This window comes from Nelumbo lutea, chromosome 7 (assembly GCF_056320005.1).
Source record: "Nelumbo lutea isolate HS-2025 chromosome 7, American lotus-T2T, whole genome shotgun sequence".
NCBI lineage: Eukaryota > Viridiplantae > Streptophyta > Magnoliopsida > Proteales > Nelumbonaceae > Nelumbo > Nelumbo lutea.
Genome location: NC_142690.1, coordinates 11,679,115 through 11,751,203, shown reverse-complemented (window position 1 = coordinate 11,751,203; position 72,089 = coordinate 11,679,115). Strand labels below are relative to the sequence as shown.

Sequence of the window (72,089 nt, the reverse complement as noted above, 5' to 3'; positions counted from 1 at the left end):
CTGTGTAGTATGTGTTATGCTGTGTGTGCAGTGTGTATTGTGCAACTAATTGTAGAAAGGCTCTCTTTATTGGTGTAGATTCATTGATAGTACATTATCAGATTTCCAGTATTCCAACTCCTTGGTACAGGCCTTCCGTCAAGGTCTTCTAGTCTGTAAGTACCAGGCCCAAGCGCTTTGGTTACACTATAAGATCCTTTCCAGTTCGGTTCAATCTTTTCTTCTCCTAGCGCGGGTTTGTGATAACCCTGCATTTTGATGCCTAAAAGGCATCAATTCAGGGGTATTTTTGACCATAAAATAGTCAAAGTGTACCATTTTCCCAATTAAAATCAATTATGTGACCACTAAGGGTCTATGTGCAAATTATGTAGAAAACTGAGAAGTTTTCTATGTTGAAGTGCAGTTTTTGGGAAGCTGGTGTGAAGACTAGCTGAGAGAGGGGTGTTTTTGTAATGAACTGAGAATAGGAGGGCGCCTCCTATCTGCTAAACCCAGTTGGCGCTAATCCTATTGTATTACCATGCTCCCCTCTCCTTAGCAAACCATAGGGAGCCTTTTTAACCTAATCTTTTCACTCTTAGCAAACCCTAGCCGCCCTTAGGTGTTTAATCTCCACCCTCCACCTCTTTTAATCTCAACCACTCATTTTAGGGCTCTCCTTTATAGCTTTTAAACCCTAGGGTGCCACCTATTCTGATAATCCTTACCATTTAGCTTCCTAGCATTAAAACTCAACCACTCCCTCCAAAATATATCCCAACCATTCAATTTAGGGCACCACCTATTCTTTTAATCTTAACCCTAGATGTTCTAATCTACACCCTCCATTTCTGGGTGTCCAAATCTCAGCCCTACATAATATTGGGTGCCATTTCCTTCCATTCTCAGCCCTAGGATCACTCCAAAACCATCTTAGCCATCTATTAGAAACCCTAGGGCGTCCCTAACTTTGCTAAATCCTAGCTTCCATCCCCCATCTTTCTCCCTATTTCCAGTTGTGTTCCACCCTTCTCTATAAAAAGGGTCCTAGAGGCCCTGTAGAAGGGGTTGGTCAATTCACCCAGGCAAGAAGGAAGACTAATCTTGAGAAATTCAAGGGTAGAGGAAGAGGAGGATGCCCAAGCAAGAGGAGGGGTTCCTACTTGCAGTTCGCCAACACCACTACTGCCACCTCTGGATTTGAATCCCAACCATATTTTCTTCAATTTTAGAATTATTTTATGTTCTTTAATTTCTAGTTATTTTTTCCTTCCTGTAAATTTATTTTTATTAGATTTAATTTGTGTTTTATTTATTTTCTGTAGATCTGAAATTCGGCCAAGTAAGACGAAAGACCTATCTCGAGAAGTTCGAGGGTGGAAGGAGAAATCCGAAAACTACTACCTCTGACAAGATTGTCAGACATTTTTTTGTTTCTTTAATTTAGTAGTTTGTGTTATTTATTTATTTTGATGCATTTGTTATTCTGAGTACAGTTCGAATTTGGTTTTAATGAATTCTATTTTTTAATTAATTAATTTTTTTATTTTTGAAACTCCCACTTGCGTTCTCTTCTCCTGGATCTAAGTACATGATTATTTTTCCCTTGCTTCCCTGTGGAGATGACCCGTTCTCATCCAATTACTACATTTATATTTTTTTGTGAGAAATGGAAAAATTATAAATGTTTAAACTGGTGTTTCGGAGTGATTAACAACGCGCTTCCGGACACACCAGTCTGGACACCTCGGAGGTCGTCCTCTGTGAAGGTGATCGGTTCCCTCGCTTTCTTTTCTGCTCCCTATCGTCAACCTCGAGCAACCACAGATACGCTTTATGGCCCGAGCTGCTCTCCCCTTTAGCAGCCATCTCTCATGACATTATTGCGATGACCTTGGCTGGAGGAGCTCAGGATAGAGGCCTAGCAGTCGGGCACGGTTCTTCTTTTGCCTTCTTGTCCTTGTTGTCAATGAACCCCCCGAGGTACTTGCACTTGATCAAGTCCTCAGTGTGGTGGCGCAGATCATAGTAGTTGTTTGTGTTGTGGCCGTGGTCCCAGTGGAACTCGTAATATTGTCCCGTTTCCTCTTGTTGCTCTAGGACTTCATCTTCTCGGGTCATCTAACATAGTTGCAGTCATGAATCTGCAACATAATCTTAGACTGCGGTGTGTTCAGTAGCGCGGAATTTTTGTAGGTCGGCTCGGTGACTTCGATCTTCCATCTGACTAGTGGTCTTGTCTTTTGCTGTCCCTATCTGCCCTTTTGGCCTTGTGGTTGTTGGGATCTCTCATCTTTCTACTAGGTTGCTCCTCCTCACTCCTCTACCACGCTTGCGCTTCTTCGGTGTTGATGTATTTTTGGGCACGATTCATCAACGTGACTATAGTCTGAGGAGGATTCTTGGAGATTGAAAAGTTGAACGACGAGGGGTGTAGATTGTGCTGGATGGCTGTGACAGCCATTGACTATTTCAATGACCGAACCTGTAGGCTTCACCGTTGAACTTGGCGAGGTATTCTCTGAGGGACTCTCCCTTCCTTTGCCACACTAGCATGAGACTTGCCGAGGTTTTCCAGTGCTTTTTACTGGCCGTGAACTATGCCAGGAACTGGCTCTCCAACTGCACCTAGGAGGGGATAGAGTGCAAGGAAAGGGAGGAGTGGGGTCCATGGATAGAACTATTTCTCCAGCTACTCCTTTAAGAGTCTCCATGAATGCTTTGCACATCAAGCCTTCGGACGAGCCGTAAAGCTTCATCTGGGCTTTGAAGGCTTCGATGTGGTTAGTAGGGTCCATGGATCCGTCGTACCTCTTAAACTGCAGTGCTCACCATCTGGCTGGGGGGAGTTCGCCCCCAATGTCCTATGTGAAGGCTGACTCCTTGGTGGGCTAGCTGTTCGGCTCTATGGGTTGGATCATGGGAGGGGCTGCGCTCCTTTGAGCTTGGCTGCACTCCAACTCAATCAGGCATTGCTGGAGTTCTCTGATCTCTACATCCCTGATGTTCGGGGCTGCAGCGAGTGTGACCCTTTCTTTCTTGGGTGGTGCTGGCGATCTTTGACCGAATTGGATTCTGTGATGGAGATTGGTTGTTGTTGCGTTCGTCGTCCACCGAGCCTCTCTTTCATCAGAATTCGGGTAGATTGGTGTGTTCGGTTGCGGTCATAACGTTCACCGGATCGGGTCAAGGAGCCTGATCTTCTTGATGTCTGCTTTCTTGGTCAAACCGCGCCTCGCCCTTGTTCGCCTGACGCTTTTTGGGGTCCTCGGGGTGAGGAACATCCACAGTAAGCGTCAGTGCAGGGGGGATGACCTGAGGAGGTTGATGTACCGGACCCAGTGTCAGCATCATTGCCAAGATTTGATCGATCATTTCTTGCATCGCCTGGAATTGGGCAGGGTTGGTCGCAGTTTGCTATTGGGGTTGTTGAACGTCGCGATGTGGAGGACTATGGTGAGAGCGGGATCCTTGAGATGGGGATCGGCCTGTTGAGCAGTCAGATGTGCTTCTTGGCATCTTTCTTGATTGCATGGAGAGAGAGTTCGGAATATCTTTTTGTGCGATTCCCACAGATGGTGCCAATCTGATGCTGCTTGATCCGAGGTAATTAGATAATCCTTCCAACTGGGCGGAGCCGAGGTGGAAGGACGAAGACACGCCCAAGATCTGAAACAAAGAAGGTAATCAGATGCTTGAGGAGTTATCGTCGGGTAGATACTCCAATTCTCAAGTCAGTCAAGAATAGTGGGTGATCGGGCCAAGCAGTTAGAGAATGGTGCTGGTCCAAGCAGAGTAATGGTATGGAAGTCAAAAGTTTGATCCCTTACTTTGAGTAGGAGGTACCTTATTATAGCTGAAGATCATTATCCTGATTGGATGAGGCTTCCGGGGTTGTCAAGATGAGGTTATTCGCCGCGGTATTCAAGGTAAGTCCTAATCTCCAATAGAATTGTCATCATCCGTACAATGATCTCTTGTCTTGATCGCGCTTGGCATCCTAATTGAAGAAATAAATTAGGCTGCGGTGTTAATGTGGTGCTGATGTGGCCGATGAGATAAGGTGGCCACTGAAAAAACACGTGCCACTGGGGGCCAATTAACCCGAACACTGTTCCTACCAGAATTGTGCTGACTTGAATTCCAAATTGGAGCGAGACTGCTCTCAAGGCTAACCATCGATCTACTTGAACTTGGGGCGGGCTTGACGTTAAAGTGAGCCTCACTGACAACACACGGTGGGCGAGAGTGGGACCACCAATCTATTTGAACCCAGGGTTTTCGGGCTTGATGTTAAAGTGGAACCCACTATAGCAGAAAACGAAGGAATTGATTGTCCACCTTAACAAGTCCTTGAATAACACTCATCAGCTAGACCTTGCTATTGCTGACTCTCTTTAGTTTATTAGTAATTCAATTTAATGTTCACACGCACAAGATTCTTTCGACTGTTTGACAAGATCAACCGCGGTAGATACGCTAAATTCCAGCAACCGAGTCGCTCTAGAATCAACTAGTAGTCACCAACCGATGGTGGCTCAGTCGGTATTCGTAATTGGTATTATCTCTGGCTCGCTTTGGGGGAGACTTCACATCAAATCCTGCTGAAGGTGTTTATGGGTTTGTGCTACTCCAGTTATATAATTGTTTGGCAAAAGACAAATCAACTGAAATTCGTTATCAAAGTGGTGGCTCGGTTGCTATGTAAACTGGGTAAATCGCACAAGAGATAGTGGTTTCTAGCCCTGTTTTGGGCTCTCATTACCTTTAAAAAGAGTATTTGTTATTGCTAACAAGACAAAATTAAATACAGCCTCTATAGAAGCAAAGGCCTCCCGTGGTTAATGTGTGATGTAAAGGTTTGACTTTATCTGATCGTGTCACTAGCAGCTTGGCGAGTGTAGAAACCAACAAAGGATCCCAAGTACGTCAACTCTTCAAGTCTTTAATCCTTTGTTACCTAAATAATTAAAAACTCAAAAAACAACTGTTATTGCTCAGTTATGACGTTGTATTCGTTTGAGTTCACAAGAAGAGACTAGTAGCAATCTGCTACACCATTTGTGAAGATTACATTAATTTTGAAAGGAAGACAGGTTGGTATAATATATTATTATTTAGGTTCTTTTCGAGTTCACTCCACATCCTAATTGGCCATCTTTCCTTCCTTGATATTGACCCTAACTGTACAATCGCATAATAAAATTTTGAGGTGGACAGAACTCAAATTACCCCCTTTATTTATTTGGTTCAGAATTTGTTTATTCTGTTAGAACCAACCCACAGATGAATTGAGTGAAGGCTTCATTTTCTATTAGAACCAACCCAGAAGGAGAAAGAACTGGGACCAGGGGATGCTTGAAATTGGGAACTCTTTAGTCTGTGTCCATCGGCTCCCACACGATAAAGATGTTATATTCTCTTTGACAGGATCAACCAAGAGAACTAGAGAGAGGCCTTCCCAAGTTGCTGATTTCTACACTTGGACTAATAAAATTAAAAGGATAAATTAGAAAGACCACCCTGTATTATGGGGCTCAGTGACAATTACCCCAGACTTCTTATTTATGATATTGACTCCACTGGACTTTTATCTTGCCACAAATACCCCATGACAATTAAGGTAGATGACGAAAAACGTTAAATTATTATAATACCCACCTGAGCTTCCTTAATTTTTTCTTCACCCATCTCTTAAACTGTAACTGACCCAAAAATACCTTCATTGTCGTGCTCCCATTGCAAAGCTCTGCCAAGTCATTACTCATCTTAGAGCCTTGGTCTGTGAAACACCTCATATTGCTGATTTTTGTTCTTATTCTTAGCTTAGCAAATGAACATTTTTGTTAGTATTTCGTTAGGAAATGGACTGAAAATGTGGCTATATGTAGTTAGCCATCTAGGAAAATGATGTATTATAGAAAACAAGTATTTAATGTCTCCATTTTGAAGGAGTCCGAATCTTCTACCCACTAGATTTTTGTTCACGTACAAGGAAAACATCTCATCCTCTGCATAATATTATGCAGGGGGAGATGTTCCTAATTCATGGCTGGGTGACTTGAACTCGCTTAATTAGTCTCAGAGACGAGTTTATGATTTTCTAACATTAGCGAGATGACTTTTTTGGCTTTTCCAAAATTGTCTTAATTGGTACGTACTTTTTTATCTATAAAAAAATGGCTTCCCACGCTAAATTGAAGCATAAAAAGTCTCCATTGCACAGCCATGCGTTAAAGGGTTGACTCGACGCGACCTGAATATACTGCTAAGATCTCGTATTTAAAAATGAATTTCGTGGAAAGTTCGGTGATTATAAGCATTAGACTGGGTCAAAAATCTTAGACCCTACGAAACCTCATTATTTTCTCAGATAAATTTAGGATTACTCATAAAGTGTAACAAATGCATGTGGTAATGGTATATTTGATAAAAATTACTAAGGGTCCGTTTGGTTGCAGTTGGAATTGGAATCGGAATAATCTATTCAAGTTGGAATTGGCAGGGGTGCTTCCTAAGATCATTTCAACAGAGCAAGGGGCTTTTGTCAAAGGTAGAAATATAAGTGATAACATCAATTTGGTGGAGGAAATTAGTTGGGGAGCTGAATAGAAAATCAGGAGGTAATGTAATTCTTAAATTGAATATGGCAAAAGCTTATGATAGAATGAATTGGAAATTTGTTAAATTGTTAGGTTGCTGTTCAAAGGCAGAAATTCCTTTACTAGTTTATGAGTTTATATCAGGTGGAAACTTTTCCGACAATATCCATGGAACAATCGTTTTCATGGAACAATCGTTTAAGAATTGCAATAAAAGTCGCAAATGCAATTGCCTACTTACATTCAGATGCTTCCATATACCAGTTTATCATAGAGATATCAACTCTTCAAACATACTCTTGGATGGTAAGCATAGAGCTAAGGTTTCAGATTTTAGGATTTCAAGGTTAATTGCAATTGATAAAACTCACTTAACTACATAGGTACAAGGGACATTTGGATATATGGATCCCGAGTACTTTCTATCAAACCAGTTCACAGAGAAGAGTAATGTCTATAGCTTTGGGGTAGTTCTTATAGAGCTCTTAATAGGGAAGAAACCAATTTCTTCCATCAGACCATTAGAGGAAAGAAATTTAATAACATATTTTAATTTCGTTAATAATGGAGAACCATCTTTTTGAGATTCTTGATTCTCAAGTTACACAAATAGGTAAAAAAGAGGAGCTCCAAGCAGTTGCTGACCTTGCAAAGAGATGCTTAAATTTAAATGAGAAAGTTTGATGAACATTCATTGGATCAAATCAGCAAGAAGTAGTGGAGAGTTTCATAAATGAACCATTTAGATTATGGGCCATAGGATCAACTTCACCTGGGTGTAGAAGTTGGGAGAACAATGTCATCTCATGTCTAGATGAAAAACCACTACTGTTAAATCTATCAACTCCACATCTTGACTAAGATGTAGGTATTGGAAACTTGTCCATTTTAAGCTTCTGTATAATTATATTAAACCTTTCATGCAATAATATTACAGTCATGCAATGCTTTAGATAAAAGTTTTCTTCTAGGAGCTATTTGGGCACATCCCAACTTTGAAATGGGGCATACCCCTATGACCCTACTTATTAGACAAAAGTACATGCTTTGAAAGATAAAAATGTATACTTTGTACGTGCTTCTTTTGAAGGTAAAATAATTTTTTTTTATTAAAATGAAGGAAAAAGATGGTTTAATCATGTGCATAGAAAACCACCACTAACAGCTCTAATTAAAAGAAATGATTTGTTACAAGTGGAAGGGGCTAGAAGAGATAGGGGTAGACCAAGAAGGACAAGAATAGAAGTAGTAAGGAATCATTTAAGCACTAATAATTTAACAATGAATGCTTTAGATAAAACAGATTGTTGAAACAAGCAGAATTCATGTAGATGATCCCATATAACTGGGATAAGGCACAGATGATAATGATGATATCATAATATATATATATATATATATATATACTGTGTGTGTGTCTATATTATAATATTAATGAAATTTGGTTTTAATTGAAATAACAAAAAATTGAACAAACAATTTCATTTCTGGTTCATTTTTTGTTTTACCAGTTCAGTTTTTAGAATTTCATTTTATTTGGTTCACTTTTTAATTGAATAAACCAAATGTTCACTCTTAATGGAGCATATTAATCTCCCTCATCCACTTATTAATTTTTCTTACGAGGCTTGAGGTTGACACCCCCTTTTCTTTGTATATATGAGACAAAGATAAAAGTATCAATATTGTTATTGTACCATACAACTCGGATATGGATATGCTTTAGAAACACATGGATAGGGACAAAAACTATGAAAATGTTTGGATACACTAGAAAAATGCATACAAATCACATAACTCGGTTTGGAAGGAGTACAGATACAAATATGTAGAGTGCAAAACCTTGTATTTTGTATTATTTTGTACGTATATACACTCTACATATTTGCATTTGTACTGCTTCTAAATTGAGCTTTAATAACATTAAATCTAAAGTTGGATTATCTATGAATAAGATGATAAATACACTTTAATAGGTTATATGAAGAGAAATATTATTACATCATACAATAATTATCACTCTATTTCAGTTTTTATAATTATAATTGACAATTTTATTGTTTTTTAAAAAACTTATTTATTTAATACTTTTATGTAAATAATAGCTTTATTTTTTCAAATAATAAATATATTTTTATTTTTAAGATATAATTATTTATTTTACATATAATTGTAAAATAAAACATATAAATCGTTTAAGGTAGACAAAACAAATTATTTTTATTAAGTTTTTGGAGAAATTAAATCTTAAATGATTTATTTTAGGTTTTTAATTATAATTCTGTTCCAAATTTTAAAAATATAAATTTTTTATTTTTTATTAAATTTTAGAAACAATCAAACTAGACATCAATACACTTCTATATTGATGCATATCGAACTATATCCATTAATACAATGTGATGCAATTGAATATGGAGACTATCATGCCAATACTGTTGACTTGTGGGATATGATGCATACCTAGTTGTGGCATATTTCTTATCATATCCATTGATATAGATACGATACACCTCATATCAGAGGTATTGAGGTGTATCATAATGATATTTTAATTCTTGATATGAGAATATCTTACTTTCCAAGTCACCCAATTGAAGATAGATGGCAAAATTATATAAAATGAAGTTCCCAATGGTTTGGTCGCTTAAAATTGTCATGCAGAGAGATCCCACATTATGTTTAACATCCCATGGAAGTGATCTCATTGTAGGAGCATCTTTGATTGTCCATTAATGGTTGTTTCTTTTAGCTTCTTTTAGCGAGGAAGTGATTCAAAGCAGAATAGTCTCCATTGACATAACATGCCATCTTTTTTATAATAAAAATAAACAAAAAAAAGTGTATGCTATGCCACTTGATTTTTCCCCGCATTAGAAAGGTCACAACTAAGAGAGGGCTTTTGGCTATGGTTTATGCATTGTGATACCGGTTTAGGAAGTAGTGTAAGGGGTACATGCTATGCACATATTTGCAAATAAACAGTAAATATATAAATTGATATTGTATATTAAGATTTACTTTTATAACCTATACTACAATCAAAGTAAATGTCCACTTTATAATAGTATAAATATAAATATGGATATAGACATAAATTATAGTATACATTCTTTATAGCATCGAATTCTAGGTGATTTTGGTCCAATAATTTACATGGGCCTATTCTAAGGTATAGTTCTTGATTGCTGTTAAACTTTATTAGAATATGAAATTATGGATTATATATCAAAGGGAAAACAATAGTTCGCTATGATGATTGACTTGCTTAATTTACTTTTTTAAATAACAATTTGTTTGGTTATTTTAGCTTTGCAATAGGTTGATCACGACAATAATTCATTGAAGGAAACTCAATTTATTATATTATAAAGAACAATTTATGGTCATTCTCACTGACTAGAATAATAATTCCGTGCCTAGATGTGTACCAGAACGTTTCATCATCAGGAAAAGTAGGTGGAGTGTGTGCATGCTTTTAAAAGATTGTTAATGTCCTCATATATAAATGAGTGTAAGCAAAAGCATCTGATATGGAATAGTTGAATAGATCTCAAAACAAAAATGCAAAATATATTTATGATTTTTTTTTTCAAAACTGAAATAACAAATATGTTCTTGAATTAATTCCTAGTTTAAAAAATATGTTTTCATCTGGTTTTTTAATATCATATTTCATAAATCATATAATTTCTGTATTATAAAATATGTTTTTGTTTTATAAATCAATTGTTTTGTGGTCCTTGTTTTTTGAAACAAACCAACTTGTTTTTGTCTTTGAAAACAAAAATTGTGCTCTAAAACATGTTTTTACTTTTTTTTTTTGACATAACAATTTCAAAAATAAATGAAAACAAAAACATTTATATTACAAAACACTCCCATAACTTTCACTAAAAATAGGGGTATACTTTTCGTGGGCCAAGGATGGTTAGGTTTGATAATATAGTCCCATTCCATTTAATCGGGTCAGATTTAGGTTGCGGTTGAAACTGTACCAACCTAAACTGTTGGCATCCATATTCGAATACCAGAAGAAGCACAAGCAACATATGGTTGATTAGAGGGAAGGGACATGGTTTTTTTTTTTTTTTTCTTAAGCCTAAGAGGATGGTAATGGAGATGGTTTTAGAACCAATGCCATTTTCTGAGAAGTATTTTTATACATGCCGAGTCTCACTCTTAAGGTGGTCCCAGTTTCATGGTGAGATCTGCGGTATAAGATCAGATCATGCTGGTGTCGTATAGGAAAATGTTTTGTTGACACCACATGCCACTTCTTTTTAAAAGAATGACGGTTCATCCCAGGATTAAAATTTTTAGGCCGAAAGTATAGTTAGGGCAAGTGCCAGCAAACATTGATGTATAGAATGAGGGTATTTGACATTTTAAATATTTATAAATGGGCAGTGGAATTTAAAAATCTACATGCGGCCTGTGAAGTCACCATATGATTTGACATTATATATGCATATAAATTAATGCTATGACGATTATATTTTCTTGTACGCTAAAAGGTAAGCCACTGCCTTGTGGCACAAGATTAGTAGATAGGACTGACTTGGATTAGGGGATGTAATGGATCACCCGAATTATTTTGATTCATTCTCAACAATAAGCGTGTTTTATGATGCAAAACAATGCTTCATGCTTTTGTCTTGCTTGTTCCAATCCCATTCAATTTTGTTTCATATAATTTCAATTTATGAGAAGGGTGAAATGAACTAATCAATTAAAGATGCCAACTACATTTGGGAGGACCGCTCCATATTCTATAACCCATTTGTGTAGAAAAATTAACAAAGAAAGAAGAAATAAATGAGGCAATTAACTCCATTTTTTTTGAATAACAATTACACTTGTATTTCCTTTCACACATGTTTTGTCATCTCAGTTATAGAATTATATTTTACCCATCAAAAATGTTGTAGAATTATATTTATTCTTATTTTTCTTAAGCACTTTACCTTAATTAATTAGCAAATTAAATCATATGAAACCATCCCAATTAATAGTTTCATAGTTGATTTTGTTTCATGTTGTGCTAATAATAAATACTTTATTATTTATAATCGTAAGATTATTTAGTATATATCCATTCCTTATAACCATTAATTTTTAAATTTTAAATACTAAACTCATCAGACAATGTACATATCTCCTATTATCAGCATGAGATATAGGACCGGGCTTCTTCCTGCTGAGAGCTCTTATGCCAGAAAAGTTGTTTGGCAGAGCACTTAACCATCCAATTTTGTTTATCCCAGGAGTTTGTTAACTCTGATAGATATAATCATGTGAACCCAAGTTAAATTAATTAACTCGATCCATCTATTATGTTAAGTTGCTGCAATCACATTTCTCATGATTGAGAACTCTATCTTCTGGTCTAGCGCAGTTAAGCAATTGTTTTGGTACTCCCTTCATCAAACAATAAAATTCCAATTGATTATATATATCAATTGATATTGCTATTAATTAGTTTTCTCTTTATTATTTTTTGTAGAGTATTAATACCAAGCAAATGCCTCCACATAATATATAATAAGATGATTATTAATGACTACTTGTTATTATTTTATACTCAAGTGATCGATCCATGACCCCAAAGATTATTATGACTCTTGCTAAGCAAGTTTTCGGGATCATGACAGTTATTGGATTTAACTACAACCGGAGACAATATTATACCACATTTGGTATATAGTAGCTAAAAATTAATAATTATATATATTGTATCTCTATAAATGGCCAAAAGAGTTCTGATGGAGCATGAACTGGATGCTCCCTTTTGAAGGATGATTTGGAGTTTTGTTGTGTGATGAGCAAGTTGTTCTACAAAACAGTGAGTTCAAAGAACCCAGTGAGGCTAACCCGGTAAGGTCATTTTGATTCTTAAGTTAGTATTTTTGCGGTAGATGGGGAGCTGGAAATGAGCTAGAGTGCTAGTGTGAGGGTGACACTCAGTCCATTCAAAGTGCTTGTTCCTTTTTATTGCCTTAAAAAAGGGCAGGCACCGACCTGCTGACTTAGACATGAACCGGCTCAAGGCTGCTACTCGTCCGATCAGTCTCTGGACTTTTTTTATTTTTTGAGGTGGTTTCATATCTAAGATGTTCTAAATTTTTTCGGGTTGGCTTCGATGCTGCGTCGGTTCACTATGTAACCTAGAAATTTACACGACGTGACTCCGAAGACACATTTGCTCGGGTTCAACTTCATGTTATACTTCCTTAGAATTTGAAAAACATCATTCAAATCACTTAATAGAGAGCTAAAAAGTTGGGTCTTCACGACCATGTCATCAGCATAACACTCAATTTTATTGCCAATTAATGGTTCAAAAACTTTATTTACAGGGCGCTGGAATGTTGCCGTAGCGTTTTTCAATCCAAAGGGCATAACCTTGTAAAAGTATAGCCTGAGCTCAGTTACAAATGTGGTCTTGTCCTGGTCAACATGATCCATTCTAATATGGTTGTAACCAGAGTAGGCATCTAGAAAACTCAACAACTCATGCCCCAAGGTCGCATCTACTAAACGGTCAATCTTAGGCAGTGGTAAGTAGTCTTTCAGGCATGTTTTGTTTTGGTCGGTGTAGTCGACGCACATGCACCACTTGCCGTTGGCCTTCTTCACCAGTACCGGGTTGGCAACCCACCTCGGGTAATGGACTTCCCTGATGAAGTCTGCCGTGAGGAACTTCCCGCCCTCCTCATCGACTACCCTCCATCGTTCCAGGGCGAGGTTGCATTTTCTTTGTCTCACTGACCTAACTAGAGGGTCGACATTAAGCTTGTGAGTTATTACTTTAGGGTCAATTCGGGGCACTCCGTCGTGGACCAAGCAAAAATATCTAAATTTTTAAGTAAAAAACTTACTAATTGAGTTCGGAGTGGCTCGCTGATTAGTGCATTGATTTGAAGGGTTTTGGCGGGATCGGTCTCTGAAACCGGTATGTGAACTATTTCTTATATCGGGGCAACTCGTTCCTCTATGTGCTCCTCTGGTTGCTCTAGTTCGATGAGGCGCGGAAGGAACTTGCCTTGAGTCTGCGCTGTGGGCTTCAGATCAATGTTCTTCTCTTTGCGATTTGTCGTTCTTAGGTCGTGAGTATTGCAGTTGGTTAGCTCTGTCAAGCTGGTTGCCTTCACGCCTCTCACCTGGGTTCCCCCTTTGAGAAACCGGGGAAGCGAGCTTTTTGTCCGCTCCACCTCGTGGTGGAGTTTGGTTTATGGGGAATTCCGGTACATGTGATGTCCCTTCACCATGATGGGGAGATCGGCGGACGTTCTGACGCTGAGCAACATAACGAGGTAGGATCGGTTGGTGGCTCGGGTGCAGAGGAGTAAATTGCTACTGATAAAGGAAATGCTGCTGGAACTGTTGGATTTGTTGCATTTGCATCTGCATGGTTCGGACACATTGCACCAGGTCGTCGAATTGCGAATGCCCGACCCCAGAGGAAATCACAGTTGGTTCTGAAAAAGAGGTGACCAACTGGGGGAGCGGCTCACTTGCGAAGTGGTTTGTGGTACAAACAGTGATGGGAACCCCAAAACTGTGAGAGGGATGGTAAACTGACCAATACACACCGTGGGACCCTAAGGGAGAGTTGATGGCTGATATGTTCATGTCAATACCTTTCCCAGTGTTGTTGGAGGAATCCATTGAGATATTAAGATGACCTTTCATTCAGGTTCCCACAGACAGCGCCAATTGATGGAGCACGAACTGGATGCTCCCTTCTAGAGGATAACTTGGAGATTCACTGTGCGACGAGCAAGTTGTTTTGCAAAACAGTGAGCTCAGAGAACTCAGGGTTTATGATCAATTCATTCAATATTTTCTTTTTTAGAGGATAAATTATCACGTTTGAATTATGTGTTAGATCTACTAATACCTTACCCCATTCATTCAGAAATCTTGGTTCAAACTCTTCGTTGCTGGGTAAAGGATACCCCTTCTTTGCATTTATTACGATTTTTTCTCCACGAGTATCGTAATTGGAATAGTCTTATTACTCCAAAGAAATCGAGGTCCCTTTTATTTCTCTGGTACGAAATGAGCCACTTCAAATAGGTTCATTGCTCCGGCCCAGAATACAATTAATCCGGCATGGGCGACGTGAGCCCCAAGTAGTTTATCGGACAAATTGATAAGTCGGGCATTCCCGGCCCACCAAGCGAAACCGGTGGTTTCTTGGTCACGATCAGCTAAAGCTAAAGTTCCATTAAAGAGCGTTTCCACGTGGTAGAACCTCCTCAGGGAATATAAGGTTTTCATGAGGCTGATCCTGAGCCGCCATCCAAGCACGAATCCCTTCGTTTAAGAGAATATTTTTAGTGTAGCTAACTTGGCGAAGTCACTCCGATGCTTAAGTTAGTATTCTTGCTGTAGATTGCGAGCTAGAAGTGAGCTAGAGTGCTAGTGTGCAGATGATATATGCGTACCTGGGCCCTGGAGGGGTTGTTGCCTTTATATATAGAGTTGCCGTGAGCCTCACGGAATAGTTCCGGGATCTTCGGCCTGGATGGATGAGGTCTATTCCCGTTTTATTTGGGGAGTATCGTGCCAGTTTACGATCCTTATCATTAACGCCTAATCCGGATGGGGATAGGATAAGGCCTACTGTCGTGCGGCGTAATCCCATGAGGTTCAGAGTCGTCTAGAGCCGATTACGTGTCACTTCGACTCCTATGTCACGAACTGATCGGGACACTGAGGTGACCTGCTACATACCGAGATAGCTTTGCGCCGAAGTGACCGATCACCAAGCTCCCGACCTCTTGACTAATCTCTCCTTGCTGAGTTGTTGCTTTGCTAGTGGATCGTATCTAGGTGTCACCCTTACTAATCACCTTTCATTAAATTCCAAATTAATTTGGTAAACCATAAAGGACTTGAGTCGTCATTTCACATACGTCGGGGATTTTAACCTTGTGATCAATTCATCATCAGATAAGGTCAATTACAGACTGGGTTGCTGGGCTGCAGGCAACATATTCAGGAGAAATACCATCAGCCTTATCTCTCATTCTTGTTGAAGTAATAATATGAATCGAAAATTAATTTCTCTTGTTAATTTTAGAGGTTCAACTTGAGAGAGATAGAGATGAGCATCCAATTTAAATTTTATGGGTTTGATGATGTGGAAAATCTTTAAATTGTGTACCTGAGTTGCATGCAAACCTACCTATTTATGATATGGGCACATCCCAAATGACTTCCCAAATCGAAATGGCCCTACAGATGGGTAAGGTATAGATTTGGGCTCTCTGGTTCAAAGTCAAACTTGCCTCATGAGTAGAAGGTAGACAGCTCAACTTGCGAATCGCTCAATAGGGTCCCCTGTCAGAACCCAGATCACATGTGGTGAAGCTGGCGCTTATTAAAATTATCTAGCTAGCTTCTTGTGGAGACCACAGTTTATCCAGTGGCTTCGTCAATGCCTGTGGCTTTATTTTTATAAATATGAGCCGGGCTAGCTAGCCTGCAAATATTTGAGCAAAATCAGTTGTTTATCTGAATGAAGCGGGTTCTGTGTTAAGGTACGTTATATGGACCTTCATTCTATCTAACCCGTTTGTCTTTCTCTTCAGCTTTCAGTTGGATTGGTTTGAACTTATTGACCCATGCACATATCTATTGGATGGTCTAATTTGATCCAAATGAGTTCCATGTGCTTTGCGCTTTAATTTTTCTGCAATTTGCATGAGTTAAGAACAAAGTAAGGTTATACGAATAGTTCAATAATCAATACAGATAATTGAAAATGCCAGTACTGCCCAGAGGCGCGCGCCAATGTGGTGGTTGAAAGGACTTGACACCGATCCCTCTCAAGATTATAAAAGAGGAAGGCTAGCTGTTAGCTAGACTACAAATATTTCCTATCAAAGTAGTCCGATCCAAGCAAAGCCAATTGAGTTTGAGGCTAGTAAAAATGAGTTTATTAGTCGCATTGCTTCAGTCGTTCCTTCTGATGATATGGCCAACTATGGCGGCACCATCAAAGGTGTCGTCGATGGCGAAGCCCGGTTGCAACGAGACGTGTGGCAACATTACTGTTCTATACCCCTTTGGTTTGGATCAGCCAAACTGTTACAGAGACGAGCACTACAGTCTGACCTGCAACTACACTTTCAACCCTCCCAAACTATTCTTAGGAAGCTTGGAAGTCTTAGAAATATCATCCTTAGGGCATTTGCGTATCAACAACTACATGAGTTTTGACTGCCACAACAGTTTGGGTAAAAACTCCAGCAGTTTCAGTTATTGGGTGGATTTAAAGAAATGGCCTTATACGTTTTCCGCCACCCACAACAGATTCACAGCCATCGGATGCGACACTCAAGCCTACATAATGGGCTCGTCCGGCCGCAACTTTAGAAGCGGCTGTTCCATGCTCTGTAACGATTTAGGAAGCGTGGTTAACGGGTCATGTTCAGGCATTGGTTGCTGCCAGACCTCCATCCCAAGGGGTTTCAAGAGGTTCGACCTGCAGCTTTACAGCTATTACAACCACATCTATGTCTGGTCTTTCAGTAACTGCAGCTATGCATTCCTGGTTGACTCCAACTGGTACAATTTCTCAGTATCCGATCTTCCAGGCTATGATTTCTATGATAAATATAAAGGACGGATCCCCATGGTTCTCGACTGGGCGATAGAGAATCATTGGTGCCCAAATGCTTCTACAACTGACTCTAAATATGCATGCGGCAACAACAGTGAATGCTTTGACTCCCCCAACGGCCTTGGCTATCTTTGCAACTGTTCTAAAGGCTACCAGGGTAATCCTTATCTTGAAGACGGATGCCAAGGTAGATAACTAAAACCCCTTCTGTTCAGCAGGATGAGTGTATATAGAGTAAAACCCCTTCTGAGTTTGATGTATATATTAATGGATTGCAGATATAAATGAATGCGAGGACCCAAATAATAATCCCTGCGAGGGGATCTGCACTAATACGCCTGGGGGATACACTTGCTCATGCCCACATGGAAAGAAGGGGGACGGAAGGAAAGACGGAACTGGTTGCTCAGTGACACAGTTTCCCGTGCTGCAACTGACTTTAGGTAATAAAATTTACAGTATCTCAATTTCTTTCTTTTCAGAATTAAACAAGATAAATTTACAGTAGCTCAAACCAATCAAATTACCACTTTTAAAATCTCTCTCGACGTTTCTTCAATCTTCAGAAATAACTAAAATGCGTAAATGGAAAAACTACAATACTAAACAGCTCTTCTATATGGCTATATGCATTAATTCAATTTCAGGAATGATGAAAAAAAATTGATAAAAATAGGTCAAAATTACATGGTATGATAAGGTATAAAATGGTTGGTAAATTTTCTTTTGAAAAGAGAGCCCCTAGGCAATTTCATTCAACATTCTAGGTTAGTAAGTCTGATACATTTGTAGATTTTGAAAAAGAAGGAAGAGGGTGACCATGTATATATAGCATGAAGAAATTAGCTTGGCATGGCACAGAACTAACGAGCAATCAAACTTATGCAAGTTGCATCAAGGAAGTCATATGCAAGTTGCATCTTCTTCAAGAATGATATTCAAAAATTGCATATGGCGTGCAATTTGAAGTCCATCATAGAATGCCACCACTATAGCTTCATAGTGTTTCATCTCTAGAGCTCTACAGATTAAAACAAATTATTATGATCACTTACAATCAAAAGCTTCCTTCCTCAGACACGTGTCTATTCATTCAAAAAGAAGCATGAGCTTCAAGATGTAGTTATTTGCATTCTCAGAAAGAGTTACTGGTAGTTATCTCCACTAAAATGAAAAACAAAAGAAAACTCATTTCAAATAATATAAGATTCATAAAGTGGGTTATTATTTAAAAATAAAACTTGATTTAATCTCTTAAATTAATAACAAATTTATTTATCAAAAAATATCAAACAAAATATTAACCTAAATTACAACATAGAAAATAGGTGTCAAATAAAATTTATCATAATATATGAGTACAACATATCAGAATACTAGCCACGTACTTAGTATGGGGTCATTCTCTAATGATGTTTAAGAGGTGTCGGGATGCCTTATGTTCGTTGATAATATGGTATTAACTGGTGAAATTAAGGAAGGATCAAATGTAAACTTAGGTTCATAAACAATTACATTAGAGACAAAAGGTTTCAAAATAAATAGGATTGAAATTGAATATATGCAATGTAAATTCAATAACAAGAGTATAGAGAAAGCTACATTTATGATACAAGACTTAGACTTAATTCAATGTGACTGTTTTTGTCACCTTGGCTCAATAATTGATAACAAAGGATAGATTCAAAAGGATGTAAGTCATAGAATTAGCGTAGGATGGACAAAATGGACATGTGCATCTAAGGTCTTATGTGATAGGCAAATACCACTTTAGCTAGAAGGAAAAATGGAGATGTGCAACTAGGGTCTTATGTGATAGGAAAATACCACTTTAGATAGAAGGAAAATTCTATAGAATTGTTGTAAGGCCAACTATGTTCAGTGGATGAGAGTATTGAACAATCAAAAAGAAATATATCTAAAAAAATGAGTGTGGTAGAAAAGCAAATGGTTGATAGTTATTGGTTTTCAAACTCACAGAAATGCTAACTATAATTTTTTTTTTTTGGTGGGGGTGGGGGGTGTTTAACTTTTAGAACCCTTCTTAGCATGTTTATTATAAAATTCTGAGACCACAAAACTAGTAAATAATAGATTATTGTCTCTTTGAATTGTACAATACAGAATTTGTGTGTTGTGCATATTAATACTTTGAACAAAGGACTTGCTGGAACTAATGAGAAATTATTTAAGCATCCTCGATTTAACATTGGATATGGCTATTTAAAGAGAAACTAGTAAATAATGGATATGGCACTGAACATTACGAAATAGAAAAATTGGATAGGATTTATACCATATGTCACAAAGCTCAAATGGTGATGATGATAAGATCCCTTAACATTCAACAACTAGCTAATGATCCATCCTAGAGTTACTAACTAAAGGATTGGCACAGGCCCAGGCCCATCCCGAAAGTTTATAAAAAAAATCTGGGGTTTTGCAGTTTTAGGTGTGAGACCGGCTGATTAAGAAGCCAAGTTCAACCGTTGGTTTGGCCTTCTAATTACTGTACATCCAAGGGTGGAACCATGGAATTTTCATAAGTGGGCCAAAACCTAAAGTGGATTAGGAAGGTAGGAAGGAATAAATATAAATGGGCCTATAAGGGAGCCAACCATTTGGTTGGAGAGGGGGGAGGGGAAAAATTTACATGAAAATTGTATTACTAATGGGGGATTTTTGGACCACAGGCGGCCATGGCTCCCCTGGGCCTCCCTGGCTCCGCCCCTATGTACATCAAAATAGAACGTTTACGTTTGTTTGTTTGTTTTTTTTTTTTTTTTTGATAAATAAAGTAAAGCTATAAACTAACAAAAGGAGTTTACATATTGTTCAATACAAGCTGGGGCCCTGCTCCACTCCATATACTGAGTCCAAGAATTTAATTATTTGGGCCAGAGAGTGAGCTGCCCTATTAAACTGGTTTGGGTTGTGAGACTACTAGTCTACTTGGTGACTATATAGCATCGGTTAAGAACTTAGAGTCCCTTTGGTTCGTAGTTGGAATTGGAATCAGAATTCTCTAGAATCAGAACTGGAATGATCCATTCCCATAGTCTATTTGGTTCAAATAGGAATGAGAATGGGAATTAAAATCAGTAGGAATGAGATTTCATTCCCAAATCAGAGGCAGGGAATGGCCATTCCCTCAAATAAGGAAATACCATTCCAACAGGAATGAAAATGGGGTTTCGATTCCGCCCAACCAAACAGTTGGAATTGGAAAGGGCTATTCCAGTTCCGATTCCAGACCCCTATTCCCACGAACCAAACGAGGCCTTAATTTGGAGTCTTGAGTCGCTTTTCTTTAGCCTATGTTGCCTTGCATATGAGAATCCCTGGATCAGGCCAGATATCCTTATCCTACTCCCTTTCGGAAACATATAACCTCGTAGATTGCTTATCTTGACAGGCCACTGGGGATGGGATATAAGGTAGCCGCAAGGGTCAACAATACGAAGGTACCTTCTAAATTGATGGTCTGGATTTCATTGATCCAATTAATAACCTATATAAAAGAGAGTTTTCCATTGTTTTTTTTTTTTTTTCAAAGGCAAGGAAAGAATTTTTTTCCTTCCTTCCTTTTCTCTCTCTCTAAGGAAAGAGAAGGAAAGAATTTATACCCTTTTGGTCGATGATCGAACTCTTCAATTACTTGGTGAACAACATAATGGCAACAATATGAAATTCACATTTTCCAGCATTCATGATGCCAAAATAATGAAATAGTATGTAAATTAATTATCAAAATTTTCATGGCCATGCAGGTGTTGGCTTAGGGGCATTGTTCATAGTTATTGGTAGCTCTTGGATATTTTGGATACTTCAGAAGAGAAGGCTTGCTAAACTGAAAGAGGAATTTTTTCAACAAAATGGGGGCGTTTTACTAAAGCAGCAACTTTCCTTACATGATAACCCTATTGAATCTGCTAAAATATTTACTACAGAAGAGCTTAAAAAAGCAACTGATAACTTTGATGAGAGTATGATACTCGGTCGTGGAGGATATGGCACAGTATACAAAGGAATTCTACCTAATAATAGAGTAGTTGCCATTAAGAAGTCCAAAGTAATTGATGCAAGTCAGATTGAGCAATTTATCAATGAGGTGATTATTCTCTCTCAGATTAATCATAGAAATGTAGTAAAGCTCTTGGGTTGCTGCCTGGAGACTGAAGTTCCTCTGTTGGTATATGAATTTGTTACAAATGGAACCTTATTCCATCATATCCATGACGAGGGACACAGAGCTTCCATTTCATGGGATGATCGCTTAAGAATAGCTACTGAAACTGCAACAGCACTTTCTTATTTGCATTCTGCAGCCTCTCCACCAATTATTCACAGAGATGTCAAGACTGCTAATATACTATTAGATAATAATTATACAGCAAAGGTTTCAGACTTTGGGGCATCAAGGTTGGTGCCACTAGATCGAACTCAATTTACGACCTTAGTGCAAGGGACCTTGGGCTATTTGGACCCAGAATACTTTCAAACGAGTCAACTAACAGAGAAGAGTGATGTTTACAGTTTTGGTGTGGTTCTTGTGGAATTATTAACTGGGAGAAAGGTACTTTCATTTGACAGACCTGAACAAGAAAGAAATTTAGCTACCTATTTCACTACTTCCATGAAAGAGGAGAATGCTTATGAGATTTTGGAAGCTCGAGTGGTGCAAGAGGCTAGTACGGATCAACTCCAAGAAATCACTAAGCTTGCAAAAAGATGTTTAAGATTGAAAGGGGATAAAAGGCCTACAATGAAGGAGGTGGCAATGGAGCTAGAGAGATTGAAGAGACTGAACAAACATCCATGGGATGAAAGTAATCTTGAGGAGACCCAGTGTTTGCTTCATGAATCTTCAAGTTACCATAATCAAAACGCAGTTGAGTGTGATAGTTTGGGCAACCTAGTTCCATTAAACAGTGGGCGATGATTATTTGAAGGTCCAATTTATGCATATATCCTATGACCTTTTACATCACTATGTGGTCAGCAACTGTTACTTGCAGAAGTTAAATGGATGGTTTTGTTTTTTCTTTTTCCTTTTTATTTATTGGGTCAGTGGCGACTTACGTTACTCTATTTCAACAAGGATGTGGTAGACAAGAATAAAGGGTTAATGGAAATCTATGAAATCAAAGGAAGATGGATGTGGTTATTTTTATTTTCTGTATCGTCTAGATGGACTCTAATAGATGCATGCCAATTTGCCATTAGGGAATAATAACTTTTATACTTCTTTGTGCTTAATTTGTGATTTTCTAGTTTTGACATCTTGGGAGGCAGCCCAACCTGAACTTATGCACCGGTGGTCTGTGGTCGGTGGAGGCAGCAACTTTGGGCCTTGGGCTGAAATAGAAGTTGGGCTTCGTCTAGCTCAAATTGGGCTGCTCAAGGATACGTATACCGATGTGATTCCAAGCCTGGCCCAAGACCACTTGATCTGCTACAGTATATGCAAACTTCGGATATATTTGTCTGAGAAACAGTAGCCAACAAATAGCTTATTCAAAGGGGCCCATATTTCGATTTACAAGTGTTTGTTATTTCGAGAAACAAAAAAAAATCATATTTGGTAGAGATGCAAGCTGATTTAAAGTGATTTCACTTACTATTAAAACTGCTAATATACGAGTTCACATCTGCACCCTATAAATGATCCACATGCACATTTTAGCATGCATTGAGAACATCTCCCAATGACAAAGTATATATATGGAAGATGTTCTTAATACACGGTTGGGATATAGTATGGGGCGTTTATGGGACACCCTCTGTCTGAGTGCAGATGTGAATTCGCTATCTATTAGATCATAATTATACAGCAGTAGTGTTAGACTTAGGGGCATCAAGGTTGGTGCCATTAGACTGAACTCAATTTAGTATATTAGTGCAAGGGACCTTGGGCTACTAAGATCCAGAATATTTTCGGACGAGTCAAATAACGGAGAAGAGTACTTTCATTTGACAGACCTGAACAAGAAAGAAATCTAGCTACCTATTTCACTACTTCCATGAAAGAGGAGAATGTGTACAAGATTTTGGAAGACCGAGTGGTGAAAGAGGCTAATACAAATCAACTGCAAGAATTTACAAAGCTTGCAAAAGGATGTTTAAGACTGAAGGGGGATAAAAGACCTACGATGAAGGAGGTGGCATGTGGCAATGAGCTAGATAGATTGAAGAGACTCAATACACATCCATTGAATGAAAGTAATCTTGAAGAGACACAATGTTTGCTTCATGAATCGTCAAGTTATCAAAACCAAAACATTGTTGAGTATTTGAGGAACCTAGTTCCATTAAATAGTGAGCGATGATTATGTGAAGGTCCAAAGCATGTCTAATTTAATTTATAATTTTTCGTTTTTATTTATTGGGTCGGTGGCGATTTATGTTATTCTATTTCAACAAGGATGTGGTAGAGAAGAATGGGGAGTTGATGGAAATCCATGAAATCAAGGGAAGACGTATGGTCATTTTTATTTTCTGTATCATGAAATTTTCTAGATGGACTGTAATTGATGCATGCCATTGCTATTAAGGAATTATAACTTTCATACTTCTTTATGCATCATAATTTGTGATTTTCTAGTTTTGACATCTTGGGAAGCTAAAACTGAGTATCGCCCTGATCAAACCGAACTTATGCACCGGTGGTCTGTGGTCGGTGGAGGCAGTAACTTTGGGCCTTTGGCTGGCATAGAAGTTGGGCTTCGACTAGATCAAATTGGGCTTGCTCAAGGGTATACCGTGTGATTCCTAGCCTGACCCAAGACCGCTTGATCTTCTAGAGTATATGCATACTTCGGATATATTCAAAGGGTCCTAAATTTGATGTATAATAGTACAACATGGTGATTTAAAGATTTTTAGGATAAAGCAATGTTTCTCTTAGGGGGTGTTCTTTTCTTGGATTTTGAGAGGGGGAAAGTTGGTTAATGGGATTTTGGTTTTCATTGACCAAGAATCACATGTTCATTTTTCAGATTAATGTGGGGACCAGAGAAAGTTTATTTTCCTGGGTTAAGTGATACCCATCTCCTAATAACTTTTCAACGTAGGAGGAAAGTTGCTAAAACTTGAATGGGATAAAAATGCCCCTTTTAATAATAATTTTTTATGACTAAAATGATCATTACCTTTTTTATTTGAAAAATAAAAGAACATGAATAAATGCACTTATTCAGGTCGGTGTTTCCTAGGAAAAATTTACCCAAATAATTACATTTACCCGAATAAATAACTTACCGAAAAGTGAGTGGGGCCTTATTATGAAGCTCACTTGGAGATTCTTCTCTTTGACTCAAACAGCCTATGGGCTCAATTTCTCAAGGTAAAATATCTTGCTTCTGAATCATCCTTTTGGAGGACTAATTCTAGAGTTGAGTATCTGGTCTTCTCTGTTTTATTGTCGAACTCTCATGATTCATGGACTTCACTGGGTGATTGTCTCAGGCTGTAAGGTGTACATTCTTGATGATCCTTGGACTGAGGGGTGGAGTCCGGATGCCATTAAGGCCGCAAGTTCGGAGAATTCACCCATCCTTATTCGAGAAGTTGGCAGAGGAACATTACTAATTATCACTTCCCTCTTGAAATTGCTGAACTGATCCCCCCAAGGTTTAAAAGATTACAACATATTGGCCCGTATCATTCCAATAACATCCTGATACATGGAACGCTATAAATCCAATAGTTTTGTTTCTTTTCGTTTGTATCATATTGATATGGACCCGTATCGAGTCGTTTCAGGTTTGTATCGACCAATACAGACCGATATTTTGATTGTATTGGCCGATACACATTAGAATATTAGATTCTCTCTCCCTCTCTCTCATAAATAAACCTATTTAATAATTCTTTGTCTCTCTATAACTCCTATATTTAATAAAACTTGCCCTAAATAACTCCTAATCCCCTATAATTATTACCTCTCTTAATAATTCATTTTCTCTCTTAATTAATAATTAATTACTACATTTATGACAATATTCAAATTCAAATTTTAATTTGACCCGCCATTAAAGCAATAAATGCAAAGTTGATTTGTCATTAAACCAATATATTTAAAACTACAAATAAGAAAGGTAAAGGGAATTGAACCCTAGTAATTTGATTGTAATAAACATAAATAAATCACTACACTATATTCAATTGTTGATTACAATTGTATGTATTATTATTCTTAAGCAAATATTTTTCTTCTTAATGGATGTTCATTAATTAATGTTAAAATTGATATACTAATAAGCATTAATATAAATTATATTGATTTTCTGAAAATTAATACACATTTTACTCCTATTATCTTCAACAATTACCAATTTGTCCCTATATCTCACATTTTATATAAACTATTGAGGTTTGGGTTTGTATGTTTAAGTAACTTGTTTTCTTTATAAGTGTTTAGATAACTTATTTAAGGTCATATAAAATTTATATTTATTGTTATTAATGTATTTTTCTTAAGACTTATATAAGTTTACTAATGTATCCATGCGTATCTTGATTTTTCTTATATATCCATACGCATCCAAAATGTATCCTGAAACATTTTTTAAAATTATCTTTTTGATACACATCTTACGTTTTCGATGCCTTGAGTCAAGGCTTAATGAAATTTTGGCCACTAATTAAAAAAATGGTGAAAATCACAACAAATATTGGACAAAAGACAAACAGGTGGAAGCCACTCTCTTAAATATCATGTTCAACTTATATTTTAGAGGTTTAGGTACTGGACAAAAAACACACCTATTGGACAAGTTACATTCTTGTTGACATGTAAGACAAAAATCAAGCATTGAATAATTAATAATTTACAAACTTTGTTTTTCTCAAGGATCAAAGTAGTATTGACTTTGAGGTAAACATAGTGGACATCAATATTGAATGCTATGAAATCCAATTTATTGAAACTACAATAAGCTATATATAGCTTGATTGAGTTTTAAATCCTCTTTATCATGAAAATCATTGGTTATTGAGCCTAGAAAACTACAAGTGGTGATAGATGCCCTACATTTTCAAATTTTTATTGTTTATCTATTTATAATTTATTGAAATGGGCAGAGAAGATCAATTCAATACCTTGATCTTGATCCAGGTGGTGTTTCGTTGATATTTAACAAAATAGAGTGAAAGATGTGAGGTTCATCTCAGGCGTTTAGTTTTCTGAACCCTTATCCCCTATTCTTCTAATAGGGTTTGTTAGTTTGTTAGAGCAAAACTTAAAGTTTAAAGCATATTTTAATATATCAAAATTGGGATTGGAAGATGTTTAAAACAATGTTAATATTATTCGCACATGCCAGTTTTAGGTTGAAAAGATGCTGATATGGCACTTTCTCTGATTTAATGTAAAAAAAAAGAGGGATGGGTGTATAGGATATCCTGTAAAATCAAGAGAGGAAACAGAGCACAATAACTCATTGCAAATGTATAAACCTCATCGCAAGCTGTATTGAATGAAATGAGAGTATTTATAAAATACATTTTTGTGTCAGAATGGTAACTGACTTATAACTAATTTGCATTCACACAAGTGGCAATTAACACGTGGTTAGGTTAGGTAGCCAGTTGTCCAAAATGGTAACTAATGGAGGATATCATCAAGCCTCTACAATCATGCAAAGCCCAAAATGAGTCCATTCAAGCCTCTAATGGAGGATATCATTCAAGCCCTATAGTATTCCCGCTGCACAGTTGTCGTGCCTCATGGATAGCAGATTCAAGCTCATTTCCTCCCCCTCCCTTGAAAATAAAATGTCAATTTAACTAATTCTAATTCTTATTTTGATTCTTGTCTGAACCAAATAGGCTATGGGAATAGATCATTCCAATTCTTATTCTGAAGGATTTTGATTCCTATTCTAATTCAAACTGCAAAGCAAACAGATCCTACTTATTCAATGCCCATAATACCTAAAGGGTGCATTCTGGGGAGGCCAAACGAGATCAAGGGCCGGCTCAACACGAACTTTTGCAACTACTACTGTTATTGGAATGAAAAAGACTACTGATTTTGAAGCTTAGGAGGTTGGGCCTGCTAATGGTGCCTGGTAAGACTAACATAGAAGTTCAGGCCTTTGGTTTTTCTCTTCTTTGTACAGGTAATTTCCTCATAGATCTTTTATAATCAGGTACAATTGAATTTTTGAAAGAAATGTGACAACCGGTTTTCTTTGTGGTATAAATAGCAACTGATTTTCACAGCAAAAGAGGTACCTTTGGTGCGTAAAAAGAAAATAGAGATTTTTTTTTCTTTTAAATGTTTATGCATAAAAGAACAGGTTTTTTGTTAAGAAATTAATATGTAATGAAAGGATTAATGCTTCGTCTGTTGTTGAATGAAGTAGGACTCTTATGACCAGACAAGAGACAAGTGTGATATTAGTAGAGAAGAGAGTAGATCACCTTGGTTATAGGAAAACTGGAAGTCCAAAATCACCTTGGAGTTGGAGAAAATTTTCTTACTTCGTGATTCAACTATGATATTGGCAATGAACAGTTTTGGCCATTAGTTTTTGGTCAATGGTTCGACCATATTGTCAAAATGAACAGATTTGTTGCAATTTAAAGAAATAAAAATAATCAAAAACCATTGTTCAGATTGAATGAATTGATAGCAACCGCGTAGGTCAATGAGTCACTGACCAATTCAATGGTTTAGGGGTGAAACAAAACTGGTTGTATGAATGGTTTTTTTGGGTCAAATGGTCCAACCATCTCAATTAATGGTGGTTCAAAAACAATGCATCAAAAATAATAATGGAGAACAAGGACCAAAGGCATGAAACTATTTTCTGTGAGAAAACATAATGGGGCTAATGGGAATTTCATTTTCTCCGTTACTCATAATGGGAGGTGTTTGCTTGTATAATTTATCTTAAAATTTTAAGAGAATTTTGTGGAGAGGTCTAAGTCCATGTTTGGAAGTGCTTAAAAATAAGCCCTTATTCGAAATAAGTATTTATTTGGGCTAGAACCACACCAATACCATTAAGCATTTATTGGTGTTTGTTAAATAAGTCCAAAATAAGTATTTATTTAAAAAATAAGGATTTATTTTGTAAGTTCAAATTTAGAATTTTTTTAACAATAAGCACTTGTATCATTTTTCCTACCAAAATTATCCACAATAAAATTTTCTAATACCATTAATGCCCTTCGAATCTAAAAGCCGAGGGTTTGGCCCATCGACACAATCTATGCCTTGTTCAGACATAACTATAACCAATGTTAAATGCAAAATCGTTGAGAGTCAGAATGAGCAGCTTCCCAATCACCTCTTAGAAAAGCTTTGTACAAGAGTCGGAAATGCCTCAGTTCCTTCAACACTTGTCGATGACTAATGAGATCCATGGTTCGATCTGTTGATGAACCAAACTTTCATTGTTAGAGTATTCTTTGGAGGAAAAACACAAATTGATTAAAAAATTGGGGAAGACATTCAGGGAGATGCAAAGGCGTGTTGAATTTGTCATTTATGAAATGAAGGACAAAAGTGCTTATTGGAGAAAAAAAAAAAAAAAAAACACCAAACACCTGATATGAAATAAAAAATAATCACTTAAAAAAGCTGGGTGCCAAATGCAAATAAGTGCTTATTCGAATAAACACTTGTTTTTAATCACTTATTCAATAAACACTTATTTTTAACATAAGCACTCCCAAATATAGCCTAAGTACAATGGAGATTTATGCATTTATTAGAAAACATAGGAAAACTTTTAAATAATTTACCTTTTCTTGGCAAAAACTCAAGATTCATTACTTGTAATTCAATTTAAATCCTTACTTTCTTTGTTTTTTTTTTTTTTTTGCAAAAAAAAAACAAAAGGAAACAAGATTATTTACTTATAGTTCAATTTAAATCTATTTTGTCCATCTGCCCACATAATAAATATAGGTTTTTTTTTCCTGATTTTGGAATTAAAGTGATGTCAGGATTAAGGCTCTTCTCATGTCACTGGACTCTTTCTTGGTATCTGGTGTTCTAAGATGGAATAAGGCCTCGTTCGCTTTTCGGTAAGTTATTTACCTGGGTAAATGCACTTACCCGGGTAAGTGCCTTTACCCATGTTCTTTTATTTCCCATGCAAACAAGGTAATGACCATTTTAGCCATAATAATCCATTATTATAAGGGACATTTTTGTCCCATTCAAGTGTTGGCAACTTTCCCCTAAGGTGAGAAAGTTATTTACCCACCTAAGAGATGGGTATCACTTACACAGGTAAGGTAAGTGATACCCAGAAAAATAAATTTTCCCTGATCCCCATATAAATCTGAAAAAAGAACATGGGATTTTTGGTTAATGGGAATAAAAATCCCATTAACCAACTTTCCCCACTCTCAAAATCCTAAAAAAGAACGCCCCCTAAATGAAAACGAATTTTCTTTTGATTAAGGTTCTTCTTATATCAGTCTGGGTCACTTAAGTTGCCACGAAAGTTGGATATCCCTTACCTAGCTTATTCTTTCATTTTTCTTCACCATTAACAAGCATTCTATGGATCTTAGTGGTTAAGACTTGAAATTAATCTTATTGGAATGGACTCGCACCCAGGCCAGTTTTAAGGTCTAGAGATTTACCTTATCCAACTGACCTGGAGATTTTGGCATTGATTAGCTAAGGTGGGACTCTCGACAGGTAAAAATTAAAATAAAAAAAAGCAGAAAATTTTTAACCTTTTTTTAACATTATTTTCTTGATACTACGCAATTTGAGAGTTCATCTCTTGCTACTTCTATATCTCAATCGTTCAGACCTGGTTATGTGTCTATCCTAGCTAAGGCTGTAACTTGACCAAGATCATCAGCCCAAGCTCCACCCGACCCAACCCAAGCTCTTGCGTAAGCTGAGCTTGAGTTTTTGGGTTTTGGAATAGGTCTGGATGAAAAAATTTGGGCCTGACCTATATTTGGTTTATCTTGGGTTGAGGCCTTGGATAGCCTGAGCCTAACCGGTCCAAATTGCCAAAGTCCAAGTCCATCCCTATTTGTGTTTGAATAAGTTCAGGTTGAAACTGGGTTTGTAATTAAATTCGGGCATGTCCTCGGATTGCACCTCCAGTTTTTTGTATATAAGGTGGGGTGACACCATTTTACTACGTATTTTATTTTTCACAAACAAACAATATAATGTAAAGTCGGAAACATAAGTAGAGATTCTAAGAGAATTTTGTTTCAAATTGAATAACTTTGCTTTAAATTGTTTGTTGAGATTGGCTACATGAGTCAATCTTCCCAAATTTAAAAACGAACCGCTGACCGAACTGGTTAGGGGTTCGGTTATCGAATCGAACGGTCCGACCGTTCGATCCAAATGGCTGGCCTGTTCTGACAAAAAAATAAAAAAATTTTAAAAGTTAAAAAACAGTCAAAACTGTTCGAATGATAACCGATCGGTTCAACAATTTGCTGACCAAAATCAACAGTTTTGGAGGAAAACAGAACTGGTCAGATGACTGGTTCCTGGTATTTCTGGTCGGGTCCGGTTTTAAAAACCCCACGGATCCCTGGAGTCTTATTTTCTAGATACGTACTAGGTTATTTTCATTGAAAAAGAAAGCCAATATAATTTTGAATGGTCTCGATCGAGAAAATTGTTATAAATGACTAAATGAACATCCTATGAAACAAAACGATTCCTGGAAAGAGAAAACTATGTCTTTGGTCCTGCTGCTTCTTCAGCTTCTGTTCTTACGGCCAGCAAGTGCGAAATTGTCGAACGTGTCAATGACAATGGCAAGGCCTGGATGCCAGGAGAGATGTGGAGACGTAACCATTCCCTACCCATTTGGGATCGGTGACTCAAACTGTTATAAGCAAGGCTACAACCTGACTTGTGAGGAAGGAAAACTGTTCATAGATACAGGAAATAATCGTCAACAAGTGTTAGAAATATCGCTAGGAGGCCAATTACGAATATACGCTGCCATCAGTTACAAGTGCTACTCATCAGTCCACGAATCTGATCGCCGAGATTCGTTCACTTCGACCATTAATTTGCAATCTTTGCCTTACACAATTTCCGACACCAGTACCAGATTCATGGCTATCGGGTGCGACACCATCGCATCCATAAATGGCTTCACCTCCAGCAATCGAAACTCCACAGTCGGGTGCAGCATGCTTTGTGGTGACAGAGAGAGCGTTGTGAATGGCTCATGCTCGGGCATAGGTTGTTGTCAGACGTTCATCCCGAAGGGACTCAAGAAAATGAACTTGGAGCTGGGGACCAACAACGCCCACCGTGAGATTATGGAGTTCGATTGGTGGTGTGACTATGCCTTGCTCGTTGAGGGAGACTGGTATCAGTTCTCAATGGCGGATCTCGAACGTTTTCATTTAGGCGAGAAAGCTAGCGTAGTTCCAGTAGTGCTCGATTGGTCGATAGAGAATTATACTTGCGAAAACATTTCAAGAGATGATCCCTCTTTTGCATGCGGCAAGAATAGCGACTGTGTTAACTCTCCCAACGGGCTTGGATATATTTGCAACTGTTCTCAAGGTTACAGAGGCAACCCTTATCTGGAAAACGGATGTCAAGGTAATATATATGTAATCTCCTTGGGGCCTGAGAGTCTTTATCAATAGTTATTTCTGGAGATCACAGTTTTATCTAATTATGGGTTGCAGATATAGATGAATGTGCCGATAAATCTATGAACGACTGCCTGGGTATTTGCAGAAATACACCTGGAAGTTACAATTGTTCTTGTCCACCCGGTAGCAAGGGGGACGGAAGAAGATTTCCTTGTAAGAAAAAGCAATTTCCGGTGGATCAAGTCATCATAGGTAACAAAATCAAACACTACTTGCTCATGTATATTTTGATTTTGACTCTACTTACCAAAAAGTATACTTTGACTATTTACTAGCTAGGTTGTTTGACTCCCGAGTCATAGATTATACAGTTCTACTTGTGGAATCTCCATCTCCTACCCAAAATATCTTCCCAGAAGGCCACAACCCTCCGTTTTACCGTGCTTTCATCTTCTTTGTCACCTCAGGGCTAGGCCTTGGGCCGGGCCCATATCACATGCCCAATTCTGACTAAAGAATAGAATTTGAATTGTGTGAAGTTGTACTCTTGATTTCGGGCCCATGACAATACAGTATATCAGCTTGGACCCCACATGTCAAGCTAATATGCTGTATCATGATTGGCCTAGAATTCTCCTTAGAGGATTCAAAGTGTCCAAGGCACCGGGTCTTAGAAAAAGATTCCTAAGTTGTTTAAACAAATTAAGGGGGAGTTGGACAACTAACCATGTGGTCGAGCACCCCCAAAGAGCTAAGATTCAAGAAACCGGTTGCAACATAAGTCTGGGAAAAGGGTTTAAGTAATTTCAATCTATAGATTATCATAATATAAAGTTCAAAACTTATTATTATAATTTAAATTATAATAATAAGTTTTGAACTTTATATTATGATAATCTATAGATTGATAATTCTAAATGCCATTTTGTCATATTGATAATTCTTAATGTTATATTAACACAATTTAATGATTAATATATACTACCATATTAAACTCAAGAATATACATACTATACTTCTACTATAAGTATAACTTGACATTTAATGGTAACAAGATTACACAGTCCATTGTAGTACCATAAAAAAACTATTTAAATCATTATTGTTAAATAGTTGTGTTTATGACTTATAACCAATCATATATACTGATAAGAAAGCATTATTATGAATCAATCAGGCTAAAAAAATTTTATGATAGATATTTAATCAATCATTTGATCTTTTAAAGTTATTAGTAAATATGCACATGCATTGCACACGATTGTTTCAAATGACAACAATAATAAGAACACAATAATATGGTGGCCTAACTATTTGAATCACATGATAGTTTCAATTGCACATTCCTTTTGTGCATGTACAAATTATGTCACTCCCAACAATTATGTTGAAGTTCATTATGTCTAACTATGTAATTTGGAAGTTGAAGATGCATGCAATGTTAGTGAAAGAAGATTGAGCAATTTCCTTGGAAAGAAAAAGAGAAGAAGCTTGTTGATATGAAAGATGAAAAGTTTGAAAAGAAATACTACATAGCCATGGTGGGTATTCTTCTCGCATTAAAACATTTTTTTTTATTCAATGCGTCCAAAGAAATCATTGCCAAGGGTTTGTAAGACAAATTGCATAATCTCTATGAGGGAAATTGATGTACAACTAATCCTTCCTCAAGAAACAACTCTATAAACTAAGAATGAATGCAAGAACGATTGAATGAGTTTTACACTCTAGTGCTCTTTTGGTTTGTTTTATGCATGATTCTTGGGATAGATTGATTATGAGTTTGAGAAATACAAAAAAAAAATTATCATTGGAATCTACCATTTCTATGTGACAAATAAAAGAGTCTCATAGAAAAGTTAGTGAAAACTCTTATGGTGATGAAATGATGGTAAGAAGTACATCTAGTGAGAGAATCAACTCTGATAGAAATCAAATAATATATATGTTGAAATGCAGGAAAGGACCAATGTTTTGGAGCTAAGGTAAGAAGGATTACTTTCAGAATGATTATGAATTACCTAAGGAAAATCAGAGTCGATCCAATTCTTATTAGGATCCAAATTCAAAGAATTTCCACAGTAAGTTAGAGCCAACCTAACTCTTATTGAATTATGACATTTCTTTCCATATGATGCCATGAAGAGATTGGTTCTACACATATTAGCTATGTAGTGGTGCAACTATTTACATGGGTGACAATAATACATATAAAATAGTGGGAGTTAAAGAAGTTAAAATTACCATGTTTGATGGCATCACTTGTATGGTATTTGGTGTATGACATATTTCAAGACTACAAAAAAGTATCATATTGTTTGAAAATTTTAATGAGGATGGTTATAAGTTTTATAGAGAGAAAGGTGAGTTAAAGATCATTTAAGTAGCTATGGTGGTTGCAAAAGGCAAATTGCAAGGTAACCTATACCACTAGATCAGAGATATCCTAGCCATCAATGCTATTGTTGCAAATATTGTGACTGGTTTTATCATGACTTTGCACAACCATTTAGGTCATATGAGCAAGCAAGGACTAAAGGTATTTTTGATCAAAATTTGCTTCCTAGTTTAAAATCTAGTGGATTTCTATGAATACCACCTATTTTGGAAAATACCATAAAGCTAGATTTTCTAAGTCTAAAGCAAGAAGTAGAGAAGTATTAGATAATACACTTTGATACTTGGAAAGCTACTATAAAATCTCTCAAAGGTTTGTAAATCTTGTTTCATTTATTGATGACTTCTCTAAAAAGGTACGAGCATATATACTCCAAAGGAAGAGTGACACTTTTTTCTTCTCCAAGAAGTTCAAAGCTTTGGTAAAAAACCAAGAAAGAAAAAGGGTTAAGTTTCTTCAAACAAATGATGGATCGGAACGTACCTAGAAAAGATTGTAAGGATTTTTGTAAGGTTATATCAAAGAGAGGTATAGTCAAGGATTTCTTCAAACAAATATTGGTAAATTAGTATTCCATTAAAGCACTTGATTATAAAGATTGTAAGGATTTTTGTAAGGTTATATCAAAGAGAGGTATAGTCAAGGATTTCTTCAAACAAATATTGGTAAATTAGTATTCCATTAAAGCACTTGATTATAAAATTCTAAAAGAGGTATAGTCAAGAAATCCTTCATTGCATACTTTTGCTATGATACTTATGTATGGATTTCCAAAAAGCAAATGATCAAGTTGGACGCAAGGTCCAAAAAGTGTTTTTTTTTTTTTTTGCTATACAAATGGTACAAATGGGTACAAGTTATGTGGTCCTACTATCTACAAGGTTATTATTAGTCAAGATGTTGTACTCAATGAAGACACAATGTAGAAAGAAAATATGTGGCTAAGCTCAGAGATAACAAAGAAGGTTTAAGTGGAACCTTTCAACAAAGATTTAAGATCAATAAATTGATGAAATTGTTGATGACAATGATGAAGGTAAATTGAATTTTTTGAGAGTGAGACTCATGGTTATCAAAGTCAACTTAGGTGGGATACAAAACCATTTGTCTACGTTTAGGGTTATGTGACAGCTTATGCATGCAACATAGAGGAGTATGATCTTACACTACAAAGCTATTGAAAGACTAAATGTTTGTCACTAGCAAAAGGCTATGGATAAAATGAAAGCATTGAAGAAGAACAAAGATTGGGAGTTAGTTGAACTACCTAAGGGTTGGAAGGCCATTGATTGTAGATGAGTGTACAAGCTCAAGAGAGATGCTCAAAAATTAACTTCTATGAAATGTTATCTCATGTTGTTCATTTGAGTACTATCCACACTATATTGAGTATAACTGAAGTACTTAACTTAGAGTTTGAGCATTTAGATGTTAAGACCGTCTTTCTACTAGAAAATCTCAAAGAAGAGATTTCTATGACCCCTAAAGGTTATATCAAAGAGAGAAGAAAGATCTGGTTTGTCGATTGATTAAATCACTTTGTGGTTTGAAGCAGGTACCTAATGTTCATAGAAGTGATTTGATTCTTTATCATAAGCTTTTGTTTTTTGAAGATGTGAAGAAAATTATAGCAGCTATATATGTGATGGTGACGATCACTTCAACACTCGTTGTAGGTACTAACAAAGAGAGTATCACCACATTATAAGCTTGTAGTACCAAGAAGTTTGACATGAATAAGGATGAGAGCTATTAATCATATTTTTGAGATGATAGTGTAAGGATAAGAAGAGTAGGAAAGTATGGATAATTTAAGAGAGTTATATTTAGTGGATTCATGGCCCATAATGAAAATAGCCCACCAAATTGGCTAAAGTGAAGATGACCATTTGACTTCACTGATTACATCATTTATTTAACTAATGAATAGTAGTTGATCCAATGGTTGAACTAATTTTGATAATACCTGATGTAACCGTTTTTGGTCACGTACCATTTTTTGTGATGTATAAAATTTTTTGGCTAAGTACCTCGTTGTTTGACCCGGTGATGAGCTACTTGGTGACGAACTGCTTGGGGGCGGATTGCCTGGTGGCGAACTGCTTGGTGGCGAACTCTCTGGTGGCAAATTGCCTGGTGGCAAACTCTCTGGTGGTGAACTGACTGATGGACTCGTCACTTGACTTGCTCCTAGGCGGCCTGCAACTCAGAGGATGGTGGAGCTCCCTGGTGCAGCGCAACCCGACTACCCTTCGCGTGAGGTGATTTCCTCTCCTTTGTAGGCGGCTGGAGCTGAGTGCGAGAACTGAATCAGAGGACCCGGGGGTACTTTCCCAGTGGGGACTCTCCGATGCCTAAGTTAGCATTCTGATTGCAGAGAGCTTGGAGAGAAATGAGAGAGCTAGAGAGTAGGGGTTACCCTCCTTTCTTTCCTCCCCCTCCCCTTTGGGGGGTGAGGGCTTTATATACTGGAGTCTTTGCGAGTTAGGTGGGTGAAAAGCCTCCAAACGGTAAGACTCGTCACATCCCGTCAGAACCGGGATACGGTGCTGAACTCCTCGAGGTCGTCAGGCTGGCGTTTGTGTCAGGCGGCCAGGTCAGCGCCTGGGCTAGGTTGTCAGGGCGACGCCTGCGTCAGTTGGTGGGTCGGTGTCTGGGCCAGGTTGTCAGGTCGGCGCGTGTGTCAGCCGGCGGGTCGGTGTCTGGGCCAGGTTGTCAGGTCGGCGCCTGTGTCAGTCGGTGGGTCGGTGTTTGGGCTAGGTTGTTAGGCAGGAGATCTTCCTGCGATACTTGGGAATGAACTGCTTAGTGGCGAGCTGCCTAGTGGTGAGCTACCTATGCAATGCGAAGTTGTCTAAGTTGCCAGGCTAAGGGTGAGCTGCCTGTGGCGAGCTGCCTATGGCGAGCTGCCTGTGGCGAGTTCAAGCTGCCTATGGCAAGCTGCCTATGGCGAGCTGCTTATGGTGAACTGCCTATGGCGAGGTGCCTATGGCGAGCTGCTTGTGGCAAGCTGCTTATGGAAAGTTGCCTATGGCGAACTGCTTATGGCGAGCTGCCTATGGCAAGTTGCCTATGGCGAGCTACCTATGGCAAGTTGCCTATGGCGAGTTGCCTGTGGCGAGCTGCTTATGGCGAGCTGCCTAGTTGTCAAGAGGCTACACTTAGTTGGCATTGAGGTGCCAGGTGTCACAATTTCACTGGAGGGTCAAATCTGCCCTCATCAATACCTATTCTATCCCTGGTGATACTATAAATAAGGGTCACTTAATTTCATTGTAATATATCTCACTAACTTATTTCTCTATACTTTAGGTGTTGGAAATGAGATTTCCATTTGTTTATTCAATACCAAATTTACTTGGCTTTTTATTCTCTTTCCTAATAAAAGTTACATTTTCACTTAAGGCATTCTATATATAGTTACTTTTCTTTATAACTATGAATTGTGTAAGCAATATTATAGGGCATCCAAAATGGTAAGTGAGATTTATCATGGGAGAAGCCTAATTCCTACAGGCCTAAAATATCTTAACTAAGGGTGAGATTGGACACCTTACTTTTAATATTAGCACATGGATAGTTTCCCTAAGATGGTGTTGTGTGATCTTAACCATTGGTGTTTGAAAAATAAGTGTTTATTTGAGCTGGGACCATACAATTAAGTACTTTTTGGTGTTTGAAAAATAAGTACAAAATAAGTGCTTATTTTAAAAATAAGGGTTTATTTTTTAAACCCAAATTTCCAGTTTTTTTTCAAGTGCTTATACTATAAAAAGCACTTTTTCAATTTTTTTCTTCCAAAGTTATCCCTAATTGAGTTTTAAAATACCACTTATAAAAATTTTCCTGGTTGAATTTTATAAATGTACTTTTATAAAAGTGCTTTTATAAAGTGTTTTGGTAAAACTTTTTTATAAAAATATTTTCACAAAAGTTTTTTCATAAAAAGTATTTTTACAAAAATGCTTTTGTAAAAGTGCTTTCATAAAAGTATTTTTATAAAAGTGCTTTCATAAAAGCACTTTCTTAAAAGTACTTTAGCAAAAGTGTTTTCTTATGATGGGTTAGCAACATTATTAGTGTATATAACATTATTTATGGATTATTTAACAAAGAGCCTAGTTGACCTTAAAAGGGATTGTAGACTCATCTAGCAAAGATATATTAGGACAATGACTAAAAGATCTTCCACATGGAAAGCTGCTTAGATAAAAAAATGCTTTCCTACTTTTGAATTTGTTTATATATTCATTTAGGTACCAGTTTTCGCATCTTGTTTCTACTTATGGTTTGCTCTTGGATATATTGTGGACTCCAAAAGAGGAAGTAGAACAAGCTCAAGGAAAAATTCTTTCAACAAAATGGAGGCTTTATGTTGAAGGAACAACTAGCATTTTGATTCCAATTCTGATTTTAATTCTTGACAAATTCCTTTACCTCCTCTTCAACGTACTCCTCACCATCTAATCCAGCTCTATAGAGACAAAGTGATTTTGATCAAAGCCAAAAGATCTTTGTAACAATCCACTACCAATAACGCCATCCGATAGGGAAACTATACTACCCGATAGGCCAAGACCCGTTATTAGGGCAACATCAGCCTCGTTGAATTGCACAGTCCTTCTACCAATTATAAAACAATGCCTAGTCGAGAGTCTCACGATTTCACTAAATAACTCAATAGGGACATCTCTGCAAGCACCTGTGGTAAATCCAAAAAGTGTCCAAAGGGAGTCTCTTGGAGCCTTCTCTTGTGCTCCAAACGTAGAGACAAACTCTGTAGCATCTCCCTAAACCGTTTCAAGGAGCACCTAGTCCCAACTTTGTCACCTGGCATTTTTCCGTCGGGAATTTAACCGTCGATTGTTAGCACAAGTAACAAAATAAATATAGTACCATTTAAATTTTATATATAAAGAATGACAAAACTCAATTAGCACTAGGGGTGATCATTTCAGCCTGGCCCAAAAATTCCGGGCTTCGGCTTGGGTTTTGTGTTCAGGCCCACATTAGGCTCGCAAATTTTCAAGCTAGGAATGGGCTAAGCCTGGCCCGCATATATTTAAACTTGCACATTTCTTGTATAATGTATACATATGTATACATGCTATTTTACATTATATTATATAATTTATATATAAATATTATAACATGAAATGTATAATTTATATTATTTTAATGTATAAAATAAGTTTATATGCATTTTATGTCATTTAATATATAGATATGTAATGTTTTATATATGGGTGACATTAGCCCGGAATCAAGCCCGACCCAGATCCGTATAGACCTGGGCTAGGGCTTATGTTTAAGGCCCAGAACCCCGGGTCGGTTCAGACCCGGGCCTAAGTTATAGCCCTTATCATAAGTGCAAAGCCCGGTCTGGACCCGGCCTGTCCCGGCCCATGATCACCCCAAATTAGCACTCAACAAAACCAAGAAATCATCAAAACCAAAATAAATGAATTGTGCAGAACGCAACACAGCTAGATGCTTACCACACTCAAAGCACCATAAAACACATTGTACCTCTGGTGATGAGAAATGAAGCTCCGAAGCTCCGGTGATTAACAACTATGAAAAATGGGGAAAACGCTGTAGCTCCCGCAATGAGAGATGAACCTCCGGTGATTAACGATTTTGAGAAAAAGAGATTAACGACAATGAGAAATGGAGAAGAGGGTGAGTGCTGTAGTTTCGAAATGGGGAAGAAGATGATGGAAAGATATTGTACCTTTTGGCTCTGAGAAACAAAGAAGACGGTGAAATTGCTGCATTCGGTTCAAATGAAGAAAAACAGTAACTTTGAGGAAAAAGACACTGCTGGATCAGTTCTTCGAGGAAGAAGATGTTTCACTTGGGGTGAGCTAATCAAAGACGACGGAGACGCCGCTGCTGCGTTCGGTTATAATGAGGAATGGAGTGACGCTGCTGTGTTCGATTCGAATGAGGAAGAAGGAGGTGAGCAAGAAGATGACGGGGATGCCGCTGGTGTGTTCGGTTTGAATGAAGAAGAAGATTACCATTGGAAGATGGCCGCTGGTGTGTTCGGTTCGATTGAAGAAGAGAAGAAGATGGCCGCTGCTGTGTTCGGTTTGAATGAAGAAAACTACCGTTGGCCACTAGTGTGTCTGCTGTGTTCGGTTCGAATGAAGAAGAAAAGAAGATGGCCGCTGCTGTGTTCAGTTTGAATGAAGAGAAGAAGATGATCGCTGCTGTATTCGATTCATTCTAATGAAGAAAATTACCGTTGGGATATAAAAGGTATAATGGGATGGAAAGTTTCACTTATCTGACGTGGCAGGATGGGGGAGCTGAAATAAATTTTACATTTATTAGGTGGGGTGGATTTGAATCGAGTTTCCGTATATCTTTAATTGAATTTTCGACTTTATCCAATAGAAATTCTTTATAAATGAAACCCAAAGGAAACCAAGCAATTTTGGCTGGCATTTCGTATGTCTTAATTTATCGTAAACCACACGTAGTTATTAGTCAATGCATATATAAGACTAGAAGAGAAGACTGAAGACTTTAACCAAGTACGTCTTTTTCAAGTCTCCGTCTCTCTCTTTCTCATATGGGGTGAATACCCAAATCCCTACTTAATACTGGGGACTTGGTCATTTGGCATTATAGTAAGAGACAAGGATTAACCAGAATGAAATACTTCATCATCCATGACAATGGGGTGAGAATTACTCGTATGGAATTTCAGGCCATAGAATAGAACAGCAAAGTAGTTTGAAGGAGTGTGTACACAGAGAACACCTAAGATTGTAAGAATAAATAAAAGAAAATTCTCAATAGATCTACTACTGTCTTTTGAAACAGGCAAAAGCAACAGGTTTATGAGTTGATATTGGACAATCGAGAAGAAAAGTTAGTTTGTGAATTGTGACTTTTCACTCTACAATATTCATTATTTTTTCAAGTAGACAGAAGATTTGCCTTACGAAGTTATTAAACAACTTTAGTGGTCAAATTAAATAATTAACGACATATAAAATATATTATTGTTCTTTTGATAATCAGTATATATCAACCTATGAAATTTCTTTTTGATACAAATCCACCTATGAAATATTTTAAGGTGGTCGCTCCATCACTGGCGTAAACTTTGGGGTTGAAATTAAAATCAATCCACCAGTAGTATATGCAAATCAAGGAGATCACGACGTCCTATTAGTATTACTATAACTGAATAAGCTTTTGCTTTTGTCAGCTTTGCGCTCTAGTTGTGAGATAAAAAATGAGTTCTGAATGTTTGGTAAGAATCGCTTTGAAACTGTCAACCTGTCAATGGGTCCCCATACCTCCCGTTGACTTGACTTTTATAGTTTTATTCCTGTCTGAGTTTATTCACATTTCTACTATTTGTCATGTCCTGTTAATATAAGGTAAATCAACACAAATTCACGAGAGTGAAAGAAAATTAAACCGCCAGCGTTAGCAGTAAGTTTCTCACTTATTAATAAGGAAGGGAATGATCAGCAAATCAAATGAACCTGAGGCTTACTACTATGAATCTTATTAACATGCTGCTGCTTCTTCAAATCCTTGTGCCAACGGCAATATATGCATCGCCAACTGAATCAATGACAAAGCCAGGGTGCCAGGAGAAATGTGTGAACGTCACCGTTCCCTACCCGTTCGGGATGGTTGATGACCAAAATTGCTACAGATATTTGTATGAAGTAACTTGCAACCACAGTTTCAACCCTCTGAAGCTGTTCTTAGGGAAGAATGGAAACGTTGATGTTTTAGAAATCTCATCATTAGGCAGTTTGCGCGTCAAAACCTATATAGGTTATGATTGCTACAATAATTCGGAGAACGTAGACTGGTCACTTCCGTCGCTTGATCTGATGAGTAGACCCTATAGTTTCTCCGACACCCACAACAGATTCACTGTTCTCGGCTGCGACACATATGCTTACATAAATGGCTCCAAGGGTCGCAACTTCAAAAGTGGATGTTCCATGGTTTGCAACGACCAACAGAGCCCAATCAATGGGTAATGTTCAGGGATAGGCTGTTGCCAGACTTCCATACCAAAGGGGTTTAAAAGGTTCAAGGTAACCATCTATAGCTTCGAAAACCACACACATGTCGAGGATTTCAACCCATGCAGCTACTCTTTCATGGTTGACTCCGACTGGTACAACTTCTCAGTACCCGATCTCTTGGGCTATTTGGATTTCTACGGTAGAAATGAAAAAATGGTTCCAGTCATCCTCGACTGGGCAATAGAAAACTATACGTGTGAGAATGCTTCAAGAAACGACCCATCTTATGCATGTGGAAAGAACAGCGAATGTTATGACTCCCCCAACGGTCTCGGATATCTTTGCAAATGTTCCCCAGGTTACCAAGGCAATCCTTACCTCCAAGACGGATGCAAAGGTACGTACATAATCTCCTTCCTCTTCACTATTCGATCGGCACATAAAAGTAAATATACTTCTTGTACTTCAGAGTTTAGCTAACTGAGTCAATTTGGATAATTAATGAGATGCAGATATAAATGAATGCGCCGATGGAGCTAGTAACAACTGTAAAGGGATTTGCACAAATACGCCTGGGAGTTACAACTGCTCCTGCCCACCTGGTTTGGAGGGAGACGGAAGGACGACTTGCATCGTACCGGTGCATCCACTGAAGCAATCTCTGGTTCTACAACTAACCATAAGTATAAAATGGTTGGTATGATAAGGTATAAAATGGTTGGTAAATTTTCTTTTGAAAAGAGAGCCCCTAGGCAATTTCATTCAACATTCTAGGTTAGTAAGTCTGATACATTTGTAGATTTTGAAAAAGAAGGAAGAGGGTGACCATGTATATATAGCATGAAGAAATTAGCTTGGCATGGCACAGAACTAACGAGCAATCAAACTTATGCAAGTTGCATCAAGGAAGTCATATGCAAGTTGCATCTTCTTCAAGAATGATATTCAAAAATTGCATATGGCGTGCAATTTGAAGTCCATCATAGAATGCCACCACTATAGCTTCATAGTGTTTCATCTCTAGAGCTCTACAGATTAAAACAAATTATTATGATCACTTACAATCAAAAGCTTCCTTCCTCAGACACGTGTCTATTCATTCAAAAAGAAGCATGAGCTTCAAGATGTAGTTATTTGCATTCTCAGAAAGAGTTACTGGTAGTTATCTCCACTAAAATGAAAAACAAAAGAAAACTCATTTCAAATAATATAAGATTCATAAAGTGGGTTATTATTTAGAAATAAAACTTGATTTAATCTCTTAAATTAATAACAAATTTATTTATCAAAAAATATCAAACAAAATATTAACCTAAATTACAACATAGAAAATAGGTGTCAAATAAAATTTATCATAATATATGAGTACAACATATCAGAATACTAGCCACGTACTTAGTATGGGGTCATTCTCTAATGATGTTTAAGAGGTGTCGGGATGCCTTATGTTCGTTGATAATATGGTATTAACTGGTGAAATTAAGGAAGGATCAAATGTAAACTTAGGTTCATAAACAATTACATTAGAGACAAGAGGTTTCAAAATAAGTAGGATTGAAATTGAATATATGCAATGTAAATTCAATAACAAGAGTATAGAGAAAGCTACATTTATGATACAAGACTTAGACTTAATTCAATGTGACTGTTTTTGTCACCTTGGCTCAATAATTGATAACAAAGGATAGATTCAAAAGGATGTAAGTCATAGAATTAGAGTAGGATGGACAAAATGGACATGTGCATCTAAGGTCTTATGTGATAGGCAAATACCACTTTAGCTAGAAGGAAAAATGGAGATGTGCAACTAGGGTCTTATGTGATAGGAAAATACCACTTTAGATAGAAGGAAAATTCTATAGAATTGTTGTAAGGCCAACTATGTTCAGTGGATGAGAGTATTGAACAATCAAAAAGAAATATATCTAAAAAAATGAGTGTGGTAGAAAAGCAAATGGTTGATAGTTATTGGTTTTCAAACTCACAGAAATGCTAACTATAATTTTTTTTTTTTGGTGGGGGTGGGGGGTGTTTAACTTTTAGAACCCTTCTTAGCATGTTTATTATAAAATTCTGAGACCACAAAACTAGTAAATAATAGATTATTGTCTCTTTGAATTGTACAATACAGAATTTGTGTGTTGTGCATATTAATACTTTGAACAAAGGACTTGCTGGAACTAATGAGAAATTATTTAAGCATCCTCGATTTAACATTGGATATGGCTATTTAAAGAGAAACTAGTAAATAATGGATATGGCACTGAACATTACGAAATAGAAAAATTGGATAGGATTTATACCATATGTCACAAAGCTCAAATGGTGATGATGATAAGATCCCTTAACATTCAACAACTAGCTAATGATCCATCCTAGAGTTACTAACTAAAGGATTGGCACAGGCCCAGGCCCATCCCGAAAGTTTATAAAAAAAAATCTGGGGTTTTGCAGTTTTAGGTGTGAGACCGGCTGATTAAGAAGCCAAGTTCAACCGTTGGTTTGGCCTTCTAATTACTGTACATCCAAGGGTGGAGCCATGGAATTTTCATAAGTGGGCCAAAACCTAAAGTGGATTAGGAAGGTAGGAAGGAATAAATATAAATGGGCCTATAAGGGAGCCAACCATTTGGTTGGAGAGGGGGGAGGGGAAAAATTTACATGAAAATTGTATTACTAATGGGGGATTTTTGGACCACAGGCGGCCATGGCTCCCCTGGGCCTCCCTGGCTCCGCCCCTATGTACATCAAAATAGAACGTTTACGTTTGTTTGTTTGTTTTTTTTTTTTTTTTTTTTGATAAATAAAGTAAAGCTATAAACTAACAAAAGGAGTTTACATATTGTTCAATACAAGCTGGGGCCCTGCTCCACTCCATATACTGAGTCCAAGAATTTAATTATTTGGGCCAGAGAGTGAGCTGCCCTATTAAACTGGTTTGGGTTGTGAGACTACTAGTCTACTTGGTGACTATATAGCATCGGTTAAGAACTTAGAGTCCCTTTGGTTCGTAGTTGGAATTGGAATCAGAATTCTCTAGAATCAGAACTGGAATGATCCATTCCCATAGTCTATTTGGTTCAAATAGGAATGAGAATGGGAATTAAAATCAGTAGGAATGAGATTTCATTCCCAAATCAGAGGCAGGGAATGGCCATTCCCTCAAATAAGGAAATACCATTCCAACAGGAATGAAAATGGGGTTTCGATTCCGCCCAACCAAACAGTTGGAATTGGAAAGGGCTATTCCAGTTCCGATTCCAGACCCCTATTCCCACGAACCAAACGAGGCCTTAATTTGGAGTCATGAGTCGCTTTTCTTTAGCCTATGTTGCCCTGCATATGAGAATCCCCTGGATCAGGCCAGATATCCTTATCCTACTCCCTTTCGGAAACATATAACCTCGTAGATTGCTTATCTTGACAGGCCACTGGGGGTGGGATATAAGGTAGCCGCAAGGGTCAACAATACGAAGGTACCTTCTAAATTGATGGTCTGGATTTCATTGATCCAATTAATAACCTATATAAAAGAGAGTTTTCCATTGTTTTTTTTTTTTTTTTTCAAAGGCAAGGAAAGAATTTTTTTCCTTCCTTCCATTTCTCTCTCTCTAAGGAAAGAGAAGGAAAGAATTTATACCCTTTTGGTCGATGATCGAACTCTTCAATTACTTGGTGAACAACATAACTGGGAGAAAGGTACTTTCATTTGACAGACCTGAACAAGAAAGAAATTTAGCTACCTATTTCACTACTTCCATGAAAGAGGAGAATGTTTATGAGATTTTGGAAGCTCGAGTGGTGCAAGAGGCTAGTACGGATCAACTCCAAGAAATCACTAAGCTTGCAAAAAGATGTTTAAGATTGAAAGGGGATAAAAGGCCTACAATGAAGGAGGTGGCAATGGAGCTTGAGAGATTGAAGAGACTGAACAAACATCCATGGGATGAAAGTAATCTTGAGGAGACCCAGTGTTTGCTTCATGCATCTTCAAGTTACCATAATCAAAACGCAGTTGAGTGTGATAGTTTGGGCAACCTAGTTCCATTAAACAGTGGGCGATGATTATTTGAAGGTCCAATTTATGCATATATCCTATGAGCTTTTACATCACTATGTGGTCAGCAACTGTTACTTCTGCATGGTAAAAATGAGTTCTCTATTTGAAAGAGAAAGGATGTCTAATTTTATAATCTCTTGCATCAACATTATCTTTTTATTTCCTCACGTTATCCCAAGATAAGAAGTCGAAGCAGAAGTTAAATGGATGGTTTTGTTTTTTCTTTTTCCTTTTTATTTATTGGGTCAGTGGCGACTTACGTTACTCTATTTCAACAAGGATGTGGTAGAGTGTCGCTATGTGATCTTTTGAGGGAGGGTTGGCTTTCCCCATGGAGTGGACTATAGGCTTCTCCGCTTGAGGGTGTCAGTTTTTTTTAAATGTTTTTCTATTATATTATTTTATTCTTTCTATCAAAAAAAAAGGATAATAATTTCGTTGTTTTAGTTTAAAATTCTTTTCCATGTCTTACGATTTATTGAGTTAAATGGGGATCGGTTCTCGGCTTGAACGGTCCGATCATTCGGATCAAATAGACCGATTGTTCTGACAAAAAAAAATTTAAAATTTTAAAAACAAAAAAAAAAAACGGCCAAAAATTGTTGTCCATATATATATATATATATAGCATATTTGGTGGTTAGAGATTTTATTTTGGTAATTATGTTCTACAATATTCGTAGTTTCCATTTGGTATTAATTTTATGTTAATTGTAAAATTTAAAATTTCAATGGTTATGCAGGTGTTGGTTTAAGTGTAACTTTACTCCTTGTTGGTGGTTATTGGTTGTACCAAGTTTTAAAGAAAAGACGGATCAAGAAACTCAAAGAAAATTTCTTCAAAAGAAATGGTGGTTTGTTATTACAACAACAAATCTTGGCAGAGGAAGGCAATGTTGAGAAAGTAAAAATTTTTACAGCAAAAGAGTTAGAAATTGCCACAGACCACTATAATGAGAACTGTATTCTTGGTCAAGGGGGCCAAGGCACAGTATATAAAGGTATGCTCTCCGATGGAAGAATTGTGGCAATCAAGAAGTCGAAATTATTAGATGAAAGTCAATTAGAACAATTCATTAATGAGGTTGTCTTACTTTCCCAAATTAATCATAGGAATGTGGTTAAATTGTTAGGATGCTGTTTAGAGGCTGAAATACCTTTGTTAGTATATGAGTTCATATCCGGTGGAACCCTTTTCAATAATATCCACAATCAGAATGAAGACTTCTCATTCTCATGGGATCATCGCTTAAGAATTGCAACAGAGGTTGCGGGAGCAATTGCCTATTTGCATTCAGCAGCATCCATACCAATCTATCATAGAGACATCAAGTCATCAAACATTCTTTTAGATGATAAATATAGAGCAAAAGTATCCGATTTTGGGACTTCAAGGTCAATTGCAATTGATAAGACTCCTATAACCACAGCGGTACAAGGGACCTTGGGTTATCTAGACCCAGAGTACTTTCAATCAAGTCAGTTTACAGAGAAGAGTGATGTTTATAGTTTTGGGGTAGTTCTTGTGGAACTGCTTACCAGTGAAAAACCAATTTCTTCAACTAGACCGCAAGAAGGGAGGAACTTAATCACACATTTTATTTGTTCAATACAAGAAAATCGTCTTTTTGAGATTATTGATCCTCAAATTGTACAAGAGGGTCAAAAAGATGAGCTCAAAAAAGTTGCCAACCTTACGAAGAGATGCTTGCACTTGAATGGGAAGGAAAGGCCTACAATGAAAGAAGTTGTAGTGGAACTTGAGGGATTGAGGATGTGTGAAAAGAATTTTGTTTTTCAAAAAACAGAGGAAGAGGTGGAATGCTACATAAGTGAAACATCAAGCCTGTGGGATACTAGTTCAACTTCGACTAGGGTCAGAAGTTCAGAAAACACTTTCAGGTCCCCACTAGATGAACAACCATTGTTGTTAAATTAATATATCAATTCAATCGTAGTCCATCCTGTATTCATCTTTCTTCTTTGGTAAAGGTAGTATTGTATTCATCTTATGCTCTTGGTTCATTGATTTTACTAAAGAGGGCTTTATATCGTCTAGTCTAATCCCTGAATCAAGATGGAAGCTAATAGAATGGCATTATATATTTATATACATGGGCCCAAAAACACTTAAAATCCAATGACTTCAACCAATCTCTCTATATAGTGAGATATACTATTCAACAACATTTGCCTTAGTAAAAACAAACTTAGCTGTCCAAAGAATTCTTTCACTCTAAGTTTTAAATGTATTGAAGTAGTTTTGTGCTTTGTAGATGTCAATCATGAAATTTTAATGAAGAAAGCATCATCCAGGCTAGTCACTATATATTCCTAATTAAATAAACTTGGTCACGAGGTTTGGCCATTGGACACCCTCTTGGCTTTTAATTTCACTTCTCAAGTTATTGCTCAATCTATCATCTATATACCCTCCTATAGGGCATATTGTATATTTGTATCATATTTGTCGATACACCTATTTCAATGGTATTTTTCAAGAAACTTTTTTCTAATAATTAAAACACATAAATACTTTATCCAATGTTTTAGACAATTTTATCAGGCATAAAATATATTGAAAGACACATAAATACTAATTATTATACTTGAATGTGATTGATAAGATGGATAGTATATATATATATATATATATATATATATATATATATATATATAATGTTTTAGACAATTTTATCAGGCATAAAATATATTGAAAGACACGTAAATACTAATTATTACACTTGAATGTGATTGATAAGATGGCTAGTTCTTATATATATATATATATATATATATATATATACCATTACATGGAAAGATGCATATCTACTAAATAGTCTTCGGGTTATTCAGATCTTATGTCAAAAGCTCAATGCATCTTTTGATCGTTAAAGGTACAAGAAGATATTCTCAAAAAGATTTGCCAAACAGATGCTTATTTTTTAATATTTCTCCCAATTCTACTACCCATCAACTTATCTAACGTCTAATGGTTTCAAATCCCATTCAACGGTCAAACAATAACAATAAAAGTTTAATCTCGTGTTTCAAGACAAATCTAGTGTGCCGATGCATTTCAATAATTTACTAGTAATCACGAGAAAGTAATAAATATTTAATGTTATTATATGATTTTTTAATGTCCAATTTTGCAAGTAGTAACAATTAACAAACAATGCACATAGGTCTTACCCACCTGCTAGTAATACTTAAAGTCTACGATACAAAGCTAAATACACGCTTAGCTCGGGGAAGATCAGGCAGAGAGGCCCTCACAAGAGACTGAGGTGGCCCTGACATTCGAGGCACGCCCTCTGCAACCCAAGGCCCAAACATCTAAGGAAGCTCCTGAAGAGAGGCGGACCATCATGGACTTTAGGACTGCCTTAATCAAAACCAAGGAGGCCATCTTCCCCAAAGAGGTTTCCAACCTTTCTAACATGTAGTCTAGTGAGCTCGGCGACAAAGCTATGCACTTCCTCATGATGGCAAGTTTCCAGCTTCCTCATTGTGCTATTCTTGAATTGTGTTTTTATACTTAGCTTCTGTTTTCCTTTGTAGATGAACACCATGGTCCACTCCCTTGTCAAGCAATCTAAGTGATATTTGGTGAGGGCTAAAATTGACAAGGCAGCGGCAGGCGAGTATCAGTCTCGGGTGGAATGAGCTGTAGGAGTTGCAGGAGAAGGATGATCACCCCGCTGAACGCAAGGCCCAATTTCTCGACAAGATCCAAGCTTCCAAGGTCCGAGCCATCGAAGAGTTCAAAGTCTCCCCAGACTTCTTACAAGAGAGGGAAGAGTTCGAAACTAGTGCTTTTTGTCAAGGCATTAAACTTTGCCAAATGTTGGTGAGGTCAGCGATGTACCCTGAGCTCGACCTCTCACTCATCAAGTCCTTGGCCTATACCAATGAAATGTCAGATCAGGTCAATCTGGAGCCCAATTCCAAGGATGAAGAAGATGGGGTAAGTGAGGAAGCTGAGGTCGAAGTCGGTGTGGATGCTACCGAAGGAGAAGCTGCCGTCGTGGTTGGAGATGGGAATGAGGATCCCTAGAATGTCTGAGTCCTTTTTGCCTATTTTCTTGGACCCCCTATAAATGCGTAATGTGCCAAGCCTCCGATCTCAGCCTAAGAAATTTTCCTCTTTTTTTTATGACGATGCAATCACTTAAGCTCAATGAAGTAAACTTTTTGCACACCTCGTCTCTTTCTTCTTTCGAACCTAAACAAAAAATATACTAAGTATGGGATTAACCCGAGGTGCCTAGGTGCTAGAGCAACTAGGCATATCAAACTGCCAACATCATTGCCAGGTCGGCATAAGGGACCTTTATGGTAAAAGTGACTTACCATACCCTTTAAGATGTAGTTTAGTCAATGTGCCCCCATAATGCAGATCGACTCGACCAGGTTGCCGAGGTGGGTGGTCTTTTATACTTAGTGAAATTTTGCAATGTTAGTGGCATTGCAGACGCTGAACTCTTGAGCTCAAAGGTAGTTCCTCCTTAAGTTATCCACATTCCAAGCACAGGGGACCTGTGTCCCCTCCAATATCTCGATCTCGTACATTCCTTCACCGATCACCCTTAGTACTTTGTAGAGACCTTCCTAGTTCAGTCCTAACTTACCTACATCGAGCTCAGGTACCAAAACTTTCTGAAGTACTAGGCTGCTAACTCGAAAGTGGCATTTCTTGACTCGGGCATTATAGTATTGAACTACTTGTAACTAGTAGGTCACGGTCCAAATATAGGCCAGGTCTTGGACTTCTTCCACTAATTCAAGGTTCGCCTGTAGCTTGTCGTCGTTGTCCTCCTCGTCATACGCCTCAAACCATAAGGTGGGCAACTCGATCTCAGCAAGGATGATTGCCTCCGTTCCGTATGTCAAATTAAAGGGGGTTTCTCCGGTTGCCATTTTGATCATAGTCTGGTAGACCCAAAGAATGTTGGGCAGCTCGTCTACCCACAAACCCTTAGCTCAAGAAAGCCGAGATTTATGTTTGTAGAGGATTTCCCTATCCATTACCTAGGCCTATTTGTTTGCTTGGGGATGAGCTACTGAGGTGAAGTTTTGCTGGATCCCCATCTCGGCATACCAATTTTGAAACTTGATATTCTCGAACTGCTTCCCGTTGTCCGATATCAGCACCTTTAGGAGTCCGAACCTGCACACTATGTTCCTTTAGAAGAAGTTTTGTACATTCTAGGTTGTGATTTACACCAGTGGCTCAACTTCCACCCACTTTGTGAAGTAGTCAACTATGGTGACCAAGAACCTTCTCTGCCCGGTCGTAGGTGGGAAGGGACCGAGGATGTCTATCCCCCATTGAGTGAATGACCATAGGATGGTTAGGTACTTCAGGTCAGCGGTAGGTTGATGTGGCATGTTAGCATGCCTCTAGCAGTTATAACATGTCTGAACGAGTTTGAGTGTGTCCAATTTCATCGTAGTCTAGTAATAGTAGGAGAGCATGAAAGACCTGTGGTACAACTACTCCCCAATGATGATGTAGCGAGCTGACTTCCGCTCTACCCTCCGAGTTGCATTGCAGTTTGTTGGTAGGGTCTTGTGACATAGATATTCAATGAGTGAATTCATCCAGCTCGATTCTACTACCAAAATAGGAGCGACCTCTTCTACCACCCTCTCTATACTTGGCCATGGTAGGTCTTCAACATAGACCATTCTCCTTGTGATTTTTGTTGCACTGGCTAGCTTTGAAAGAGCATCGGCCTCTGTGTTCTCAATCCTCAGTATTTATTGAATATACCAAGAGTGAAAGTTGGGCAAGATTTCTCACACCTTGGCCAAATAGGCCGACATGGCAGGCTCCCAGGCCTCATACTGCCCACTCACCTGGTTTACCACCAGTTGAGAATCGTTGCATACCACAATGTGTTTTGCACTGACCTCCTTTGCCAAAGTCAGCCCGACTATCAGTGCCTCATACTTTGCCTCGTTGTTTGATGCTTCAAATTCAAACTAGAGGGCATACTCCAACTTCACCTTGCTTGGCCTGTAAAGCAACAACCTAACTCTGCTTTCACATTGATTAGACGAGTCGTCGACATAGAGGATCTAGGGCTCATCGTTCCAGGCCGGGACTCCCAAGGCCGGGATAGGTGCCACACTGGTTGATGCCTCCGATGTGATAGCATGCTTAGCCACTCCAAGGGTCGGCGTGCTGAACATGCACTTGGCGACAAAGTTGGCCAGGACCTGTGCTTCAATTGTTGGGCGTAGCTCAAACCGGATATCATATTCACTCAGCTCGATGACCCACTTCATTAACCTTCCCGAAACCTCGGGCTTCTAAAGAACATGCCTCAAAGGTTGGTTAGTTAGGACTACGACAGTATGGGATTGGAAGTAAGGGTGCAACTTCCGAGCTGCCAAAACTAAAGGCCGACTTCTCAATGTTGGGCTACCTAGTCTCAGCTGCATTCAACACTTTATTTATATAGTAGATGGGTCGCTAAACCCTGTCTACTTCTCTAATTAGTACCGAGCTAATCGTCACTCGCCGAGAGGTAGAGTTTTAGCTCGTCTTCGGGTTATGGTCTGGTCTGTAGTGGAGGTGAACTGAAGTACCTTTTAAGCTCGTCAAATGCGAGTTGGAACTCCTTATTCCACACAAAGTCTTCATTTTTCTTTATGGCCTTAAAGAATGGGAGACATTGCCCAGCCAACTTAGACATAAATTGGTTTAGGGTGGTTATCCAACCTGTTAATTTTTGTACATCCTTAATTGACCAAGGTGGTCTCATATCTAGGATTGCTTGGATTTTATACAAGTTGGCTTCCATGCCACGTCGGTGCATTATATAGCCATGGAATTTGCCCGATATGACCTGAAGACACACTTGTTCGGGTTGAGCTTCATGTTAAAATTTCTTAGAATTTCAAAAATAGAATTTAAATAAGAAATTAAAGAATTTGAAAATTGGGTCTTCATGACCATGTCATCAACATAGGCTTCGATTTTAGTGTCAATTAATGGTGAAAAAATTTTATTTACAAGTTGATGGAAAGTTGCTCCAACGTTTTTCAATAAGAAGGGCACTACTTTATAACAACACAAGCCCAGTTCAGTTACAAAGCCAATCTTTTCTTGGTCTTTCAGGTTCATTTGGATCTGATTATAGCCAGAGTAAGCGTCCATGAAACTTATCAACTCGTACCCCGAGGTCATACTTACCGGGAGCAAATAATTATCCTTTAGGCAAACTCTATTATGGTCGGTGTAGTTGATGCATATGCACTACTTATCATTTGCTTTTTTCACAAGCATTGGGTTGACTACCCAACTCGGACACTAGACCTCTCTAACAAAGTCTACTGCGAGAAGCTTCCGATCTCCTCGTCAACTATCCTCAACCTCTCTTGGGAGAGGTTCCTCTTCGTCTGCCTGATTGGTCTAACTATAGGGTCCACATTAAGTCTATGAGTAATGACAAAGGGGTCTATGTTGGGCATTTCTACTACCGACCATACCAAAGCATCTAAATTACTAAGAAACTTACCAGTTGTGACCGAAGTGGTTCTACAAGGCGAGCTTCGATCTGGACCATCTTCTCGGGCTTGGTGTCTAAGACTAGGACCAAGACGGTGTCCTCCATTGAATGGGCTCGTTCATCGGTGTTCTCAGGAAGCAGCTCCAGGTTGACATCTTCTGCTAGTTTTCCCTTTCCATTTAGCGACACCACGTAGCACTTGTGCGATTCCAGCTGGTTGCCTCGTACTACCTACTCCATAGCATGCAGGATAGGCTGACCTAGGATGGCATTGTAAGGGGACGGAGTCGTGATCTCCAGGAAGTTATGCTCAAAATAGACTGAATTCGGCTCCAAACATGCTATGACTAGCACTTTAATCCGCCCTAGAGGCCTCATCATGTCTCCGTTGAAGCCAAATGAGTAAGACGCCAGCTAGATGTAGATCCTTCCTCTCAAGCTTCATCTTCTCAAAGGTGTCTAGAAAAAGGATGTCGACTAAACTTTTAGAGTCGATCAGAATTCGCTTTACTTCGAAGTCACTAATTATCATTTTGACAATGAGGGCATCGTCGTGTGGATAATGGATCTGCGTCAGCTCCGGTTGTCACATTTGATGAACCACTTCAGGTAACTACGACAAATCAACTCCTCGATCTTGTCCTTACGGTTTCTACAGTTTTCAGTGTCGTGGCCTATATCACAATGGAAGTGATAGTACTTATTCGTGTTCCTGTTGGTGGGGTCGCCTTCATCCTGGGAGGCCATCTCATATACTATGCCGTTTTTATTTGCATCAAAATTTATCCTCTTTTGGGATTGAGGGTTGTGTAACTCCGGTTCTGGACTGGAGGGGTTCTTAAATGCTAGCCTAATTTGGAACTCCGGTGGGGGGACCTGCTTCTCCTTCATGGTGACCTACTACTTTATTTGGAACTCCTATGGGGGGACCTGCTTCTCCTTCTTGGCAACCTACTTCTCCTGTTGTGGGGTGATCGACTTCTTCTCTTTAGTGACTTACTCTTGCGCCACTGCTTGCTGCTTCCCACTTCTTCAACTCGCTTCCTCTTCTTGGTCAGCTCTAATTGGGATCCCATCACCTCCTCCGCCTTGGTGAACTTGTCGGCCTAGTGGAGGAACTCCTCCATGGAAGATGGAGGGTTCAACTCAATTTCCCAACGCAAGTCGAAGTGGTGGACGCCATTGACCATTGCAGTGAGCTGGACTACCGAGTCAAGGTTTGGAATTTGGAAGTGCTCCAAGTTGGACCTCTTGATGTAGTCTCGAAGCTTCTTGTCTGGTCATTGGACCACGTTCAATAGGCAAGTTGTTGACTTCAGACACCTTTTGCTAGTGGTGAAGTGCATCGTGAAAAGATCCGCGAACTGGTTCTAGCTTTTGATTGAGCCCCTGATCAGTCTCGAGTACCACATCCGAGCTATACCCAAAAGTTCGTTGGGAAGGCCATACACAGGCTCACATCATTTTCTTGTGAAGCTACATCAAGGCTTGGAAACTATCTATGTGGTTGACCAGGTTTGTAGTGTTACCGTAAGACTCTAGGCTCAAGGCTTTAAAGTCCTTAGGCTGTGGGGCCATAAGGATCTCAAGTGCAAGTGGGGATCTCAAGTGCAGGTAACCAGCTATGCTACTGGACAAGCAGCAACATGGCTCACCTCTCATTTCATATTTGTGTCCTCGTTGTTGGTGGGAGTGAGGTGGCTTTTCCCAATGTTGTAATGTGCACGTTGGCGACGCCTTCTCCTCAACGCCTCGGTGAAGATGTTACCTTTGTGCCCCGATTTGTGTTGTAGCTCGGCTATGCTCTTCGACTAAGACCTGGTTCTGATCGTCAGCATGACGAGGGTCAAGAACCTGGTCCTAGTTTTGGTGGCTAGGCTATTGGTTACTGGGCTACTGGTTCTGTTGTTGTTGTTGCTGCTACTAAGGTTGTTGCAGGTGTGGCTATTACTGCATTAGGGCAGCAAATCTTTCCTCCACGTCCGCATCTACATGATCATGCCATAGACATACTGTACCAATTTGTTGAACTAATGCACTTCGATCCTAGCATGAACCACTGATGGCTCAACTAGAGGAAGAGGTGTGTTCACTTTTTGCAGAGGGAAGGCCTAGGTGGCTTCTCCGATGTTGTGATGTGCACGTTGGCAACGCCTTCTCCCCGACGACTCGATCAAGCTATTGCCTTCGTGCCCCGATTTGTGCTGTAGCAAGGCTATGCTCTTCTATCGGGACTTGGTTCCAATCGTCAGCATGACGAGGGTCTAGAACCTAGTCCTAGTTTTGGTGGTTGGGTTGTTGGTTACCGAGTTGCTGGTTCTGTTATTGTTGTTGCTGATGGTGAGGTTGTTGCTGCATCAAGGCGGCAAATCTTTCCTCCATGTTCGCATCTGTAGGTTCATGCCACAGACATATTGCACCAATTCGTTTAATTGATGCATGTCGATCCCAGTAGTAACCATTGATGGCTCAACTGGAGGAAGACGTGCGTTCACTTGGTGTAGAGGGAAGGACTAGTTTGGCATTGTTGTTATGCCAAGTAGAGTCAAGGGTAGTGTGAATTGCCCAATGATCACAGAAGGAACTTTAGGGTGTGCTTCGGGCTAGTCTTGCCCCCCTGTGATGTGGTTGTTGTTGTTGTTGTTATTGGCAGGTTAGTTGTTACTTAATGATGCCATTGAAGTAGTAAAAGTAGCAAGGAAGTGAGAATACGACTTTTGTTGCGTGTTTTCATAGACAACGCCAATTGATGATGCGTGATCTAAACGTTTTCTGTTGAAGGACAGCTCAGACGTAGGGCTAGTGAAGCCGCCTAGTTGAGCTGCAAGACAAAACAATCAGAGTGTTCCGGGGTACTTTTACCTGGTGTGGGCACTTTGATGCTTAAATTAGTGATGGAGATTTGAGAGAGTCGAGAGTTTGAAAGTAAGAGAATGCAAGAACTAAATCTCACTTACTTTGTGAGGCCGGAGATAAAGCCTTTATATAGGAAACCTACTGTGAGCCTCACGATACGTGTGTGAGATCATTGGCCTGTCTAACTTGGAGTTAGCTTCGCACTCGAATATAGATTCCGAGTAAGCTGATAAAACTTGTATACCGTGATCCCGAGGAGATATAGTGAATTGTGTGCCTCGGTTGGTAAATGTAGTGAGTTACTTAAATCAGTCTAGCTGAATGTTCCAAAGTGTCCGAGATGACTAAGATTCTAGGTTGTGATGAAGTATCACTATATTATTCAATCGCTCCACTTGTTATCACTTAATTGAAGTTGCCAAATTATCCCTCATCAAAGACTTTATCTCAAATTCCATTGACGAAGTTTATATAATCGTATGGCCAAAAATAAATTGACTGAAAGTCGTAATCAATCTCATTTAATGTAAAGGTGTGAGTGTGTGACGCTATGTGATCATGTGAATAGCAAGTTGGCGAGTGTAGAAACCAACAAAGAATCGGAACTTGGGAAGTACGTCAACACTTATTTTGCAAAATAAAAACTCAGAAAACAACTGTTATTGCGCTCTATTATTCCTTTAAGCTGACATGAACAGGTTTGGTGTGACAGATTGTTGTTACGATTTTGCTATGAATTCTAGAGGTGAAGTTTAGTTAACTATAAAAACCCCAAAAATAAATCAACTGAAAGTCGTCGTCATACTCATTTATTAATGTAAAGGTGTGACGCTATCTGATTATGCCACTAGCAACTTGGCGAGTGTAGAAACCAACAAACGATGGGAAGTACATCAATTCTTTATTATTCCTTTAAGCTGTTATTGCGCTGCGTTTTGTATTATTTTATAGGCATTTGCATCGTAATATTTGTTTATGTACTCCTTGCAAACTAAGTTTAGCTCAAATAAACAAGTTTGGTGTGATAGATTGTTATTTGTGTGGTTCACAATTTTTTTTTTTTTATGTTAGAAATAGAGATTGTGATTTACTAAAGGATAAGAAAAGACTTAAGACATTGTACTTTTTGAACGCACGCAAATTTTTAATTTGCAACAAAGCCCCACCTTAAAACTTTATATATTCCAGCACTTTGCTCTTATCCCATCAAGAAATATAAAATTATGAAAGTGTTTATCTAAGTTCTATGTTTTTTTGTATTTTTTATTTTTATTTTTATATTTTACTCTTTTACTTTTTGTTTGCAATTTTCTGTATTTTTCTTATATTTTTCAATTTCATTTTTATTTTTCTGTAATTTCTGTTTCTCTTATATTTTTTATTTCTATATTGTATTTTATCAATTTTCTATAATTTGGAGTTCTAAAAGAGTCGCAATAAAGTTACACGAAACTCTTTGGGTAGAGTGCTCAAAGTCTGCAAGAGGAAATTTGGTTTTCCAAAGATGTATGCTTATAAACAAAACTACAAAAGTGTCAGCTTTAGATGTGGATCAGTGATACAGTGTTGTGACACAACTGGATTTGATCCCCACATATCCACAAACCTGGGAGCGTATCAACTGGCCTACCACCGATTGGCCTTGCAAGACTTCATTCAAGGAGAGAAATTTTTGCTATCGTCTAATTTAGGGTGCGTTTGTTTGTATTGTAAAACCTCATCAGTGTAAAATCTTATTATCGATTTAGTATTGTCGGTGTTTGTTTATAGTATAAATACTCCACCTCGGTTCAGATTTGTTGGTATATATTTGGATGAAGTGGAACTTTATATTGTAAATTAATGTAAAAAAATATCACTTATGATGAGATTTTACATCGACCTATAATGTAATATTACATCAATAAATACGTTTTTTAATTTTCAACGATTCACATTTCAAATAATTCAGTGTGAAATGTCTTTTATACAACAGACTCGGCCTTACTTTCCTGTTTCCTCCCCTAAGATGAATTCATCAATGGATGCTTGATAGGATAAACCAAGGGAAGTATAGAGGAAAATGAAACTAATGTACCAGAGGTCTTCCCAAGTTGCTGATTTCTACACTTGGCAAATAAAATTGAAAGGGTCAATTATAAAGACCCCTATATTATGGGATCGGTGACAATTACCCCTTAACACTCATTTGGAATAAAGATTTCTATAAACTTTCATCTTTCCAAATGACGAAAATGTTAAATTATTATAATAGCTACTTAAAATTTCTTTATTTTATATATAAAATATTACTCGGTTTTTCTCTTGCTTAAAAGGGCAATAGTCAGTAGGCATAAGATGGATCCATACTTTTGTCCTACAAGTAGACATGAGCTAACATTATTAGCTCCTATTGGAACCATTATTAAAGGTCGAGTGTTGTTTGCCTTGCTTTTTTTTTCTTTTGGATTTGTTCCGGTGCTTTCTAAATGATGGGCATACGACAATCTCAATTGCCGGTTCATCAACAATTGGGGTGAAACTTGGATTGTTGTTAGACTAGAGGATGATCATGGCTGGGTGCGATGCCCTAACCAGGTGGGGCTGGGTCATAAATGATCATAGGCTAGGTGTACTCTGCAATTGACTTGGCTAATACTTGGGCTTTAATGGAATGCCAAGGTCAAAACTTGCTTGCCAAGGTCACAAGGGTCGGAGTTATTATCTCCAAGTTTGGGTATTTGCTCTCGATGCCTTAAAATACCTTGTCGGTGTAATATTTAGGATTTTGTATGTCGTCTTCTTTTTTAATGAGAACAGAGTTGAGCACCTTGCCTCCAATTGAAAGATACAATGATAATTTGTTACTAAGGATCAATTTAGTTAACAAAAGAGGCGAGCATATATATTGTTTTAGCTACTGAAAGACTTGTTCATATTCTTTGATTCATTAGAAGTTCTTTGCCTAGTTAAGGACTTTGAAAAAGGATAGGCTTCATAATGCAAACAATGACATGTACATATTGAGAATAGCGATCTGATGACCTATGAGACGCTGTACATCTTTGATAGTTCGAGGAAAAGGCTTTTCTAAGATGGCTTCCTTATGAATCATCATAAACCCTAGGAATTTAATTGAACACTTCATCCAATTGCACCCAAATGATCGCAACGTAGACATATATTTGAGGATTGCACGTAGCCAAACTGAGGACCAATAATTGTCCCGCACCTAGACGAGTGAGGCCCACTGACATGGTAGTCTTTCATTTGGTCTACTATGAACATCACAAATCTCGGATGAAGGGGCACGTGGTGAATGTCGATAATAGTTCGGCCGTGCACGTGCCGCAGTGGAACGTCCAAACCGTGGATGGACTAGGGATGGAGGACATTGCTGAGCAGCTTCTCTGCGGCATTTTGATGCTGGCCATGAGGCGGGAGGTGGCGGAGTCTACAAGTGGTGCCCTAGAGTGTGTGTTCATGCTTCAAGCCGTGTCAGTAAGTCCTTGCTTGTGTTGGTTATTCTGCTTTGGTCGGTTAATATTGGTGTGTCGATACTTCATTTCTCTTTGCATAATGCTTGCTCGGCAATCACAATGATCGGTTGTCTTCAGTCAATGCGGCGGCAGCACCTCTATGAGTCTAGTCAAGCCGAGGTTGAACACATGAAGGCTCGTTGGCCAAGCTTGAGGTTGCGGGTGCACAGTCGGTCACACTAAGGATGAGAATACCGAGCTGAAGCGCGACATAGACGAGATGGATGACTTCGTCGCACGCTCCTAGGAGACGAGGTCGTGTAGGGCTTGAGCCCTTATGATCCCGATACCCCTGCTGAGGATAACACTGCCACCGTTGACATGCCCAAGGTGCTTGAGGAGGCCGCAGACTGAGGTGGTTGTCCGCTGCTACTATTGTTGATTTGACTTTGTTTTGCCCTTCTGATGTTTTCTTCTTACCCTGCCTTGTTGGTGTTTGTTCCCTTTTTTTTTTGCTATGTATTCCGCTCGGTATGCTGAGTGTGAACGTCGAACAAATACCTTTACCGGTTGTTCACTTCATGGATGATATATGAAGTTGCCACCCATCAAAATACATAACTCGGTGTGATGGGCCTTTTAGATTCAAATTTCATAAAATTTCAAAATTAATAAGTCCATATCAATTGGCCAAGATAGGGCTAATCTAGGTAAGTTGAGAGAGAGAGAGGGAAGGGGTTAGGCACCCCTCTCTCTAGTCAGTGTGAACGCGAAATCCTTATTCGTTCTGTATACAAAATTTGGAGTCAAATTTGAGCTGAGAATTTATTCTCTTTGGCAACCGAGAAGGATATGAATAACACTCCTCTTCACTTTCAGACCAAATCAATTTGGATGCAAGGCCTTGAACAAAAGGATTGGAAACCCCACCCCTTTTCTATTAGAACCCTTACATTTGGACTCGATTAGTTAGCTGGATGTGTTGAGGAAGCATGTCATTCCCTTCAGATATCGGAAAGCACGAATGTTCTCGCACTCACAAGGATAAGATATGAAAGCATGTCAATCCCTTCAGGCATCATTTTGTCTTCCCGATCTATAAGATGTCAATCCCTTAAGTGTGAGGTAAGGTTATTACCTAGATGTAGCCTTAGAACATTGAATGCTGTTGGGTTGTTAAGAGATATATGGGAAATGCTTAAGATTAACTACATCAGACTGCACATTCTTGGTTCATTCGGTTATGCAAGTAAGTCATTCTAGTTGACATAATTTGTGAACGCTGAGTTGTTGTTGGCTGGGTTCAAACACGCCGTTGCAACTTATTGCAATGACGAGAGAGGAAGGTCCAATCAATGACAATGGCAAGAGAGAAGTGGTGGAGGGGACTATTGTAGCCACAATTTGGGTGTTGCAAGGTTAGGGGAGGTGAACAACAAATCTTTAATGGGAGAATGGCGGAGAGAAAGAAATGTGAGGGAAGTACTGAAGAATGTCGCCGCTGCTAGTGGAATAGAGAAGAAGAAGAAGAAGGGAGAGAGAGGTGGGGAGGGAGAGGAGCTCGGATGTTAGTTGTCATCACTGGTTCACCGCCACTCTGTCGAGAGGAAGGGGGAGGTGAATAGTCGATGCCCCAAAATTGAAAACTTAGGGCTGTATTTATAATAGTAGTAATAACAGTTTTGTAATTTTGCGGTTTTTAGGGGTATTTTCATAATTTTGAAAAAATGTAACAAACCAGGTCTAGGAGGATCAAATTGGGTCTTCTGGTTCAATGGTGGGGATTTTTGGGCCAAAAAAAGGTGGGTTGAGATGGGTTTGACTGCATAGTAGGGTCGTACGTGTTGGGGTCAGTGAAACTGGCCGAAATGAAATCTTTTTAGATTGAAGGGTAAATGAGGGTATTCTTGGATGAAATTTCATAGATTGGGGTTTTTGGACATTTTGAGTTGATTGGTGGGATAAGATTGGGCCAAATGGTCCCAGATTGGGAAGATCTGGAAAGGGCTTGATTCGGTTAATCTAGGGTCTCAAACAGAATCTTTGTATGATCGAGGGGCAAACAAGGTTTGCTTTGGATGAAATTTCACAATGTAGGAATTTTGGATAGTCTAAGGTGATTGGTAAGATTAGATTGAGCTAACTGGGCCTGAATGGGGCAGATTTGTAATCTGGTCAATCTAGGACCTTGAAATGGAATCTTGGTGTGGTTGAAGGGTAAACAAAGGTATTTTGGGTTGAGTTTTCATAGATGGATATTTGGGGGTGTCTGGAATCTGACGATGAGGTCTGATCAATCTTATAGGGTTAAGATCATAGGAATTTGGGTCAATGACATGTTTCAGAACGAAATCTTGGTTTGATAGAAGGGTGAGTGGGAGAATTTGGGGGTAAAATTTTATGAGTAGGTGTTTTGACATGTCTAGAGCTTAATGGCATGGTTTGATTGGTTCAGATGTGTTAAGGTGAAGGGGATCTGGGTTCTGAGTCTTATGTTAACGAGAGGCATCGGAATGGATTCTTCGCTTGATGAATGGGTGAACAGAGGAATTTTGAGCTGGAATTTTATGAGTAGGTGTCTTGGGAGGTATTGGGTCTGACGGTTGTATCTGATCTAGTAGTTGAGGTGTAATTGGTGGTTAATCAAGGCCATCAGATAGGTATCAGTCAGGTTTATTAGTGAATTTGGGAGCTTTGGGGCTGAATTGAAGGTTCAAGTGGCGGACCGAACAAAAATCGGGTGTTGGCATCGAGATTTTATACTTGTAATTATTTTCAAAATTAATGGAAAAACACTTGTAATTATCCTTTATCTTATCGAACTTAGTCATGAGCTTTGGCCTTCTCTTGGTCGAGGTCTTCAGTCCTCAGCTTTCGCTAGCCGAGATGCTTTCGAGCTCTCATTGTTTGGGGATGCTCAGTTTGGATCTGGTCTTAAGGATCTTCATGCTCTTCATGGGTTGGCCATTCATTAGCTAACTCTGATATGACGGTTCATTAGCAAAGTGTGCGGAGTTTGGTGACCATCCTCCGGCCTTTGATGGCGGGAGTGTTCTTCCCCGCTCTAGCTCTGGCCATTACAAGGCGAGTCGGATTGCTTGGTTGGCTATGCACTGCTGAGCTAGCGCATGGCTATGCATTGCAGGCTCTGGCCATTGTGGGTTGGCCGAGTCGGTACACGGATGGTCTAACCGTTAGGGGTCGACTAGGCAGTGCTCATCGCGTGGAGTGTACTGTGTAGTATGTGTTATGCTGTGTGTGCAGTGTGTATTGTGCAACTAATTGTAGAAAGGCTCTCTTTATTGGTGTAGATTCATTGATAGTACATTATCAGATTTCCAGTATTCCAACTCCTTGGTACAGGCCTTCCGTCAAGGTCTTCTAGTCTGTAAGTACCAGGCCCAAGCGCTTTGGTTACACTATAAGATCCTTTCCAGTTCGGTTCAATCTTTTCTTCTCCTAGCGCGGGTTTGTGATAACCCTGCATTTTGATGCCTAAAAGGCATCAATTCAGGGGTATTTTTGACCATAAAATAGTCAAAGTGTACCATTTTCCCAATTAAAATCAATTATGTGACCACTAAGGGTCTATGTGCAAATTATGTAGAAAACTGAGAAGTTTTCTATGTTGAAGTGCAGTTTTTGGGAAGCTGGTGTGAAGACTAGCTGAGAGAGGGGTGTTTTTGTAATGAACTGAGAATAGGAGGGCGCCTCCTATCTGCTAAACCCAGTTGGCGCTAATCCTATTGTATTACCATGCTCCCCTCTCCTTAGCAAACCATAGGGAGCCTTTTTAACCTAATCTTTTCACTCTTAGCAAACCCTAGCCGCCCTTAGGTGTTTAATCTCCACCCTCCACCTCTTTTAATCTCAACCACTCATTTTAGGGCTCTCCTTTATAGCTTTTAAACCCTAGGGTGCCACCTATTCTGATAATCCTTACCATTTAGCTTCCTAGCATTAAAACTCAACCACTCCCTCCAAAATATATCCCAACCATTCAATTTAGGGCACCACCTATTCTTTTAATCTTAACCCTAGATGTTCTAATCTACACCCTCCATTTCTGGGTGTCCAAATCTCAGCCCTACATAATATTGGGTGCCATTTCCTTCCATTCTCAGCCCTAGGATCACTCCAAAACCATCTTAGCCATCTATTAGAAACCCTAGGGCGTCCCTAACTTTGCTAAATCCTAGCTTCCATCCCCCATCTTTCTCCCTATTTCCAGTTGTGTTCCACCCTTCTCTATAAAAAGGGTCCTAGAGGCCCTGTAGAAGGGGTTGGTCAATTCACCCAGGCAAGAAGGAAGACTAATCTTGAGAAATTCAAGGGTAGAGGAAGAGGAGGATGCCCAAGCAAGAGGAGGGGTTCCTACTTGCAGTTCGCCAACACCACTACTGCCACCTCTGGATTTGAATCCCAACCATATTTTCTTCAATTTTAGAATTATTTTATGTTCTTTAATTTCTAGTTATTTTTTCCTTCCTGTAAATTTATTTTTATTAGATTTAATTTGTGTTTTATTTATTTTCTGTAGATCTGAAATTCGGCCAAGTAAGACGAAAGACCTATCTCGAGAAGTTCGAGGGTGGAAGGAGAAATCCGAAAACTACTACCTCTGACAAGATTGTCAGACATTTTTTTGTTTCTTTAATTTAGTAGTTTGTGTTATTTATTTATTTTGATGCATTTGTTATTCTGAGTACAGTTCGAATTTGGTTTTAATGAATTCTATTTTTTAATTAATTAATTTTTTTATTTTTGAAACTCCCACTTGCGTTCTCTTCTCCTGGATCTAAGTACATGATTATTTTTCCCTTGCTTCCCTGTGGAGATGACCCGTTCTCATCCAATTACTACATTTATATTTTTTTGTGAGAAATGGAAAATTTATAAATGTTTAAACTGGTGTTTCGGAGTGATTAACAACGCGCTTCCGGACACACCAGTCTGGACACCTCGGAGGTCGTCCTCTGTGAAGGTGATCGGTTCCCTCGCTTTCTTTTCTGCTCCCTATCGTCAACCTCGAGCAACCACAGATACGCTTTATGGCCCGAGCTGCTCTCCCCTTTAGCAGCCATCTCTCATGACATTATTGCGATGACCTTGGCTGGAGGAGCTCAGGATAGAGGCCTAGCAGTCGGGCACGGTTCTTCTTTTGCCTTCTTGTCCTTGTTGTCAATGAACCCCCCGAGGTACTTGCACTTGATCAAGTCCTCAGTGTGGTGGCGCAGATCATAGTAGTTGTTTGTGTTGTGGCCGTGGTCCCAGTGGAACTCGTAATATTGTCCCGTTTCCTCTTGTTGCTCTAGGACTTCATCTTCTCGGGTCATCTAACATAGTTGCAGTCATGAATCTGCAACATAATCTTAGACTGCGGTGTGTTCAGTAGCGCGGAATTTTTGTAGGTCGGCTCGGTGACTTCGATCTTCCATCTGACTAGTGGTCTTGTCTTTTGCTGTCCCTATCTGCCCTTTTGGCCTTGTGGTTGTTGGGATCTCTCATCTTTCTACTAGGTTGCTCCTCCTCACTCCTCTACCACGCTTGCGCTTCTTCGGTGTTGATGTATTTTTGGGCACGATTCATCAACGTGACTATAGTCTGAGGAGGATTCTTGGAGATTGAAAAGTTGAACGACGAGGGGTGTAGATTGTGCTGGATGGCTGTGACAGCCATTGACTATTTCAATGACCGAACCTGTAGGCTTCACCGTTGAACTTGGCGAGGTATTCTCTGAGGGACTCTCCCTTCCTTTGCCACACTAGCATGAGACTTGCCGAGGTTTTCCAGTGCTTTTTACTGGCCGTGAACTATGCCAGGAACTGGCTCTCCAACTGCACCTAGGAGGGGATAGAGTGCAAGGAAAGGGAGGAGTGGGGTCCATGGATAGAACTATTTCTCCAGCTACTCCTTTAAGAGTCTCCATGAATGCTTTGCACATCAAGCCTTCGGACGAGCCGTAAAGCTTCATCTGGGCTTTGAAGGCTTCGATGTGGTTAGTAGGGTCCATGGATCCGTCGTACCTCTTAAACTGCAGTGCTCACCATCTGGCTGGGGGGAGTTCGCCCCCAATGTCCTATGTGAAGGCTGACTCCTTGGTGGGCTAGCTGTTCGGCTCTATGGGTTGGATCATGGGAGGGGCTGCGCTCCTTTGAGCTTGGCTGCACTCCAACTCAATCAGGCATTGCTGGAGTTCTCTGATCTCTACATCCCTGATGTTCGGGGCTGCAGCGAGTGTGACCCTTTCTTTCTTGGGTGGTGCTGGCGATCTTTGACCGAATTGGATTCTGTGATGGAGATTGGTTGTTGTTGCGTTCGTCGTCCACCGAGCCTCTCTTTCATCAGAATTCGGGTAGATTGGTGTGTTCGGTTGCGGTCATAACGTTCACCGGATCGGGTCAAGGAGCCCGATCTTCTTGATGTCTGCTTTCTTGGTCAAACCGCGCCTCGCCCTTGTTCGCCTGACGCTTTTTGGGGTCCTCGGGGTGAGGAACATCCACAGTAAGCGTCGGTGCAGGGGGGATGACCTGAGGAGGTTGATGTACCGGACCCAGTGTCAGCATCATTGCCAAGATTTGATCGATCATTTCTTGCATCGCCTGGAATTGGGTAGGGTTGGTCGCAGTTTGCTATTGGGGTTGTTGAACGTCGCGATGTGGAGGACTATGGTGAGAGCGGGATCCTTGAGATGGGGATCGGCCTGTTGAGCAGTCAGATGTGCTTCTTGGCATCTTTCTTGATTGCATGGAGAGAGAGTTCGGAATATCTTTTTGTGCGATTCCCACAGACGGTGCCAATCTGATGCTGCTTGATCCGAGGTAATTAGATAATCCTTCCAACTGGGCGGAGCCGAGGTGGAAGGACGAAGACACGCCCAAGATCTGAAACAAAGAAGGTAATCAGATGCTTGAGGAGTTATTGTCGGGTAGATACTCCAATTCTCAAGTCAGTCAAGAATAGTGGGTGATCGGGCCAAGCAGTTAGAGAATGGTGCTGGTCCAAGCAGAGTAATGGTATGGAAGTCAAAAGTTTGATCCCTTACTTTGAGCGGGAGGTACCTTATTATAGCTGAAGATCATTATCCTGATTGGATGAGGCTTCCAGGGTTGTCAGGATGAGGTTATTCGCCGCGGTATTCAAGGTAAGTCCTAATCTCCAATAGAATTGTCATCATCCGTACAATGATCTCTTGTCTTGATCGCGCTTGGCATCCTAATTGAAGAAATAAATTAGGCTGCGGTGTTAATGTGGTGCTGATGTGGCCGATGAGATAAGGTGGCCACTGAAAAAACACGTGCCACTGGGGGCCAATTAACCCGAACACTGTTCCTACCAGAATTGTGCTGACTTGAATTCCAAATTGGAGCGAGACTGCTCTCAAGGCTAACCATCGATCTACTTGAACTTGGGGCGGGCTTGACGTTAAAGTGAGCCTCACTGACAACACACGGTGGGCGAGAGTGGGACCACCAATCTATTTGAACCCAGGGTTTTCGGGCTTGATGTTAAAGTGGAACCCACTATAGCAGAAAACGAAGGAATTGATTGTCCACCTTAACAAGTCCTTGAATAACACTCATCAGCTAGACCTTGCTATTGCTGACTCTCTTTAGTTTATTAGTAATTCAATTTAATGTTCACACGCACAAGATTCTTTCGACTGTTTGACAAGATCAACCGCGGTAGATACGCTAAATTCCAGCAACCGAGTCGCTCTAGAATCAACTAGTAGTCACCAACCGATGGTGGCTCAGTCGGTATTCGTAATTGGTATTATCTCTGGCTCGCTTTGGGGGAGACTTCACATCAAATCCTGCTGAAGGTGTTTATGGGTTTGTGCTACTCCAGTTATATAATTGTTTGGCAAAAGACAAATCAACTGAAATTCGTTATCAAAGTGGTGGCTCGGTTGCTATGTAAACTGGGTAAATCGCACAAGAGATAGTGGTTTCTAGCCCTGTTTTGGGCTCTCATTACCTTTAAAAAGAGTATTTGTTATTGCTAACAAGACAAAATTAAATACAGCCTCTATAGAAGCAAAGGCCTCCCGTGGTTAATGTGTGATGTAAAGGTTTGACTTTATCTGATCGTGTCACTAGCAGCTTGGCGAGTGTAGAAACCAACAAAGGATCCCAAGTACGTCAACTCTTCAAGTCTTTAATCCTTTGTTACCTAAATAATTAAAAACTCAAAAAACAACTGTTATTGCTCAGTTATGACGTTGTATTCGTTTGAGTTCACAAGAAGAGACTAGTAGCAATCTGCTACACCATTTGTGAAGATTACATTAATTTTGAAAGGAAGACAGGTTGGTATAATATATTATTATTTAGGTTCTTTTCGAGTTCACTCCACATCCTAATTGGCCATCTTTCCTTCCTTGATATTGACCCTAACTGTACAATCGCATAATAAAATTTTGAGGTGGACAGAACTCAAATTACCCCCTTTATTTATTTGGTTCAGAATTTGTTTATTCTGTTAGAACCAACCCACAGATGAATTGAGTGAAGGCTTCATTTTCTATTAGAACCAACCCAGAAGGAGAAAGAACTGGGACCAGGGGATGCTTGAAATTGGGAACTCTTTAGTCTGTGTCCATCGGCTCCCACACGATAAAGATGTTATATTCTCTTTGACAGGATCAACCAAGAGAACTAGAGAGAGGCCTTCCCAAGTTGCTGATTTCTACACTTGGACTAATAAAATTAAAAGGATAAATTAGAAAGACCACCCTGTATTATGGGGCTCAGTGACAATTACCCCAGACTTCTTATTTATGATATTGACTCCACTGGACTTTTATCTTGCCACAAATACCCCATGACAATTAAGGTAGATGACGAAAAACGTTAAATTATTATAATACCCACCTGAGCTTCCTTAATTTTTTCTTCACCCATCTCTTAAACTGTAACTGACCCAAAAATACCTTCATTGTCGTGCTCCCATTGCAAAGCTCTGCCAAGTCATTACTCATCTTAGAGCCTTGGTCTGTGAAACACCTCATATTGCTGATTTTTGTTCTTATTCTTAGCTTAGCAAATGAACATTTTTGTTAGTATTTCGTTAGGAAATGGACTGAAAATGTGGCTATATGTAGTTAGCCATCTAGGAAAATGATGTATTATAGAAAACAAGTATTTAATGTCTCCATTTTGAAGGAGTCCGAATCTTCTACCCACTAGATTTTTGTTCACGTACAAGGAAAACATCTCATCCTCTGCATAATATTATGCAGGGGGAGATGTTCCTAATTCATGGCTGGGTGACTTGAACTCGCTTAATTAGTCTCAGAGACGAGTTTATGATTTTCTAACATTAGCGAGATGACTTTTTTGGCTTTTCCAAAATTGTCTTAATTGGTACGTACTTTTTTATCTATAAAAAAATGGCTTCCCACGCTAAATTGAAGCATAAAAAGTCTCCATTGCACAGCCATGCGTTAAAGGGTTGACTCGACGCGACCTGAATATACTGCTAAGATCTCGTATTTAAAAATGAATTTCGTGGAAAGTTCGGTGATTATAAGCATTAGACTGGGTCAAAAATCTTAGACCCTACGAAACCTCATTATTTTCTCAGATAAATTTAGGATTACTCATAAAGTGTAACAAATGCATGTGGTAATGGTATATTTGATAAAAATTACTAAGGGTCCGTTTGGTTGCAGTTGGAATTGGAATCGGAATAATCTATTCAAGTTGGAATTGGCAGGGGTGCTTCCTAAGATCATTTCAACAGAGCAAGGGGCTTTTGTCAAAGGTAGAAATATAAGTGATAACATCAATTTGGTGGAGGAAATTAGTTGGGGAGCTGAATAGAAAATCAGGAGGTAATGTAATTCTTAAATTGAATATGGCAAAAGCTTATGATAGAATGAATTGGAAATTTGTTAAATTGTTAGGTTGCTGTTCAAAGGCAGAAATTCCTTTACTAGTTTATGAGTTTATATCAGGTGGAAACTTTTCCGACAATATCCATGGAACAATCGTTTTCATGGAACAATCGTTTAAGAATTGCAATAAAAGTCGCAAATGCAATTGCCTACTTACATTCAGATGCTTCCATATACCAGTTTATCATAGAGATATCAACTCTTCAAACATACTCTTGGATGGTAAGCATAGAGCTAAGGTTTCAGATTTTAGGATTTCAAGGTTAATTGCAATTGATAAAACTCACTTAACTACATAGGTACAAGGGACATTTGGATATATGGATCCCGAGTACTTTCTATCAAACCAGTTCACAGAGAAGAGTAATGTCTATAGCTTTGGGGTAGTTCTTATAGAGCTCTTAATAGGGAAGAAACCAATTTCTTCCATCAGACCATTAGAGGAAAGAAATTTAATAACATATTTTAATTTCGTTAATAATGGAGAACCATCTTTTTGAGATTCTTGATTCTCAAGTTACACAAATAGGTAAAAAAGAGGAGCTCCAAGCAGTTGCTGACCTTGCAAAGAGATGCTTAAATTTAAATGAGAAAGTTTGATGAACATTCATTGGATCAAATCAGCAAGAAGTAGTGGAGAGTTTCATAAATGAACCATTTAGATTATGGGCCATAGGATCAACTTCACCTGGGTGTAGAAGTTGGGAGAACAATGTCATCTCATGTCTAGATGAAAAACCACTACTGTTAAATCTATCAACTCCACATCTTGACTAAGATGTAGGTATTGGAAACTTGTCCATTTTAAGCTTCTGTATAATTATATTAAACCTTTCATGCAATAATATTACAGTCATGCAATGCTTTAGATAAAAGTTTTCTTCTAGGAGCTATTTGGGCACATCCCAACTTTGAAATGGGGCATACCCCTATGACCCTACTTATTAGACAAAAGTACATGCTTTGAAAGATAAAAATGTATACTTTGTACGTGCTTCTTTTGAAGGTAAAATAATTTTTTTTTATTAAAATGAAGGAAAAAGATGGTTTAATCATGTGCATAGAAAACCACCACTAACAGCTCTAATTAAAAGAAATGATTTGTTACAAGTGGAAGGGGCTAGAAGAGATAGGGGTAGACCAAGAAGGACAAGAATAGAAGTAGTAAGGAATCATTTAAGCACTAATAATTTAACAATGAATGCTTTAGATAAAACAGATTGTTGAAACAAGCAGAATTCATGTAGATGATCCCATATAACTGGGATAAGGCACAGATGATAATGATGATATCATAATATATATATATATATATATATATATATATATATATACTGTGTGTGTGTCTATATTATAATATTAATGAAATTTGGTTTTAATTGAAATAACAAAAAATTGAACAAACAATTTCATTTCTGGTTCATTTTTTGTTTTACCAGTTCAGTTTTTAGAATTTCATTTTATTTGGTTCACTTTTTAATTGAATAAACCAAATGTTCACTCTTAATGGAGCATATTAATCTCCCTCATCCACTTATTAATTTTTCTTACGAGGCTTGAGGTTGACACCCCCTTTTCTTTGTATATATGAGACAAAGATAAAAGTATCAATATTGTTATTGTACCATACAACTCGGATATGGATATGCTTTAGAAACACATGGATAGGGACAAAAACTATGAAAATGTTTGGATACACTAGAAAAATGCATACAAATCACATAACTCGGTTTGGAAGGAGTACAGATACAAATATGTAGAGTGCAAAACCTTGTATTTTGTATTATTTTGTACGTATATACACTCTACATATTTGCATTTGTACTGCTTCTAAATTGAGCTTTAATAACATTAAATCTAAAGTTGGATTATCTATGAATAAGATGATAAATACACTTTAATAGGTTATATGAAGAGAAATATTATTACATCATACAATAATTATCACTCTATTTCAGTTTTTATAATTATAATTGACAATTTTATTGTTTTTTAAAAAACTTATTTATTTAATACTTTTATGTAAATAATAGCTTTATTTTTTCAAATAATAAATATATTTTTATTTTTAAGATATAATTATTTATTTTACATATAAT

At 38.5% G+C, this 72,089-nt stretch overlaps 2 protein-coding genes and 1 pseudogene across 2 annotated transcripts; all 3 read left to right on the top strand.

The window, feature by feature from the left end:
* The first annotated feature begins 16,527 nt into the window (after positions 1-16,527).
* LOC148845111 (wall-associated receptor kinase 2-like) lies at positions 16,528-22,379 on the top strand. The gene is made up of 3 exons (XM_088955994.1): positions 16,528-17,407; positions 17,499-17,663; positions 20,991-22,379. The coding sequence occupies exons 1-3, from the start codon at positions 16,528-16,530 to the stop codon at positions 22,160-22,162; spliced, it is 2,217 nt and encodes a 738-aa protein (XP_088812120.1). The 3' UTR covers positions 22,163-22,379.
* Positions 22,380-30,903: 8,524 nt separating this feature from the next.
* Positions 30,904-41,446, top strand: LOC148845110 (wall-associated receptor kinase 2-like). The gene is made up of 4 exons (XM_088955847.1): positions 30,904-31,789; positions 31,879-32,037; positions 40,016-40,276; positions 41,409-41,446. The coding sequence occupies exons 1-4, from the start codon at positions 30,904-30,906 to the stop codon at positions 41,444-41,446; spliced, it is 1,344 nt and encodes a 447-aa protein (XP_088811973.1).
* Positions 41,447-41,721: 275 nt separating this feature from the next.
* LOC148845109 (wall-associated receptor kinase 2-like) lies at positions 41,722-48,191 on the top strand (annotated as a pseudogene).
* The last annotated feature ends 23,898 nt before the right edge of the window (positions 48,192-72,089 follow it).

What these genes read in the sequence shown, in the direction of transcription:
- LOC148845111 (XM_088955994.1), top strand. Translation starts at nt 16,528, where the DNA reads ATGAGTTTATTAGTCGCATTGCTTCAGTCGTTCCTTCTGATGATATGG. An exon ending in TCTTGAAGACGGATGCCAAG is followed by an intron (nt 17,408 to 17,498) that starts GTAGATAACTAA and finishes AATGGATTGCAG; the next exon opens with ATATAAATGAATGCGAGGAC. An exon ending in CGTGCTGCAACTGACTTTAG is followed by an intron (nt 17,664 to 20,990) that starts GTAATAAAATTT and finishes ATGGCCATGCAG; the next exon opens with GTGTTGGCTTAGGGGCATTG.
- LOC148845110 (XM_088955847.1), top strand. Translation starts at nt 30,904, where the DNA reads ATGTCTTTGGTCCTGCTGCTTCTTCAGCTTCTGTTCTTACGGCCAGCA. An exon ending in GGTGGATCAAGTCATCATAG is followed by an intron (nt 32,038 to 40,015) that starts GTAACAAAATCA and finishes CTGCTGGATCAG; the next exon opens with TTCTTCGAGGAAGAAGATGT. An exon ending in GATGGCCGCTGCTGTGTTCG is followed by an intron (nt 40,277 to 41,408) that starts GTTTGAATGAAG and finishes TGCTTTTGTCAG; the next exon opens with CTTTGCGCTCTAGTTGTGAG.